The sequence below is a fragment of the Ruditapes philippinarum genome, unplaced genomic scaffold, assembly GCF_026571515.1.
Source record: "Ruditapes philippinarum isolate M1 unplaced genomic scaffold, ASM2657151v2 ctg3989_1_1_1_1, whole genome shotgun sequence".
NCBI lineage: Eukaryota > Metazoa > Mollusca > Bivalvia > Venerida > Veneridae > Ruditapes > Ruditapes philippinarum.
In genome coordinates, this window is record NW_026856833.1 from 5618 (window position 1) to 66565 (window position 60948).

General features: G+C 32.1%; 2 protein-coding genes across 4 annotated transcripts; both read right to left on the reverse strand.

Annotated features, from left to right (window-relative positions):
* Nucleotides 1-20091: 20091 nt before the first annotated feature.
* LOC132747834 (uncharacterized) lies at nucleotides 20092-22044 on the reverse strand. Its single transcript, XM_060737360.1, has one exon. The coding sequence runs from the start codon at nucleotides 21990-21992 to the stop codon at nucleotides 20274-20276; it is 1719 nt and encodes a 572-aa protein (XP_060593343.1). The 5' UTR covers nucleotides 21993-22044; the 3' UTR covers nucleotides 20092-20273.
* A 6157-nt stretch (nucleotides 22045-28201) lies between these two features.
* Nucleotides 28202-59234, reverse strand: LOC132747835 (macrophage mannose receptor 1-like). Of its 3 annotated transcripts, XM_060737362.1 has the most exons (13): nucleotides 59161-59234; nucleotides 56766-56848; nucleotides 56380-56448; nucleotides 54261-54396; nucleotides 36047-36129; nucleotides 34628-34763; nucleotides 34181-34278; nucleotides 33931-34008; nucleotides 32025-32226; nucleotides 31333-31515; nucleotides 30509-30793; nucleotides 29608-29853; nucleotides 28202-28343 (listed from the first exon to the last, which is right to left on the reverse strand). In XM_060737362.1, the coding sequence occupies exons 1-12, from the start codon at nucleotides 59207-59209 to the stop codon at nucleotides 29648-29650; spliced, it is 1608 nt and encodes a 535-aa protein (XP_060593345.1). In that variant the 5' UTR covers nucleotides 59210-59234; the 3' UTR covers nucleotides 28202-28343; nucleotides 29608-29647. The 3 variants fall into 3 exon arrangements, with proteins under 3 accessions (XP_060593345.1, XP_060593346.1, XP_060593344.1); XM_060737361.1 differs by lacking the exons at nucleotides 28202-28343; nucleotides 29608-29853; nucleotides 30509-30793; ... (4 more) ...; nucleotides 34628-34763; nucleotides 36047-36129 and adding exons at nucleotides 49830-50192; nucleotides 50787-51032; nucleotides 51701-51985; ... (2 more) ...; nucleotides 53560-53637; nucleotides 53829-53926; XM_060737363.1 differs by lacking the exons at nucleotides 54261-54396; nucleotides 56380-56448; nucleotides 56766-56848; nucleotides 59161-59234 and adding an exon at nucleotides 39837-39908.
* Nucleotides 59235-60948: the final 1714 nt, after the last annotated feature.

Genomic DNA, 60948 nt, shown 5'->3' on the forward strand with positions numbered 1-60948 from the left:
TAATGTAACTTGTTACAAGAGCCATGCATATGTAGTAGAGCAGAATAATTTATCATTCTTGTGTACTGCATACCTCTTGAGTGAGATCTATCCACATATGAAGTTTCATCTTGATATCTCAAAGGCTTTTGCAGTTATGCTCTGGACGAAATTAAGTATGAAAAGTAACAAAGGGCATTACCTGAAAAATAATGCACGGTAGGTGTGTGCCGCACTCCTCCTCAATGAGATTTATCCACCTATGAAGTTTCACGTTAATACCTCTAACACTGTTTGAGATAAGCTCCGGACAAAAAGTTTGAAAAATAACAAAGGGCAATAACTCAAAAAATATAAAGGGTATCAATCTTGCGCACAACATTCCTCTTCAATAAGATCAATCAACCAATGAAGTTTCATGTTGACATCTCAAAGACCTTTTGAGTTATGCTCCACTCAGGTGAAAAATTAAGTATGAAAAAGTACAAAGGGCAATTACTCAAAAACTATGAAGGATAGAGTCATCACTCTTTTGCACTGCACACCTCCTGAGTGAGATCTATCTAACTATGAAGTTTCATGTTGATATTTCAATGGCTTTTGTAGTTATGAAGTTGTAACCTCTAACAATTTTTTAAATAAGCTCCGGACAAAAAGTATGAAAAATAACAGAGGGCTATCACGCCCGTTTAACTCACAACGAGTGAAAAATGTCCATCGGTTAAAATGTTGTGAGCAACTTCCGTTCCTCGTTATGAGCACCCATCTTTGACGTGTGACACGATAAACAAGGTGACTTTTTCATAATTTTTGAAGATTACAGACATTTATGTAAAAATATCGGAATGCAGTTAGCTAGCTATGTGTTTTCCGAGTATGCACATGTAAAGATATTGTCTGTTGGTAGACAATTTGATGGAAATACCGTGCGACGCAGTCACTCGGGGTAGCTGGAAAACTGGAGACAACTTCTCTTTGGACCTAATTCAACATTGAAAACGTCAATTCTGGTGACGTTTTGTGCATTCTTACCTAAAACATATGCCCACAAGTCATCAACGTAAATTATTATCTGAAAGTCTTCGTAGAAACGAAGATATACTCTATTTTGCTTTAATCCTCGTTGTGAGCACCATAACCTCGTTGTGAGCAAGACAAGCGCAGTGCCTGTCTGGTTTTAATATGTAATTCAAATGGCAAGAATACAATTTTCAATCTACCAAAAGCAATTAAAACGTTTTTGTACAAAAGTTTTTCTTTGCAATAGTTCTTCTTTTTCTTTTTAAAAGTTTTTTTGAAAATTATTCTTCATATTCACACGTCATCAGATTAACAGAAGAACGAATTAATCAGTGTAGGTAAATCAGGTATTTTATTTCGTATACTCTAGTTTGGCTCGAGTGAACATCACGGACTTTATGAATATTTCAACAATTTCACAGTCTGTGTGATACACACATACATGTGTTTATCCTGAGCCGAAGACTGACCAAGTTATATAAAACAAGAACTATCACGGTAAGTTGACAATGCCCCTGAAGTGGTGCTTTGTCCTTTGATTTAAGGACCAGATAGATTATTTGTTTTTGAACAATTAGATCTTCAATGTGAAGGTAATTCAATGTCAAGGTGAAATACATATAGGTCAGTTGGAAGGTCTTGTCCAAAGGGTCATTGTGTCCAAATATGAATTAAATCAACTTACTTATAAAGAAGTGATGACCAATCTTAAAGTTTTTGGATGGTCTAGAAGGTCATTCACGGTACAAGATAAAAAAAAATACAGATCAGTTTGAAGATCTTGCCTAAAGGGGTGTTGTTTCAAAATATGAGTAGAATCCGTTTACTAATAAGGAAGTTTTGACCAATTTTTAAGTATTTGGACAATTTGACCTTCAAAGTGAAGGTCATTCAGGGGTCAAGTTCAAATAAAATAGGACAGTTGAAAGGCCTTGTCCAAAGATGTGTTGTGCCTAAACATTATGCCAGGACATAATGGCCAATCTTAAATGTTTTTGGACAATTTGACCTTCAAGGTAAAGGCCATTCAGAGGTCAAGGTAAAAAATACAGGTCCGTAGGAAAGTGCTAAGGGATGTTGTGTTCAAATATGAATCAAATCTGTTTTCTAATAAGGAAGTTAAGGCCCATGTAAAAGTTTTCGGACAGATTGACGGACGTACCACCTTTTGATATTTATGAGGCAAATCAGCTCATAAACACCACCTGGACCAACGTCCATTAGCAAAATTAGCTCAAAAAATAGCTCTTAATTTAAATTTTATGAGCTTTTGTTCTTTATTTAACTACGGAATGAAGCTCATAAATATCATATATTTGCTCGGACTGACAGACGAACAGTTCAAAACTAATATGCATCCCTTTGGGGTATGCACAACGTCAAGTGCAAAGAAATGCTGCTGTGCAAAAACGTTTTAATTGCTGTGGTATATTGAAAATTATATTTTAACCATCTGAATAACATATTAAAACCAGACAGGCACTGCGCTTGTCTTGCTCACAACGAGGTTATGGTGCTCACAACGAGGATTAAAGCAAAAAGGGTATATCTTGGTTTCTATGAAGAATTTCAGATAATAATATTACGCTGATGACTTGTGGGCATCTGTTTAAGGTAAGAATGCACAAAACGTCACCAGAATCGACGTTTTCAATTTTAAATTAGGTCCAAAGAGAAGTTGTCTCCAGTTTTCCATCTACCCCGAGTGACTGCGTCGCACGGTATTTCCATCAAATTGTCCACCAACAGACAATATCTTTACATGTGCATACTCGGAAAACACATCGCTAGCTAACTGCATTCCGATATTTTTACATAAATGTCTGCAATCTTCAAAAATTATGAAAAAGTCACCTTGTTTATCGTGTCACACGTCAAAGATGGGTGTTCACAACGAGGAACGGAAGTTGCTTACAACATTTTTACCGATGGACATTTTTCACTCGTTGTGAGTTAAACGGGCGTGGCTATAACTCAAAAATTATAATGGGTAAAGTTATCATTTTTGTGCACAACATTCCTCTTTAATAAGATCTATCCACCTATGAAGTTTCATGTTGACATTTCAAAAGCTTTTTTAGAAATATGCTCCACTCAGGTGAAAAATTTAGTATGAAAAATAACAAAGGGCAATAACTCAAAAAATATGAAGGGTAGAGTTATCACCTCCTGAGTAAGATCTATCCACCTATGATGGTTCATGTTATATCTCAAAGGACTTTGTAGTTATACTATGGGACAAAAATTAAGTATGAAAAATAACAAAGGGCAATAACTGAAAAATAATGCACGGTAGGTTATCATTCTTGCGTGCTGCAATCCTCCTCAATGAGATCTATCCACCTATGAAGTTTCAAGTTATTCCCTCTAACACTTTTGAGATAAGCTCCGGACAAAAAGTATGAAAAATAACAAATGTCAATAACTCAAAAATTATAAAGGGTAGAGTTAACATTCTTGTGCACAACATTCCTCCTTAATAAGATATATCCACCTATGAAGTTTCATATTGACATTTCAAAAGCTTTTTTAGAGATATGCTCCATTCAGGTGAAAAATTTAGTATGAAAAATAAAAAAGGGCAATAACTCAAAAATTATGAAGGGTAGAGTTATCACCCTTATGCACTGAACACCTCCTGAGTGAGATCTATCTATATATGAAGTTTCATGTTGATATCTCAAAGGCTTTAATTTGTAGTTATACTCTGGACAAAAATTTAGCATGAAAAATAACAAAGGGCAATAACTGAAAAATAATGCACACTCGGTTATCACTCTTGTGTGCAGCACTCCTCCTCAATGAGGTCCATCCACCTATGAAGTTTCAAGGTGTTACCTCTAACACTTTTTGAGATATGCTCCACTCAGGTGAAAAATTTAGTATGAAAAATAACAAATGTCAATAACTAAAAAATTATAATGGGTACAGTTATCATTCTTTCGCACAACATTCCTCCTCAATAAGATCAATCCACCAATGAAGTTCATGTTGACATCTCAAAGATTTTTTTTAGTTATGCTCCACTCAGGTGAAAAATAAAGTATGCAAAATTACAAAGGGCAATTACTCAAAAACTATGAAGGGGTAGAGTTATCACTTTTTTGCACTGCACACCTCCTGAGTGAGATCTATCCATCTTAAAGGCTTTTTGAGTTATGCTCTGGACAAAAATTAAGTTTGAAAAATAACAAAGGGCAATAACTGAAAAATTATGTAGGGTAGAATCATCATTGTTGTGCACTGCAGCAGTGACTTCTCCTAAATATGATTTATCCACCTTTATAAGATATGGTCCGGACTAAAATGAGGACGGAAGGACAGACTGAAGGAAGGACAGGCGGACGGAGGGAGACTAATTTTATATCCCCAACCGCCTTTTCGGCGGGGGATAATTAATCATTTTCCAGCTTATAGCTAAAGGAAACTCAGAATTTTGCTCACAATAATGAGACATGAATTCTGAATGAAGTTCAGAAGACTTTGTGTAAAAGACTGATTTACGGACCAAATTAAGTTATTGTACAACCTGGTATGGTAAATGCTTACTGTGAAACGCATATGGAAAAACCAAGTCTCATGTTAGGGAAAAAATGTTTTATGGTGCAAGAAAATGAAATTATCCAAAAAAGACAACAAGAAAAGCATTGATGCAAAGCATCAAAGGGCGACGCAAAAAGAAATTGACCTAAATACTTAACAAAAGATGTGTACTTTATAGCTGTACCATTTCATGTGACCTGGAGGCTAGGCCCAGTTTAAGTTGAAACTTAAACCAAAAAGAATAGACACTGTCTTGCCAAGATGCAAAGACAATTTATAGTCAATTAACCAATCTTAAGATTTATTTTACCAGATTCAAGGATACATCATCATATAATCACATGCACGAGTATCGAACCTGGGAAGAAAATCTAATCATATGTTTTCTTCCCAGGTCTGATACTTGTACCTGTGCATATAATAAAGCTTATTGCTTAGGGTTGCAGACATGTCATTGACATATATTAGACATAAAAGAGGACCTAAAATGAACATCAGGGGGACACCATAGGTACTCAGAGCAGAAGAAGTAGAAGGAGTACCAGCCACATCAACCAGCTGCTATCAGAGATAAAACTTGAACCATGTAAGAATGTCATTACATATGGCAAATGCTTGAAGTTCCATGAAGAAGAAGAAAAAGAACTTCCTTATGTGCAGTATAGTGTGATCAACTGTATCAAATGCTTTTGTAGATCTAACAGTATCATGCAATACTGCCTTTGTCCATTTCAAATTAAATGCACTTTATTAAATGAATAAAACATGTGCCAGTCGCAAAACCACTTCTAAACCCTGACTGAAACTGCCTGACCATGACTCGAACACATGACTTTCAGAAGACCAACTGAGCTATCCGGCCGGCTACACATTTTCTCTTAAATAATGAAACAGTTCTAAACCACAACATATTTCTCCACTATATTGATTAATGTCCTTGAATTTCTGATGTTTACAGAGCATAGTGAATTAAACTCATGTGCAGTCACAGGATGAGAAAAACTTTCAGCTTCACCATAACTCAAACCTGTGACCCACAGAATAATTAATGTACCGCGGCTGTAGCGATTGAGCTATCTGGCCACTTATACAGTTTCTCCCCTAAATAGTGAACAGTTCTAAACCATGACAGATATTTAGATTTTTAAATTAACAGATAAATAATTCTTAATTAATAAATAAGAAAAAAAAACTTACATTATAACTCATATAGTCTTAATCAAGATAACAATTTAATATACCATTGTATAATTATTTTTACTAAAAAGGGCTTAGACAGTTATTGGTTGTGCCATTATTTATAACAGGTCAATTTGAAAGTGAACATAACTGTGCTAATTCATGTACAATATCTATTTTTTGTACAGATAAAAAACTAACCTTTTTTCTATGATAAGAAATTTTATGAAGACTGATTTGTATTTTGCATCAAGGGCACCGGGCGAAAACATGAAAATATTATGCAACCAACGAACCACTTCGTGGTAGATTGTATTTTCATGTTTTCATCTGGCGCCTGGTTACTTTTTGTACTTTGTTGGTTTTCATGTGGCACATTAAATCACCCACTATAAAATTTAGAGTACAAATTTATTCAAGGGCAAGTAACAATCTACTCTATGAAAAGTATGTTGTCGGGTTGACTCAGGAGACCTGGAGATTGAGACCGGTGTCCCTCCATTACAAATAGATAAGGCAGAAGCTGTCCATTTCAAACTTTGCATATGTTAGAAAAAAAAATAGAATGTAACTATTCAGAATATGATTTGTTTTGAGACTTTATCAATTATATTGCTGGATCCAAGATTCAGGACATTTTCAATCAATACATGTATTATCATTTATTATAAATTAAACTTTAAATGAAAGTCTCATCCCTTTAATAATAATGACATAACTGTAACTCTTTAAATTCAGAAATATTATAAATCTCATCATATCAATATACTAAGATAAACATGTATGCACATAACATTAATAATTCCCAGTTTCTATTAAATAAATATGAAATCCTAACATTAACATTGGTACTAATGGATGGAATTCAAAATCTAGTAGAAAGAAAACTATAATATATAAACTCTGTTATAGATACTATTATTAGCCAGCTAACACTGGGTATAAACATCTTTAACCTGTAGACTGATCATGTATTATCATTTATAAATTTAAATGCAAGTCTCATCCATCATAACTGTAAGTCTTTAAATACAGAAATACACATAATTTTTTCATATACTATGATACACTTGTATGCACTTACATAAATAATTCTCAGGTTCCATTAAAAATAAATATAACATTCTATTAACATTGGTGTTTGGGTGGAATTCATAATCTTGTAGAAAGAAAACTATAATGTACATGATATTGTATAGTATAAAAGTATAAAAAAAAATCTCAATAAAAATCATATAATAAAGATTAAGTTGTGTGAGTTTCTAAACATTAAATGCATATCTCTTACAGTAACAAATACTGTCCCTCATTAGACTAAACTATAAAACTAACTGTATATATATCAAGTGTTTAAAATGAGCACCCATATGTATAGCTTAAATATTCTACCTTTTAATTTTAACAAAGGTTATTTTATGAGCAATTTACATACAAACACATAGAAAATAATAATTTCACATATTGGTAGAATATTCCTCTAGCAGAATACCTATAGTATATGTGCTAACTGAACAAACTTGAAAAATCTGGTCTAAGGTATATAAAGCCAGTAAAAAAATATATATCAATATTCACTCATCATGGCCTCTATGCTTTTGATTACCTTACAACTGGTAAATTTTATTAAACAAAAATAGTAAGTAATACCTAACTTCAAACCTAAGATAGACAGAAAAGAACAAATAATTTAGTAAACATGAGTTACTTCCCCTTAAAATAGAGAAAACCTGAAACCCAAAAGAACACCCCAGACATCAAAATTAAGAAATGTTGCAGGCTCAGTTTTATTAAGCCATGCAAATTCATGGTAAAGTATTCATTAAAAAATAGATGGCCATGTAACAGCAGTTTTTGCAGAAAATCGGATAGCTTTCAACATCCGGATACTGGTACACCTTGTAAAAACAACCATTGTGTGCAACAAATAGACATAATATATAAAATTAATAGGATAATCGTTTATAACAGTCAATTACCTATCCTTATACTAATTGGCAGGTTAACTTTCTTCTTGTAGGAAAATTTTGAAAATATATAAATGTACGGCATCAATGTAGACCACAACGATATTCGAAATCCGGGTTTTAGTTTGCGAATTTCTCAAGTGTGTCGAAAGGATGGGCGGAATTGTGTAAATATATCACGCTGATATTTCGCGTGTTGATAAAAATACTGTTTAGATTCTACAAATGTATATGATTTGAAAAGAAAATGTTTCTATGTAACTTTTCACGGACATGGGCTGTACAATGATTGCGTAAAAAGCCAATAAAATGTCGGCTGTAGAAATCGAAAGGAATTTTGTCACGTGACTTTTGCCCATGCTACCGAAAACTACCCATCACAATATCACGGCGTTGAGACGCCGTGAAATCATATTTGATCGTGAATCTCAGACACGCCAACAACATTCATACATAACTATTTCCAGGTTTGTTGTAATATCTCAGTTACTAATTAATATCAACGTAATTATTTACTGTAAATTACATACCTTTTATTACAGACATAGACATAGTTTTATTTCAAGCATGTAAATTATTAGCCCATGATGCCATGATAATAGCATAATACAAGACAACGAACAGTGCACATGTCGACAAATATACATATATAAGAAAGGTAAAAAAGGGATTTTGAAATAGCATATGTTCACCAAGTTAAGACGACCTGTTATGCAAAACAACCGGAGCTCCACGGTGGACCCACTTGGAGATCAAAGGTCAACATTGTCTGGTGGAGGGTACAATTCTTCCACCAAGGTATTTGGAATAACTTGGCACAAATGCTCACTGTTTAAGATAACGTGCTTGCGAGACAATGGTCACAGTCTTAAATAATATGACACACATGTTTATCAAAATAGGACCACATGTCATACACAACACCCAGAATCCTACCTTCAAGGTTAAGATCACACTTAGAGGTAAAAGCTTAAATGGTCTGTTTTAATGCTTTTTTTTTGTCTCATCCACATTATTTTCACTCATCAAAGTATTTTGAAATAGATTTGCACAAATATTCACCATATTAAGACAATGAGTCATGCGCGACACTCTGACCTATACCAATGTCAAGGCAAAGCTATATTTCCTTGTCCAGAGAAAATCTCCGAAATTATATTACATTCCAGTGAAACTTGAAATATTTATATAAATAGATAACAGCAAAAGGTTTCTCTGTATGTACCTATTTTTAAAATGAGTAAGTGTTTTCAACATCGTACTTTCGATCTCTCACCATCGTGATTTCGTTATTTCGAAACATTAACATGGAAACATTATTTTACTAATCTTTATTTTTCGAACTATTTTCTTATATTTTATTGCAACAAACGTAACATACATTAGTCACATACATTTGATATTTACTGAAATTTATTGTAAGTTTAATATTCATTAAAAACATGCGACTGTGAATTGTTTTGTAAGTTTATGAAACCGCCTAATTTTGAAACTTCCACCGGCTTTTAATTGCAATCACTATTAATGCCACTGATAAGCCATTTGCATAATTTTGGCATTGGGCGAGGAGGGGGGAGATATGTGGTTGAATTCATTTTACATGTCATAACTTTAAGCTTTTGTTTTACTTAAAAATATATGAGGGACTGTCGTGGCAAAATGGTTATGACCACTCTTCTTTTCTTCTTTTGCTCATGAGTGAACTCGTCGCAGACATATTGTTTGCATCCTAGCTAGACCCAATCGTATTTGTAAATCAAAGTGTATATGGAGCAAGTCACAAAGTACTTTGGGTGAAAAAAGACACCATTTTTAACGTTCACACTTTACGTGTTCGATTCTAACATATTTTCTTTAAAAACTAATGATCAAAAAGAAAAATTATTTCATAAAAGTAAGTCTGTTAGTATATAATTAATTATGTTTTTAAACTGGCCTGAGGAAAGAAATTAACGGTGATCCATTTGAAAATGTATCTAGTGCAGTAGAATCCTGTATTCCGTTTCCGATAGTTTGGAATTAATGCACATTTTGCAGAAAAGTATTCCAAAGTGGTGTCCCTCAGAAGCTATAATCACAACAAAAACACATGAAAAATGCAGACACGATTTGATTGAGTCTGTACATGTGCAACCTCACTCACACCCCTTCGGTGAGCGGTACTCAATTAGCAACACATAAAAGTGCTGGAATCAATGAGGGATTATTAGTGTTAAAAGCCATTATTAGTGATTGCATTTTAAGACCGGTTGAAATTTCGGATGTTTGAAGTTGGCGGCCTCTAATAAACATAATACAAGACTATTAATTAAATGTATATTACTAATAGAAGTGACATGTGTAGCAAATTATGAATGCTTTGAAATATAAATGATTAAAGCAAACAAATTTGAATGCCAGCGAAACACTGTCATTTTAAGAACCCTTTTAAACATGTTTTGTTTTGATTGGACAGCTATATGAAATCAAATATATTGTCCTAACTAATAAATGTGAACAATATAATGCCAACTAAAATTTCCGTGAGCTACTTACCATTTGACTCAAACTCGAAACTTTTTTCTTTGTTGTCTCCAACGCACTTGAACTTTAAAAAATGGCGGATTGTGTACAATGAGTCAAGGTGCGTGACTCTAATTTCATTGGCTATTGTCTATCGCTTCTTTTGTTAGCGCTAGTAGCACTAACAGAAACATACTACAGTATGAAAAGGCGTCTTTTGTTAGTGCTAGTAGCAGCCTAATAAGTCTTATAAAAATGTGCCAGTAGCAGCTAACAAAACAGAATCGGGTGAGCTATCAAAACTTTACTTGCTAAAACTGCCATTAAGTTGACTATTCTTGCTCTTCTGTGGTGAATGACCATCTTATGAACACTCAAAGAGTTCATAACACTTCGCTGGTTGTAAATACCTTAAGTGCGTGCTTTGGTGTACTAGCAAACAAATTTAGTTAACAAAGTAACAACATTCAAATAATATAATGATTGACAATGAAATATCATGTTGTAAACATCAGCACGCCAGATTATATCAATAATAAAAGTGTTTGAGTCCATAAGAATGCGTAAGGGGTGATGCCAGGGGAGGTTGCCTTTAGCGTTACAACTTCTCCACTTAATACAGTTACACTAAGTGGTTGAAGCCTAGGCCTTCGTTAAGGCAGTGAGGTGCTGGTAGATACTGATTCAATTATACTTTCTGATATGTCAATGATTAATATCATAATATTCTTTTCAAGTTCCTTATATAAAGTTTCCAATGTTTTCTGTAAATTAAATCAGAATTATGTAACCCAAAGATTCCTTTCAACACAATTCTGCATGTATTAGTAAAAAAGAACTCAATTCTATACCTTACCTTATTATGGTATAGATTATAAAGTATAATCAAGGCCTACGTAAATTAAATAATTAATAATTTAGAAAACATTAACAAATGAATAAAGTCAAGTCAAATATTTTTTATTGGTAAAACATTTCCATGTTCATCGCCAAGTAAATGTTTGGCGGTACAACACAAAAATGTAGAAAAGTATGATACATTATAAATTATGTATATATTATACATTATGTATTATGTATAAAACATATATGTATATATCCTTACAAAATCAATTGCTGTATGCTACAAAGTATAAATATGCCTTTGTTGGCAAATACTATTGAGGATAGTTTTTTTGTTTGAGTGAAATATGGAATAGGCCCTATATACGAAATATGATAAAATTCGGAGAAGAACTTTTTAAGATGTTATATCTTTCGTTCTAATCCATTTCAACATTGTACATATTGAATGATTGTATATTATGTATATTTCATAATTATTTTAAATATCTATAACATTCCTGCGTGTATGACAGAAACACTGTTTTTCATTGTAATAAAAGAAGAATATACTAGAAAAAGAAAATTACAGGTTTTTGCATCAATGAAATTTTCAAGACCGTAATGTGATAGTGACAATCTCATAAACCTTTAAAGGTGAAGATATAGGGGAAAAGCGGACACACGATATAAAATCTCAGTTATATACTTCCTGGTTCAGGTTATATCGTAGCTCATTACCTCGGCACCTAGACACGTATGTGTGCAAAACCCAAGGAGGCATGAATGATGGTTATAGATTTTAAAACCGAATAACAAAATTCATATTTCATAAACATCATTTTTGAAGTAACAACAAAGATAGGAATCCACATCCACACCCACCTTTTTTAAAAATATGGACTCATTAAATTTTGCTAAGAAACAGATAACTAACATAACGCGAAATTTAATGCAACTACATAATGCGACATTTAACGGTAGCGTTGCCACATTTAATGAGAAGTGAAAATCGTGCGACATTTAACGTTACCATTGCGACATTTAGCGTCAGACGATATTGCGACATGTAGCGGCGGTTGCAACATTAAGCGGTAATGGTGCGGCAATTACGACATTTAGCGGCGTTGCGACATATAACGGCGCAACACACTGATTTTGCGGTATTTTATCACCACATTTCTATTGCGTTACTAACTCAGTAACGGCAGTTTTTGCATATGTTGACCACATTTCGGTAATTTTCGTGGATTGTAAGTGCCGATTGCAATATGTAAATTACTTTATTTGTTCACCTCACATTATTTTACTTTTAAATACATTTCCATAAATTTTATGAAAATTAACATGAATCAGGAGGCGTTCTGAGTCCTTGGAGTTCAATGGTTACATTAAATTGTGGCATATTTATGACTGTTTTATAATAAAAAAGAGAGTTTGTATATATTAATGCAACAAAGTGGAAGGCAATTTTGTAGGTCTTATAACTTATTGACGATATTTTATGGATTATGTATCAAATTGGAAGATTTTTGTAGGATTATGTAATCAGTACATAGATTGCTATAATTGTATGAAATCAGTTTGTATGATTTCTAGCTCAAGTTTGAATATGGGTCAACTGAGGTTAAACAAAAATAAGTCACAGTACATAGATAGGCGTAAATGACATTTGCACTATTTAAGGTGCAGATATGAATGTTATGATATTCATTTAAATTAATGGCATTTCATTCATTGCTAACAATATTAATTCAGAGCGATATGAGGACCATTATGTCCCTCTTGTTTAAATGCACGTTTTGTATCGGAAACGAGAAAAATTCCGTTTTTTAGAAAAGGTAAATATGAGTTATTTAATGTTTGAATAACGATTTTCGAGCATGTTATATACTAAATAGTGGTGAATGTGAAATTATATGTCATTATAGTAGCAAAATGTAAACAAATTAGTATTTTGACTTCCATTCAAATACTAAATAGCTATTATTGTACTTATTGCCAAAAGGCAACAGAAGCAAAAGATGATTCAGGTAATAACAGCAAATGGGTAACTTTTTGGAAACTCTAAGAAGACAACAAAAATAAAAAGTGTTTAAGAAATAAAGATAATAGAATGTCTTAGGCATGTGGGCCTTAAATATTATTTTGTGACAAACGTTACATTGTATAGTATATTTTATTGTACTATTTATAAAGCTTACAGTATATAGAACATTTAAGGTATACCAACAAGGTGTACTTTATCTACATTGTTACAATCTTGCTTACTTTTTTGAGATAAAAAATTGTTGATATTCCCAAAATAACCATTTGAATCACATTTTGGTTTGTCTTCTCTTTTATATCCCTTACCCCTTATTTGCTTTCTGTATAACTTGGTTATTTGTGAACAGATTTTGTTCAGTTTTTGAACATACAAAATTTAACATATCATACTTATTTATCTAGAATTTTACTTCCATTTCATTAACAAGAAAATAGAGAAAAAAGCAAAATGAAAAATCACAAAATGACTGTAAATATCGTAACACAATGAAAAGTCTCTAAATCAAACTGATTCTGTATAATAACAAGTTCTAATACTTTCTGTGTCATCCCATGACTATAACAAAGTGTAAACACCTGTCTCATGGTTATGACATAGTGAAGGCTTGGGTAATATTTCTCCATATCGGAATAAGGGCTTCCTCGAGTTCTAGCAAGTCCTGCATTCCAAGTCACCAGATCTAAACATCACAATTGTCGGCTGAATTGAACAGGCGTGTTAGAAAGCGCCCAAAAACTCCTCGCAATTTGCTGGAACACGAGCAAACCCTTATTTAGGAATAGAGATCTGTGAGGCAGTGGTGTATACTTTGTTATAGCCAATTGGGTTGACATACAAAGTGTTAAAACTGGTAAAAATACAGATTTAATGGGATTCAGAGACTGTTCATTGTGTTACGATTTTTACAGTCATTTTGTGACTTTTCATTTTACAGAAGCATGTTTGTTTTGCTATTTTTTCTATTTTCTTATCGATGAATTGTAAAAATAAGTCCATGTAGTAAGTATGACATGTTGAATTTTGTAAAGTCCAAATTTAAACAAAATCCGTTCACAAATAACCTATTTATACAGAAAAATGTCAGTGTCGGGTAATAAGTGCCTCTGAGTGTACATCCCATAATCATGTGTTTATTCCATAAAAATGTGTGTATTTCATAATTATCTGTGTATTTAATTAACCATTCTATGCATAACATGTAGTAGAAAAAAGTATTTTGTACTGAAAATCTTGTTATGTCACAAAGGAGAATAATTATACCCTGACAAATTAAGTTTGAGGGTTAGTTTGTTGGTATGTTGGTTGGATGAAAACTAGAGTAAAGGAGATAATGTAATCAAATTTGGTTTATCGCAAGGTTATGTAGAGACCTTGTTTGCCCCTAGGATTAAGATCTAAAAATGAAAATATGGTATTCATTTGATAATCTAAGTTAGGAATGAGGTGAAGTTTAACATCAAAATACTCTATAGAGAGATAAGGATTCATAAAGAACGCACAAAACGACAAAACTGAAAAATGTTGCACATGAGCCTGTTCATGGACTGTAACGGAAAGTGCAAGTCACCGTCCATGCCCCCTCTAGAACCGGCGTAAGCAGAATTCAACATTTAATCATGGTAATGGTGAGATTTTGAATAGATGAGTTCAAATGTCTTTAGGCAACCAATTTTTAACAGGGTTAAGGTCATGAACCATCTTTTGCAATAGCTCTAAATTCAATAAAAATCAATGTTAATGTTAAATCTTGGTCTGTACACTACAATCATTGGCTCAGTCAGTGAATAAGTAACATGTGAACACATGATAAGACTTGTCAAACAAAATATGTACCCAGTACAGTCTTAAGATGAGTAATGTCACTAGAATTTGTTAGTCCACCTTAACATAGAAAACAAATTTCTGCAAATTTTTTATTTCATTTCAATTTTGTTGTTGTAAACATTTACAAAACAGAATTTAAAACAAAAGGTTGGAAAATTGCTGAGCCAAACTAATGAACACTACTTACATCTTGAGCATTTTCGTCCAATGACCTTGAGCAATTACCTACTTTACCCACCTCATTTTGTTTATTAACTGTAGAAATGATTTTATAGAAACGTGCTATTGCGTAAAATTTAGATTAATATGACTAACGCTAGCTGAATTGTTGAGGGTTGCACTTTTCCAATATTAGTCCCTGGCCATAGATATATTGTAAACCTCCTTTTTGGTGACATTGCATTGACTGACCCAGTAGTTATGACGTGAGCAAGTTTCTGTCTATTCATATGTTAAACTGTGTTAGCAATTATGTATATAATTTGGTAGATGGGAGATAACCCCTATCTAATGTGCATAGCGCACACACTGGTTATGCCATCCTTGAAATGTGAATGTTCTCCCTTTAACGGCTAGATTATCACACATGTGTATATGCTTACTAGTATGCCAGAGAGTTTCAATAAATCACGAATTTATAATGCTATATATTTGTCAGTTAAAAGTAATAGGTTTATATTATGGATATACATGTATTTGTAAATATTCTGTGTATTGGATTACGTACTTGTAAGTATACTTTACATAAGAAATAAAATCTTCCAACGTTCTCATCGAAATAACTGCAGAACTGCGTATCTTTACAATATTAGCTATAAATTGTATGTAATTAATAAAGTGTGTTATGCACGCTTTACTGTAGGAACCATCGACGATGCGTAATCTATATGGATAGTTTCGTCACATGAAAGTATCCAAATTCCCTTTCAGGATTGAAACCTTAGTGGTGAGGGGCAAGTGATTGGCGTCCGCGCCGAAGCGCGGCGCCTATTGGAATGAAATGAGATTTTGTGAAAGGGCGACAGCAACTTCTCGAGCCTTTTATAGTTACCAATAATAAAAGCCGATCATTCCGATCGGTATGAGGGTGCTTGATTATTAATTAGTCGCGATATGTACAATGAATGGCGAACTGGAGAATTTCGCAATGCAAACATTTTCAAATGAAATAACCTTTTCCGTCAATAAATCGCGCTCTTCGGGGTATTTTTGCTTATCATTTTGTAGTACACAGTGGGTTATTATGGTATGTTATTCCGAAAGCTGTTAATAGAATGATGAGTTGATGACCTAAATATTCCGAAAATCTATTTATAGAGGGATGTACTCCTATCGGTAATTCCCGGTCTCTCCCGGGATTTACTAATGACCGGCGAATAGTACCACACGTTTTTGTCCGGTCTCTCCCGGTTTTGGAGTAGATATCGTTACAGAACATAACAAATATTTTACAGATAAATAAGCTTTTTTTCAAAATGAATGTTTGTGACTTAGTTTGGTTACAATAATTAATAAACACAGATCAACTCTCGAATTGATTATTATTATACATAAACATACAATTCGAAAAAAAACCAACAACACAAATCGCATGTTATATTTTATCTATATGAGATAAAAACAATAAATATGTACAATAATTGAGAAAAAATGTGCATTTTTATGGCATTAATATGACACTATCAACTTTAAAACATTTTATATTATTTGTTATTCGTGTTTAGTAAAGATTCCGAGGAATTATTCAAAGTTACAAATCAGATTTTATGAATTATTCAATTGATTGATAATTTAAAAAATGATAAAGAAAAATACAAATGTACATGTATATGGTTTAAGAATAAACAATATTATAAATTGAAAGATTAACCATGATTTACTGACTTTTTCCAGTTAAGTTGACTTCGGGATCATTGATGCCAACACTATAAAGTGTTGAGAATTGAGTACCGCTCAAGCCGGTGCTAGGGGGCGTGAGGGATGTTGCACTTATTCATTATCCCTCATGTACAGACTCAATCAAACCGAGTCTGCAATTCTTATGTTATTTTGTTGTGATTGATGCTTCCGAGGGATCACTTTGTTTCCAGAATTTTATAATCGTCGATCATTATGACAATTGAATTCTTAAAATAGTAGTAAACGTAAAAACTCAGTATTAAAATAGCGCATAAAACACACACAAAAAAAAGAAAAGAAAACAATATTCATAAAATCTGTATTTTTTTTTATTAAAATAGAAATTACATTTATTGTATAATAAACAATTATGCTCAACATGATCAACATGGTAATATAACAAGTGTCATATTGTTACTTAGTGTGAACAGATACCTTAAGAGGGGGTCCTTGTTAATAGCAATAACATAATAAGGGACAATTACACAAGTATGGTGTTGATCATGCGTTACACATATGGATTATAAATGATTGTATACATGTATATCCGTTGCTATTAATAACCACGATCATAAAGAAATAACAAGTAATATTTTAATTTCTAGCATGCCGATCAAAGTTATAAATAATGAACAATGTCTTTCGTCCGTTCATTCAAAAGTGATATACAATTCTGGTAAAACCCAATGAACCATTGAAAAGTTTATAAGAATATCTTGTCATCATATATCTACTAGTTCATCTGCACCTGCTGTTTGGACGCCCTTTGATGCTTTGCATCAATGCTTTTCTTGTTTGATACTTTGGATACTTCTGTTAATAAACATACGGCCCAGAACTATAGAGCTATGTTCATTGCGACATGAATATCTCTTTCACGACAGAACTGTATCGTAGAATAAATACACTGTATCATAAATTTCTTAACTACTTCTTTTTTTTATTCTGACTTACTTTATTGAGACTTGATGGTATACGGTATTTTTAACCAGGTTTTCCGAAGGAAAAAACTGGTTATTAGATTGAGGTATGTCGGCGGGCGGGCGGATGGGCGGGCGGGCGGGTGGCGGGCGGGCGTTAACAATTTCTTCTGTGCGCAACTCCTCCTACATTTCTCAACGGATTTTGACCAAACTTTCACAGAAGCTTTATCATCAAGTGCCCTGGCGCATATTGTCGGGGTTTTGCCATTGGATAATATTTGACCTAATTATGACCCTTTGTTGTTTTTTCTTATATAGAATATATAGTGAACAATTTCTTCTGTGCGCAACTCCTCCATCATTTCTCAACGGATTTTGACCAAACTTTCACAGAAGCTTTATCATCAAGTGCCCTGGGGCATATTGTCGGGGTTTTGGCATTGGATAATATTTGACCTAATTATGGCCCTTTGTTGTTTTTTCTTATATAGAATATATAGTGAACAATTTCTTCTGTGCCCAACTCCTCCTATATTTTTCTATGGATTTTGACCAAACTTTCACAGAAGCTTTGTCATCAAGTGCCCTGGCACATATTGTCCGGGTTTTGCGATTGGATAATATTTTACCTAATTATGGCCCTTTGTTGTTTTTTCTTATATAGAATATATAGTGAACAATTTCTTCTGTGCCCAACTCCTCCTATATTTTTCTACGGATTTTGACCAAAAATTTACAGAATCTTTGTCATCAAGTGCCCTGGCACATATTGTCCGGGTTTTGCCATTGGATAATATTTGACCTAATTATGGCCCTTTGTTTTTTTCCTTATATAGAATATATAGTGAACAATTTCTTCTGTGCGCAACTCTTCCTACATTTCTCAACGGATTTTGACCAAACTTTCACAGAAGCTTTGTTATCAAGTGCCCTGGCACAAATTGTCGGGGTTTTGTGATTGGATAATATTTGATGTAATTATGGCCCTTTGTTTTTTTCCTTATACAGAATATATAGTGAACAAATTCTTCTGTGCTGAACTAGTCCTACATTTCTCAACAGATTTTGTTCAAACTTTCACAGAAGCTTTGTTATCAAGTGCACTGGCGCATATTGTCAGGGTTTTGTGATTGGATAATATTTGACCTAATTATGCCCCTTTGTTTTTTTCCTTATACAGAATTATCAATATATAGTGAACAAATTCTTCTGTGCTGAACTAGTCCTACATTTCTCAACAGATTTTATTCAAACTTTCACAGAAGCTTTGTCATCATGTGCCCTGGCGCATATTGTAGAGGTTTTGTGATTGGATAATTTTTGACCTAATTATGGCCCTTTGTTTTTTTTCCTTATACAGAATACATTTTTTCCTTATACAGAATATACAGTGAACACTTCTTCTGTGGCAATTCCTCCTACATTATTCATGTTTTACATTGCACATAGTTGCATTGTTTATTGCTTGCATTTGTATTACAAATACAACATATTTATCTACAATGGAGATAATTGAAAACCTGGTTTCGTGGCATTGCCATGTTTCTTGTTTCATATACATGTGTGTAAAATTGTTTGAAAACCAGTTTTATCGTTGTAACAGATGTCCCATTTGTGTTTAAATATTAAAATAGTTTTGATAGTGTTTGCAGGGGTGTATTATCTATGTACACACAGTGTCACAGTATATGTACACAGCCATTCTATATAAGAATTACAAGAGACAAGAAAATCGTTCACACATAAAAAAATCTACTTGTCACTAAAATCAAGTACAATAATTATGTGGCTAAAAAGGTAAAAATAGTTTTTCAAAGTACCTGTAAAAAATATATTGCTACACGAAGTTCGTAAAATACCAATTAGTTAAAACCATGTGATATAGTTAAAATGTTATACTTGTACAATTAATCAAAATGATTTAATTAGTCTTGATTACAAAACCTTACTTTTTTAGGAATAATAATTTCCAATTATTATTTGTCAATTGGTTGTGCCTAAAACGCTACCTAAATGATTTGTTTATTATGTCTCTTTTCAAGTTTGATTAATTGAAAAGCATAGATGTTACCGTTTTATAATAATGCCAAATGCACGAGGAATTTGTAAGGTAAAACCAGTATGAATAAAAATTAGAGTATTTTGTTTTTGTATATTCATTTTCAAAATGTCAACGCTACGGAAAAGACATTTATCGCCGACAAGTTCAATGCCTTCGCCAAAAAGAATTCGATGAGGTCTGTCTATAAGTGGCAAGGACAAATTAAATAAAGACAGTGTTTATGTACGTATGTATTACATAGTATATTCATGGCGCGGCATATTTACGGCATGTTATTTTGTGACATTGTAAATGTCTGACATCACGGTAAATTAATGAAATTGCGTATTTATTTATTTTATTAATAACTTTATTTTATAAGTGAACAATGAATTAATTCATTTAATTTAAATAATTACTTTATATACGGTTCTTTCTATTCCAAGCATCCCCAAATATTTAGTTTCACTAAATGTTTGTTATAATTAACAATGATTTTGTAACATTATAGACTACAAGTATATATCTTAATGCCTAGACAATGGTCGAAATGTTTTAATTAGAGTGCTAACATATTGTCCAGCATTTGAGGCTTGCACATTTGTCCCATTTCCATATGGTGAGTGTATATGTATAAGAAATCCACCGGAAGTTGCATTTGGCCGCCATGTCCGAAAATCACCCGCTGAATTAAAGGCATAAACAATACCTCCAAATGGGGAATCAATTGACTGGGAATTACCATACCCTCTGAATCGGTACCCTTTATTTACTCCATCAGTAGCCTCAACGTAGAATGACAATAAATCATTATCCGTGGAAATATGTTCAAAAGCAGACCATTCCGGAAATTCTATGTTTGGTTCAAACATAACCTCAGAGTCAATCTTTGCTATAGGCGTTACCTTTATACCCCACGAAATAATTCTAAACTCCCCCTTTCTGATATTTATACCATTTATTGGTCCTGTACCCCAACCGTCACTCCATCCTATGAGTCTGTAGTGTCCATTGTCAGATAATGACTCTAAATATCCCGACCAAAGGCGAACGTCTGAATCGCTAAATGCATACACAACGCCTCCGGTATTGGAGTACTTACGATGCATCATTGTTGCGCCAAGACCCTCAGATACAACGTTATAATTAGATCCATTACAGCGAATTTGAACATTAATGAACCGTGGATACCCTGATAATTTGTGTTCAAGCTCATAGAAAGATAAACTGCTATTTTGTATGTCCAGCGGTAACCAGTCAGTTTTGAAATCGGGTTCTGGAAAATCCGACGGTGCCCAAACTTTACATCGCACAAAAGCTTCGATTTCCGTTTGGTGATTATTCCCTGTTCGCTTAAAATTTGCTTCGCCGGTGTTGATAATAACGCCTGCATTTTGATTATTGCTTTTGTTTGGCGCAACAAGAATGACATGCGTTTCGTTATATAAATATACAATTCCACCATATGTTTTGCCATAGTCATCGTCGCTCTGAAAAGCAGGATCTCCATGGAATATCCAACCTGCGTTTGACCCTGATGTAGGTCGAATCTGAACTTCCACTTTATATGGCAGGACCCCTAAACCATGAGGAACAATACGCTGAACGTAGTCTTGGTCTTGGGCCCTCATTAACATCCATTCACTAACAAATGATGGCGCCAGAAAATCAGAGTCAACATTCTCATTTAAATCATAACATGATCTATTTAACAAAGTAATGTCCTCTTTTATATCATTTTTAGAAGTAACCAAGTCTTCTACTGAAGAAAATGTATTCTCCAGTTTCTTTGTGACATTAATTAATTTTTGTGACGTCACGTTAAATCCTTGTCGTAGTTCAGAGTTTTCTTGTTTAAGAAGTTTGAGTTCGTTTTCAAGCGCTAGTATTTGTATCAGTGATTTTTGTAGTTGCTGTTCTCGACCTCTCGAGATAACTTTTTCGTCATTGAAGCCTTTGACTAAAGTAATATAATCCGAAAGTTTAACATAATCATCTTTTCTTCGATCAATGCTATTCGAATTTAAATGACATTCACATGTTGTCTTATCAAATTTGAATTCGTCAAATTTAGCAGCCAATGATTTTATCTCAGCAGATAAATCTATCCACACTTTTCTTTTAATATTATTTATTTCGTCAAAAATAAGTTCATGAACATGTGCTGATGTATCAGATTCCGTTGCGATGTAGACATCCAAGAAACAAGTTAAAAATGTTAAAGTAAAATAGAATAGTTTCGCCATCGCAATATAATTTATTGGTGTCAATCTATTTTCCTACAAATGTGATATGATTTGAAATGAGTAATAAGGTTAAATAGCTTATATCCGTTCAGGCGGGTTATTTGTTTATAAACACTTATTCAGGAAGGGGAACAAAATCGACTTTGATTTGATTGGTGGATTTATTAAGAGGCTGTTGAAAATACTAGATTTGGAAATAGCAAATTAAACAACTGATCGGATATGTTAGGTTGGTAAATTTTGCAAAATTGTGTTTCTGCCCACATTTAACATTCCAAAAACTGAGACAGACAGGTTCCCTTCCTAAACAGACCCAGTCAAGAATACTTCATGAAATGTGTCATTACAGTTAACTTACTGTAATAAATAAGTAAGCTATTTTTAAATATGTAATAATTAACAGTTTGTGCTTTAAATTATTTGTACTGAATCATGTCTTTGTTTTGTATACACATGTATTATTAAACTGAAATAGTTAATAAATGGTCTAGGTAAGACTTTATTCAACGAGAGAACTCATTTGAACAACACATCAATCTTCATTGAGGCCCTCTACAAGGAACAATATAAATCGTTTAACATACATAAATGTTACATATATGAGATTTTAAAGACATCATATAATAGCCTTATTAACCTTTTGTTAATATGTCATACAGCGGAATTCAGAAAATAGTTCAACAAATGGAGTGTCATAATTTTTGTTTAGAATTAGTCTTGCAGCTCTCTTTTGGAACTTAATGAGTGTGAAAGCAGAGCTGGTCATTGATCAAGTGGTTATAGTGTCTAAGTCAAAAATTCGATCGTTTGAATTTGACGAGTCGTTCAGATGCGACAGATCCTTTACATATTAAAGATCCAATCCAAACTAAAAAGCAGAATTATAAGACTTGTATTACATAACTTTCGTCGTTTTATATGGCCTTATGGAAAAGGTGTCCGTAACTATTTAAATCTTCCATACAAAAATCTGGAAACAAAGTGATCCCTCGGAAGCATTAATCACAACAAAATTACAAGAGAATTGCAGACTCGGTTTGATTGAGTCTGAACATAAGTTGATTTTTCTTATAATAAAACTGAAAACTTTTATTCTTATACTGGTCGTGTAAACTGATGACATTTTAAAACCAAATTGAATCTTGTTACAAGATAACAACGTACTATATTCATGAGAAGAGGATATACAAAATACCCTTCAAAAATATTGCTTTTTCAATACAGGATTCATGTGTCTCGATATACAAAAGTTTTATGGATATAACTTTCTCTCTCTCATGTGTATATCAGAAATGACATTATATGATGCACTTTAAGCCAGAGCAGATTTTTATGAACTAAAAAATTTTCCTTTAAGTATAATGCATTAAATTTTAGCTTTTTTTGTCTTTATTTTCAGCGTATCAGTTTTAGAGATTTAGAATACGATATTATATTACTGTGAACTTTGTATGTTACCTTCTGTAAATAAATATTTTGTTATTATTATTGTTATTATTATTATTATTATTACACATTTAAATCAGGTTGTTTAAGGTGTATGCTAATTAGTTTAAAAGCCATATTCATATATTATAAAGAGCAGCAGCTTGTATTACTTCTATTACTACTATTAATGGAAAAAGTCGACTTAAGAAACTACAACTAAAGAATTAACTAATAAACCACTAAATCAAGACGTATGACAAGTACACGATAGAACACGAGAGCAATGACAACTTCTGTTCGCAATTAAAAAAGTCAGCTATAATTTAAGAGCGAGATTTAAAAATGTCGACGTTTAAAACAACAACTTAATTTTTTTATGCAAAATATTTGACAGAGATGTTACAAAAACTGGTACATTTTTTTCGAGTACATATGTACGTTCTAGGACGATATTGTCAAATCATCGATGTTTTGAAGTTCTGCATTTGATATTACAGAAATCTGTATTACAGCACGACGGTGAGCAGCTGTTACTGCTACGTGTCAAATCAAGTACTTCACAAACCTGTAAGTAAAAAGAGTTTAAGAATAAGTTCTTCTTATATTATAATATTCATGATAGCATGACCTTGATCACCGTTAATTGTGTTTCTATTTAGAAGAAGTAAATGTTTTGTAAATGAATAAAGCAAGTGGTTAGATATGCACATGTCTCTTATACGCTATCATTAATGCAAATGGACTTCAGTACTGTATGCGTGACTTACTACTTTACTTTCACACTTACTCCGGTAAACTGTTTCCGTAAGATAACGGTACTCAAGATGTGAGTACATCAAGCATTGGCGTAAAATATATGTTATACATTTTATAAAAGTTAAGCGGTTGGTGTTAAACTTCATCATAGTTCATTCTTTTGTTAGGCAATGTATTTGATACAAGAGGTTCTGGAAATAAAAATGTGATGTAAAAAATAACGTCATTTAGCATGAAAAAGAAATCACAATCACCAATGGCCACTGTGGTATAGTGGTTAGCGTACAGGATCGACGATTCAGAGACCTGTGTTTCGAGTCCCAGATGCGGTGTGCCTATTATTCTTGTGAATTATCTCTGTCTAATTTCCCGCTCATGACTAACAAACACACGCACATGCGCGCACACGCACACACAAACACACGCATATTTTAATATTCAAATCTTATTAATTTACTATCTCACCTCATGCACAGAACAAGTTTTAATTGTATTGCAAGCCGTCGGGACAGTCAAAGCATCGCACAAGTAACAGTAAGGAACGTTGCTCACGAGGGACGGCTGTACATTTACAATGAAATAAATACCATTCCTATATAAGATGACGGTTTCATTAATGATTATACAGCAGATTAAAGGAAAATATGTTGATTTCTTCCACTTTGTAATATTCGCATACGAGCAATTAGCGTTTAAGTTTAAGTATGCGTTTAGGCCTTGTTCAGAACAATGATGTTGATATTTTTTGTCAGAATGATGATCTGTTTCCATAAAATCTTCAGGCATTGTGATGTGTGAACATTAACACTTTTCAAAAGTGCGTATATTATAACATGTAACGATATCCTAAAGTTATGTATATCGTTTATAAGTAGGTTCAAATGAAAGTTTCAGTTTAAGACGACTAAATTGTTATTTATTAACAGGAAACAATTAAACAAGATTTTCGGACTTCCGGTCATTATGGCGATCAGTGAATATTTATGCGGCTAACATAAAAATTTATGTTTTAGTAAATAATAGTGATATTTGTGAGAGAAAAATATACAGAAGGTACAAGATTTACATTTTATTTACATTTGATCGAATATGATAACTTTATATAAACTGCAATGTAGACTGATAGTGTATGTAATAATTTACCATCAACTGATTAACTGATAAATTGTTTTGGAAACTTTGCACGTGAAGCGAAGCCGACTAGTGATTTTTTTTACGCTGGAAAAATGGTCGCAAAATGGACATATTCTTGGCGCAACCGAGATAATTATCTATAAAAGGAAAAATGTTCATGTATGGTAATAAATAACAATTATCAAACTAAAATTAATCATCTATATTAATTGCAGTATCAACAAAAAAATTTGTTGTAAATTTTAATAGGAAATCTTTTTAATTTAATGCTTTGGAAGCTTATACATGCCTGCGAAAGGGATCTTAGCGCAACTGAGATTATTTTGTAGAAAGAGCACAATGAGTGTTTATAAATTACAATCAAACTAAAATCTACTCTTTATAATAAATATAATATATTGGATGTTTGTTTTAAAATTCAGTGGAAATATTCTTTTTATTTTTTATGTTTTGACGGATATATTTGCCGCAACAGAGATATTTTTCTTAACCTCTGTCTTTGTCTCGAAATTTATTTTAAGAGTACCAATCATTTCATTTATACTTATTATCTAATCAATTTGACTTAGAGCAGACCTTTCAAACTTTGTCGCAACAGAAAGTCAGATATGACATTACTTTGTGATTTTATGCATTAGATTCTACATTATAACATTATGACAATATAAAGCGTCCCTCTTGTCATTACGTCTTTAACGACTTTCAGGAGGTTATTTCAACGACAGCCTTTGACTAGACTTCAGCAGTTACTTCTACCGGGATAGGCAAAAAGACGAAAAATTTAAATCTCAAAGCAAACACGAGATCTGTCAAGTTACTAGAAAATTTCAAACTTGACACTTCACTGAGCTACATATTATATCTTGATAACTGTGAAATATGATAAACAAGATCAACAAGAAAAGGCGGCGTTCAATAAACGTAACCCCCATACGATCCAGCAACAAGAGCCAGTGGCAAGGAGCCCAGGAGGACCCCAACAAAAAATAAGACAAAAAGCAAAACTTTATTTATAATAATTGCATGATAACTTGCCCGTACTAAAATAAAGTTGTTTTTGTCAGATATTTAATTGATATGAATGAAAAGTGAAAACCATGTTTTTTACTAATCATAATTGGATTATCATACATCTTTATTCTTATCTATTAAGTCTGATTCATACCTTTCATACAACTGTTACTATTTTAAGTGCACTATGTAATGCCTTCAAACTTCAAATTTGTACTCGATTCGACATTGTTGTCGTGTAGTATTATATCAATTTGATTGATATTCACGTACGCTTTGGTGATCATTTTAAATCCATGTAACATATAAATATAAAATCAAAGTCATCACTATATTGTATTAGAACAACTTACACATGTTATTTTATTATTCTATTTAACTTATTTAAAACCAAAAGACGTATTTTATTTCAGTCCAATTTTGTATAAATCATTTTCTTACATTAAAACAATTTAAAACCATCTTATTTCGCTTAAGTCAGGACTAGTTAAGCAAAGGTAGGGAATGAGTTGATCAAAATGGTGACGAGTTGACCAAAAAGGAGAAGAGTTGACCACTGCAAGAAAAAGAGTTGATCTGACTTCTTAAATTTAATGTTTTCATTGAAGTCATTTGCACATTCTAAAATGATGACTTTGTCAAATGATTATTCAAACAAGTAGACCAAGTAATATTGTTTAGGGTATTAAAGTTTTATTCATTCAAAAAGTTAAGTTTACGTTTAGTTTGCTAATATTCAAATTTTATTTGGAAAAAAGTTTAACACCACTCGTAAGAAATGTTTATAACTTATGCATCTTGATATATTAATTATATGTAATATATACCTAGATACATGTACTTCCCGTGTTTACCTATGCTACTGAACCCATTATTGGATTCTTTCAAATCTGGATGTATACTAGATGAGGACATTACAGAGGATTATCTGATCATTAAATCTGAAAAGTCGCAAAAATGAATATGGGGAAATTGTTCCGGTATAATTTGAAACACGTCAAATATAGATAATAAGCACAGAAAATGCTAGTTTTGAGCGCTTAGCAATGCGAAATGACAATATGTGCATTGTTGGCTGTGGCAGCCTATGGAGAAAGAAAGAAATAATAAAAAAACGTGACATTTTGATAATGTCGCTTCGCATTGTAGAATGTCGAATTGCATTGTCAAGTGTCTTGGTCAGCAGAAATACAGACTACGACACTCAACATTGCGAAGTGACATTGGGATAATGCGAAGTGACATCGCCGTAATGAGAAATCACGCACGACAATGCGAAGCGACAATCGGCAATTTTAAGTGACATTTTAATAATGTCGCTTTATTAGAAATGAGACATAACCAAACAATAATGTGGTATTTTGTTTGGCACTGTAAAGCATCGTTTCGCATTGTTAAGCGTCGTATTGCATTGTCGCGATGCCAGTTCCTATTGACATGTGCCGATCTATAATAGCGACTGACGACATTATAAAGAACAATTAAATGGCACCGTAGAATTACCAAAGCATCAGTCATTCGTCTTTCGTTAACCGTCATCTGTCGTTATTCACAACTAAAAAACAACAAAAACATTTTCTACAAAACAAATTGGTACATTTAAGCCAAGCTTTACTGATCTCTTCAATAGCTACAATGGTTAAATAATAAGCATATTAATACAAGTTTGTAATAAATGTGTTTTATTTCTAATTATTTACTACATCTGTGATTGTTTGATATATGTCTAAATGAAAGAGAAACAATGCAATTTAACAGCGAAAAGTCATCGTTTTTCAAAAAGTAATTGCAAGCAATTCTACTTTCGTTCACATATGTATCCAAGGGTTTTAGCACAGTAATCATCGTGCCAGTGATAGTGTTCGTTCGTACTCCACATGCAAGCACAATCCTGGTCGTGTCCCCCGTTTGGTTGGCCGCTGTACCAGTCACCATCTGTTACTGGGTAATTATTAACCCAAGAGAATTTGTTTGTTAGGTGAAAATCCTTTGCTCCTATCCAAAAACCAGTCTGATGGTTATCTAAAAGAAAATATAGCCTGACATAGGTTTATATTGTAAAAAGAATTTCTAACAAATGTTATTCGTTGAAGTTGGAGTTGAACGTTTGCCGAATGCCTTTTAACACATTACCAGATATATACGCCCTTCTACGCCTTTTTCACCCCCCCCTTTTTTGTTGTCTCAAATGGTGAAAAAATGCCTTATTCAGGCCCCAATGTTGTTTAAAAAAGTGACCGCCCCCTATCGAAAAGATACATCAGGGGGTTGCCAGAAGGGGGATGTGCCGCTTCTGTTTTTTTTTTTGGGGGGGGGGGTGGTGAAGGAGCAGCAGTCCTCCTTGTCGCCAAGAAAATTTCGGACTTGTGAGAGGCTAAAATGACCCAGGTCGACCATAAGGTAACGTGTAACCAACGCTGAAAAGCCTTTGGCTATATCTAAATCCATTGAGAAGTTGCAGCACTTTGAAATCAATTTGGATGGAAAAATCAATGTAAAATAGTGATTCTTGGCAATTTTGAAATGTCCTCTCATTGCCATGGTAATAGGAAATTTAAGACTGAGCATGTTGTTACAAAGGTAATGGTCCAGTTAACACTTGTGCCAAGTTTGATTAGTATTGAAGTAGTTTTTATAGTTTTATAGCAACTTAACGAGAGACTTATCAATGAAAACAGCCAATTTTCACAAAATGCTCATGCGGTAATGGGTTAATGAAAAAATTAAAAAAAGCTACAAAACAACAATTTTTCTTCAAAATTATATGTAAAGCCAAGTTTTAACATGGAAAACGCGATTTTGGGTAATTTCAGATATTTCATCATTTTCTGTTAATTAATCAATTATTATTTTAATGGGGTTCTCTTTTAAGTTGCTTCATCATACGTTGAACGATTTTTTTTCAGATTCATTTGGAATATTGAGCATTTTACACGCCATTAATGTTTAGCTAATACATGATGACGTAATTTTCAATTTTTATTTAGGTAAAATATCTTAATTATTTTATTCAAATTCCATGTCCTGTAATGCATTAACGGTTTCGTCATGTGAAATATTACTTGCAAGGCAAGAAAATATATGATTTTATGTACTATATTTTCTGTAAAAATAATAGGTTACTGTGCATCAAATATTTTGTCAAAATAATATACCGTTGATATTATGACATTATTTCATGAAACAACTTCGTACTTATATCGTTCAAACTCTTTTCAGCAGATTTTTTAAGTGTGGAAAAGATCGTCTTGAACGGAATGGACAATCGTCATCATTTTTAACTTACAATGACCGTCGTTAACTAACTTCATTCTCAGCATTCGCGCTTAAACGCTTGTATCCAACACAACAAGATCACCACCACTATATTTACAATCTGATCGAGCGCCGTCCCAGTTCCGCTGATGTGTAACAATTTTCACACATAGATGTGTACCGTCTCTTTCTAAATCCATATAACCGTCATGTGTGTCGCATTGAAATGTGTTCGTATAGTGAGTAGGTATCGGATTTGTCACAGTGTCAGTCGCCCCTGAAATTTGAAAACAAAATGTCATGATTATCAAGAACATAAAGCCGATTCTACATTGTTGCAAATAGATTTAAACATGTGATATTTGCATTGCACTGTGAACCTAGTTAGCACTGTCACTTGTGCGGACTATTTAAAAGATAGTTGCCCATTGTGGAATATTTTGTTGTTAGGCATTAGCTTGATACATTCTTTTGTTTTGTTTGTTTTTGGTAGTATATTTACATATATTTATTCTTTCATCCTCTTTTTAGCACCCACATTCATTCTGTTTTAAATGTTGGTCATGTCGGGCATAGTGTCATAGCTACTTTTCATGTTTTAAAATTAATATACGCTAAAATGCTATAAACTAAATGTTGAGTTTTATCTGTTATACATTACAGTTCAAATAAAACAATAGAACAGAAGTACCTTTTTATTGATATTTGAAATATTACATGTGGATTCATTTGAGTTATATTTCTTGTGAATACTTAAATTCGCCATGCAAATATATTTAACTTTTGTTTCGAAAAAAAAGTATTGAAAAATAATTAACTGCAAAATAGATAGTATAATTTCTCTTTCAGTAATTTGGTCAAAACCATCAAGTAATTTTTGTTCTAAACATGTTAACGGAGTTAATGAAATAAATATGTGAAATAAAAACAACCTGTGTGGTGTGCGATATTTGCTTTTAGGGTAGTACGATCTTCACAAATAAAATGCCATTTGTGTTCACACTTGTCGTCATGCCAGCGATAATAATCAAGTCCGTATATTATAACACAATTTTGTGGGTTATGGTGACTATCATCCGGCTGACGATTGTAGACAACCTCGTCACCACCTCCCCAGTTCGTGTAGAAAATCTGATGTCCGTTAGGCCAGTAGAATACACTGTTGTCGTGTTTATCGAATGCTCCTATACAGTACTTCCTATCAGACGCTTCTAAATCTGTAACAGAAATACTTCGTACATGATTTGAGCCGAGTCACGACAAAACAAACATAGTGCGTTTGCGAACAGCATGGATCCAGACAAGCCTGCACATCTGCCCAGCCTGATCAGGATCCATTCTGTTCGCTATCAGTTTCTTTACTTATTTTAGGGTTTGTAAATCCTGATCAGACTGCGCAAATGAGCAGGCTGGTATGGATCCATGCTGTTCGCAATTGCACTATGTTGGTTTTGTCATGACGCGGCTCAAATGCTTCGAACATGATTTGTAAATCATGGATTTTTCAGTAAGCTAAAATCTTTCTTCGACTTATCAAATCTCCACAAGCTACAAATCTGTAATTATTTCTCACCTAGTCTATTTGTCTAAATAGCTTTTTGAATAGAATTTATAGTTCGAGTACAAATGAAAATACCTTAAGAAAAATATGTTGTTGATTACAACGTAATTGTAACTTAGCTATACGTTGCTTACGTTTACACAATGTTAGTAAACATAAATTTAAAATAAATGTTAATAGATAATTGAAAATTACTTGAATGCCGCATTATCATATTTTCTATAAACACTGTCTTCTCGTGCATATCTATGGTAACTAAATGGTCACCAATGGCTTCGCAAGTTTTCTTGGCATCGGCGTGATTAAGTAGCCTGGTTTCATCAATCTTGATACACATCCCAGTGATGTCATCATATAAATGATCTTGTTTACAGGAACCTATATAAATGTATATATATATATATATATATATATATATATATATATATATATATATATATATATATATATATATATATATATATATATATATATATATCATATTGAATTTCTTTAACTCTGTCTAATTTTATATAATCAAATGTCAAGTCTGTTTATTAATGGGGATATGCCTTTTTTCTAAATGATTTTATGTACTACCATGAGCTACAACAAATATTTATTTTCAGTCCGTTATACTGAAAAAATGTAAATCCTAACTGAAGTTTTAGTTTGCGAAGTTCAGATAACAAAATAGGCCCAGCAAACAATCTTATATTATTGCGCAAATGATATTTGATGTTGAAGAGTATATTCTTATTAATATAACATCAATGTTGCATTAAACCTCCTTCTTAAAACTCTGACAAAAGATTCTAGTGAAGTTTACTTCAAAGTTTTGTTTTAAGTCTGAAACTATAATAGCTAAGTGCAAGTAAAATAGACAAATGATTTTGTCATCATGATACCTTGAGAAGTTACAATGACTGGTGTCTGAGTTGTCACTTGGACGATTGGTTGATTGGACACGTGACCTTGTGTGATTGCAGGTACGGGTGTAGACATAGTGTTGTGTGTAGGGGTTCCACATTTATCATTACAGAAGTCAGTCTTACAACATGAAGGAGGACAATTTGTGTTTGTGAACGCTGAAGTCATTACACCGCATGCCTGAAAGTATATTGAGGAAAAATATTTCAGACAAACAAGCTTTTTTGATCGGATTAGAAGTAATTCAAAGATTTTTCTTTTTTAATTTCATTCATTTCAACCCAAAGAAGATTTGTGTCAACCCGGACGTTAATACTTGAACAAAACATTTATCGGTCTGAGCGGTGTAAATCGGCTAACATCAGTCTGAATATTAATGTTGAATAAATCTTGTTTGGGTCGTCAGACCAAGAAAAATCAAAGCACAGAAGGTGCTGAATTTGTTTGGGTCTCAGAAAGTCAGAAAGGAGGAGGTTGTGAGATTATAAACCATTTTTCTGTATAGTGTCACCAATGCTTTCCAGCGTTTTAATTGTAGTAATTTCAAGTCAATGTTTATTTGACTTAAACAATTTGAAACAAAATGAGTTAACTCGGATTTGAACTCCCGACCTCTCGCTTCCTTAGCCAGCGCGCAAACCCCCCGGCCACGGTGAAGTTATATGTTAACTGCCTGAAGAAACAATATTATTCTAAATTAGGGTTTGTAACGATGCTAACTGTTGTTTAACACAGATGTAAATAATCATGCAGCTTACTATAAGCATGTATATCTATCAAGAATAAAATAATATTAGAAATCTTCAACCATTCGGAAACTATTTTGCTTGAAAATTAATACGCCTGTCATTTGACCATCTTTACGCAGTAATCTCCCCTGAGTTTTTCGGCGTTAGTGTACATAAAAAAGGAAGTAACCACTTCAAAAAGCGGACTACTTTCAGCATTTGCAATTAACAGCATCAGAGTCTGAAATTTCGCTACCATTATTTGTTTGGTCTGACGACCCAAACAAATAAAAATGGTAGCGAAATTTCAGAACCTGATGTGCTTATTTGCAAATACCGAAAGTAATACAAACTCCTCGAAGCTGTTACTTCCCTTTATAAGTAAACTGCGTAAAGATTGTCAAATGACAAGTGCATTAATTTTCAAGCCTTATGTGGGAAAAAATAGTTCCAGATTGGTCGAAGATTTCTAATATTGTGATATTCTTTATAGATAAACATGCTTATATTATTCATGATTACTTACATCAGTGTTAAACAACAGGTTTACCGAGAAATTAACAAACCCAAATTTAGAACAATGTGGTTTTCTTCAGGCTGTTATCTTAAAACTTCACCGTGACACTCGGTAAAGAAGCGAGAGGTATGGAGTTCAAATCCAAATTAAGGCAACTTTAAAAAAAAATCTGTAAGTCAAATAAATAAACATTGAATTGAATATCAGTGTTGCAATTAGCCTTATAGCCAAGTTACTACAGTTATAACACTGGAAACAGCATTGGTTGCACTGTACAAAAACAAATTGGTTGATAATCTCACAGCCTTCACCTTTCTGACATTCTGAGACCCAAACAAATTCAGAGGCTTCTGTGCTTTGATTGAAAACCCGATCATTACTTGCTTAAAGTGAATTGTTCTTAAGATCTTTAAGTTTTTTGCTGTCATATATGTAAGACATGATATTCTATTCTTAGTAAACAAGCAATATGTATTTTTGTCAGTAATTTCTTTTTATGTCTTTTTTAATAATTGTATAAATGGTTTAAATATTACTTTAAACATTAAACATTTTCACATGCTCTTGTAGATTTATTAACATGTTACACTACAACACAGAGAATGAGTGTAAGTAAGACTAGTTTTAATATTAACTTACAGCTCTACTTTCGCATTGACTTTTGTAAACTGTTTCCGGTAGACCATTGTATTCAGCAGGGCTATACAACAAACATTCCTTCAATAAATTCAAAATCAATTTTAGCTATACAGACACAAGATGTATGTAGTTTATGTTGTTTTGCTTATATTATGTGTATAAACATTCTTAGATATAAACGATATTTTACTCAGGGAAAAGATGTTAGAGTATAAAGATATTTTTAGATATAATGAGGGCATGTGTTTACCTCATTTACAGCACAAACAGATACTTTGCTGCAAGCTTTCGGATCGATTAGGGCATAGCAACTGAAGCAATATGGTCCTCTTTGATTTACTGGCACGGCTTCAAACAAGTTTTAAATAAAATTCAAATCAAATTCAAAATCTATCAATCGCATTCAATGGCAGCGTTTAAATAATAGAATGATTCGATTAATAAATTATGCAAATTTTAAGTCACATGATTCTACATGAAATCTTATAAATGTGCTTAAAAGTTTCTAAGTATATTAAGCTTAATAAATTTAATTTTGAAAGCGAATGAGCAATAGAATGTACATCTTGTACTGATTATATACTAAAATGTGTAGCATTTTACTGATGTTTCAATTGAAAGCGAAATAAGAAATAAATGTTTCATCCTAAAAAAGTAGCATTTTAATGATGTTATGATAAGTTGTTTTGCTATTTACTGTCAGTTCCGCATCCTTTGTTATTGCAGAATTCTCCAGAACAACATTCAATGCATGTCGATATATCACCAGGGGTCCTTTCTGTGATGTTTGCTGATCTCTTACCAAGTATCCATGAATTTGCCGTCGAACATTTCTGTAAGAAATTATATAAATACATAATATTAATTATTTCGAAAAAAAAATAAAATAATGTAAGGGGCTAAGTTCCTTGTAGATCTGTTACATATCGTTTCCAATTTATAATGGACTTGTCATACAATGAACATAAATATTTATATAGCATTAACATAATTTCATTAAGTAGCCATTTCAACATGCGTTGTTCACCGTTGTTTCAGGAGGGGTTGTGGTTGACATCAATTGTTTATGCAATGCTTATTTGTAACGTATCTAATTCAAGATTACCACTATAACGGTAAATCTACGGTCTTGGGCAACAGTTCAAAACACTATCCCCTCCACCTCGGGCCAACAGTTTGACTGTTCCCAAATCACAAATGAAATAACTGTATACTAGAGAATGATTGCATAATGCGTTTTATTTTATTGTTTAAAATAATCGTATGATTATACAAAACAGTACAAATGTTAAACCATTACTATTTTTTGAAATGATTCTAATTTTGAAGGAATTATTTTTGCCTATTGACTATAAATATCAAAAGATTTACCGTTATAGTGGTAATTGATCAATTGTTGATATTGAAAAATGATTAGGATACAATATAAATCTGCCTTAAGTATAAAAAGATGTTTCACTCGTTTTTATAATTCTGAAATATATTTATAGAAATGTCCTTGTGTTCAGTGAGTTATTTATTGTTCGTGCAGAGTAAATTATAACATTAATAAGGAAGTTTTACAAAATATAAACTTCACTTCACCCATTTCACTCACAATATAAACATTGATAGGCAAAATGTCATATCAATCCTGATTTAGATATTTATTATGCTTTAAGATTAGTAATATTGTTTTCTTGATACCAAATGTACAATTTTATATTGGTAGAAAACTTACATCAGTGGCTAAAACCGGTTTTTTACAATATAACCCTTAAAAAAAGCTCTGTTTTAACATTTCTGTAAAAAAAAAGCTGTTAAAAGTTTTCTAAAAAATGTTTTTTTACACAATTTTTATAGTTTACGAAAAAGGATTTATGCATTTTATCAATGCTCGTTATTGCACTTGATGATACTTTAAACATATCCAACATTTAAATGTATGAATTATGTTCTCATTTTTTCGGTAATTGTGTTTATATTTTTTTGGTTGTTTTCTCATACAAATGTATCTTGATTGTAAAATCACATTGGACTTTAAAAAAAAGAGCATTTAAAAAGATATACAAACATAAAGTAATGCTCTTAACATGAAACTGAAACTGCAATATAGTTTTTGTAATAAATATCCTACCTCATGCCGACCGCAAGTTACGGCATTTAAACAATCACTTGGATATTGTACATCTTTGCATTCGAAACAGCGAACACCATTGCCTAATTAAAAAAGAAAAGAAAAAAGTGAAAATATTCTCATAGTTTTATGTAAACATAAAATCTGAAACTGTTATATACATCAAATGTTACCCTTAAAATTGAAACAAGATCAACGCTAGGCGGAGCTTTATATGCCCGAAAAGTGTAAGTCTTGAATGAATAAACAAAAATTGTGACTTCTGTAAGCAGACATCTTTTATTGTACCCATTTATGAAGGAAATACAATGTATACATAAATTAAAGAAATTGATACATAAACATATTAAAATAAAGTATTACCTCCTTCGAAAAGCAATCCTTCTTTATATCTGAAGAACCTTCATATATATACAGTTGCAGTTTCCAAGCACCACCATCAAGTTGTTATCTTGTTAGTAAAATTGCTAGGACGGATGGACGGAAAGACGCCAGGGGTATAACACAATATAACCAATTTTTTAGGGCATATAATTAATGTTCTCAATATAAGTGATCATCAATAGAAGTTTAACAGTTGTAAAACTGTTAACGATATTTAGGTCATTTGATATTGACCTTTGACCTTGTGACCCCAATACCGATATATATATATATGGATCTTTTATTGGAACTTGTGTTATGCTCCAGAAACCACAATTTTCAGTGTTAAGGTCATTGTGACCCTGACCTTTGACCTTATGAACCTAAAATCAATAGGGGTCATGTATTGGACATTACTGTTCATCCTATAAAAGTTTACAGCTGCAGGTTGGTTAATACTTAAGTTTTTGAGCGAAAACCGTTTTCAGTTTTAAAGTTATAATGACCTTTGGCTTTTCACATTGTGACTTAAAACTTAAAAGGAATCTTTTACTTAATATTGACAATCATCCTATGAAGTTTGAATACTGTGGACCAAATGGAACTTAGGTTATTATCCAGAAACACAGCTTTCAGTCTAAAGATCATTGTGACCCTGACCTTTGACCTTATGACCCTAAAATCAATAGGGGTCATGTATTGGACATGGCTCTTTATCCTATACAATTTTACAGCTGGAGGCTGATTGATACATAAGATATTGAGCGGAAACTGTTTTCAGTTTTATTGTAATAGTGACCTTGACCTTTGACATTGTGACCCAAAAATCTATAGGGGTCTTCTATTTAATATGGACAATCATCCTGTAAAGTTTGAACATTGTTGGCCAAATAAAACTTTAGTTATGCTCCGAAAACCAAATTGCTAACGGACGGACAGACGGATGCAAGGTGGAAATAACAAAATACATGTTATATGTCCGAAACTCTTTCGGGCATGTAAAAAGCAAAAGATAATAAAACTTTTTAAGCAGAATAAACTTATTTGTGGTACACAGATTTCGACAATAAAACAACACAGACAAAAAAAAAAAACAACAGCAATATTTACCTTCATGTCAAAACACACCAGATAGTTCCCTTTAAGTTTGATTTTATTTTGATGAGCATGCACAATTCTACGGATTATTTTAATTTCAAAATTGTACCATTTGATGATAATTGTAAAGTTATGCTTAAGACGGTGTAAAGTTTGCCGTTTTTGGACGTTCTTTAGGCATTTTTTTTATCTATTAGACATCAATTCTAGTTCAATTTCAGTCAAATGTTCAAAAATTACTGTTGTCTACAGGAATGCATATCAACTTCGAAATAATTTTTTTATTTATTGATTTGTTAAATCAGTTATTTGGTTATATTGATCAATCAATTTTATCATCAAGATTTCTCAAGTTATTGTCATGCTGCAATAGATTTTTTTTTATCTTGCAGACATGGGGAACTATAATGAGTAAAAATAAAAATTTTAATATTTCCAAATTTAAAAATTAAATCAAATTATATAGCTCACAGTTACATTTTGCATGAAAAAAAAAATAATCCAAAATTTTATTGTCAAGAAAAATAATATAACTCATGAGTTATATTAGCAAGACATAATATAACTCACACGTTACATTAGTAAGATAAAATATAACTCACACATTACATTAGTAAGATATAATATAACTCACAAGTTACATGAGTAAGATATTACTCATAAGTTACGTTAGCAAGATACAATAATACTCGAAAGGTGCATAAGCAAGATGTAATTTAACTCATTAAATAGAGTGTGACGGAAATGTACTTTGTAGTAAATTTGATTGCCTCCCCTTTTTATAAGCTCGCCATTTGTATTAAAAAATAAATAAAGTTATCTATTAAATTTGACATGAAACAGTAGGTATTTTAGTTGTTTTTATAGTCAAAAAGATATACGTTAGGAGAATCATCCAAAGTGTTTATATTTTGAATTGCTAGTTTAATTACAGTAATTTGTATGGAAATTTACTTCAAATGACAGACGCTTAAAATGTTTAATTAAAATCAGTTTCAAGAAACGTTTTATTATTTTAGCCAATCAAAATGATTGTTTTTCTTCTCTGCGGAGATGATGCTTCACAAGCATATAAATAGAGCGAGTTCATTGTAAAAATTCCGGTGGCGAGGGTAAACAAACCCAAACACACACAATAAAAATTCAGTCTGGTCCTGTCCGTTGGAGAGTGGAAACGAAGTCGTAAATACTTACTGGTACGCAAAAATCTCAGATTTCTGGTACTAAGGACGTTTTATGATTTCTGTAAAATTCCTTGGGCATAAATTATTTAAGAAATATATTTTGGGTAAATTTGGTTTTGGCTCCGGACCGTTAAGATCGAAGTTGTAATTATATTTACTAGTAGCCAGGCATCTTAGATACTGGTGCTAAAAATATCTTTACTTCTTTAGAAAATATTTTATGATTTTAATAGTTAGTCTGCCTGTTGTCCTTGCAAGAGTTGGATATAGGTAATATTGTATTTACTAGTAGCCAGGCATCTTAGATACTGGTGCTAAAAATACCTTATTGCCTAAGTAAAACCTCTTGGACAAGTGTTTGATAGAGAAGAGTTTATTTGAAAACATTATTAGAAGAATCAGTTTTTGAACGTTTTATGATAAGAGTTTGTTGATTTGAAATATAAAAGTTAGAAATAGGAGATAGGTTTAGGAATGTAAATTTTAGTTTGTTTGAAAGTAAGAGTAAATAGAGTTTTATTGTTTCTTGAAATATATATTTTGAATGATTTAAGTATTAGTTGAAGATTGTTATTTTTGCATTTTATAATTTCTAGAGTTTTTTTATTAAGTTAATATATAATCAAAAGGTTAAGAAACCAGAAGGAAAATTTATATAAAATATTTCAAATCATTTCGGATAAGTATCCCAAGAAAAATTATATATTTGCATTTGAGAATCTTGTGGTTTAAAATCATTTTATTTTGTAGCACTTGAATAATTAATCAACAGCTCGATACACGCTACAAGAGAAACACAAAATCCCCACGGCAATATTGAAAATGTTGCAGGCTCGATTTGGTTGAGCCTGTTCATTGACATTACTGGTAAATGCAATATTCCTACATAAGTTACTTGAGCAATAAATAATATAGCTCACAAGTTAGATAAACAAGATATAATATAACTCATAAGTTACATAAGCAAGATATAATATAACTCATAAGTTACATAAGCAAGATATAATATAACTCATAAGTTACATAAGCAAGATATAATATAACTCACAAGTTATATATAAAAAGATATGATATAACTTACTAGTTACTACAACAATATAAAATATAAATCACAAGTTACATAGGCAAGATACAATATAACTCACAAGTTGCAAATGTGCAACAAAGAACAAGAAGACACAGAACGATCCTCATTCTTCTATAACCACTTACACTATGATATTCATATTATCAAACAGGTCAACGCTTCGTCATGATAAGTCATGGCCACACAGCAAATGAAGACATGTCTGCGATAAATTTACGAATAAAATCTTGAAAGCATTCTTTGTTATCTAATGTCTTGCGTTCAAGCAAGACTCATCTTAGTTTAATCATATTTTATTGCTATATACATGTATATACAATACAGATACAAATTTCATATGTATTCTAAACTGCAAAAGCAATCGCGTTGGGCTCAAGTTCTTACAACATTAGCGGTCGGCCCTCCCCGGTAGATAATGAAACTAAAAAACTATATTCAATACTTAATGGCATATAGCATAAACATAATGTATATCATGTATAATTGCTGATGGAATGAATCGTGAGAAACGATTTTTAACAATATACAATAAAGTAATCGAGCAGATAGAAATCAACGTTCGTGTATTTTATAAATTTATAAATATGGATGATCCAAGGATTCAGTATCATCTACCACCCCCACGCCTATGTGTCACGGGTTTCGTTAAGGCTGTTATGTGCATTTACTTTATATTGGGTACAGGGTATTTGTAATTAATAATTATATAATATGCTAAGTACATGTATAACTGATTACAATAAGTTTATGTTTAGGTATAAGTGAATCGATTTGTAGTTTTAATAAATTTATGGACATCAGTAAATATAACTTCATTATCTTTCGATGCTAGGCTATCACTACCGTGTAACAGTAGGTTTGTATTCTGTGGATGGAACGTCCTAGTTTCTGTAAAGAGTGTTATTCTTTGCGTTTGATAACTCGGGCACTTACAGAAGAAATACTCAGCATTCTCAACTACATTTCCGCAAGGACATGTGGGATTTTCACTAAGATGATTTCTAACTAGGTCACCATATAGGTCACTGCAATTGTTTCCTATACGTGAGTATAAAACTGATAATAATCTATCACCTATCAAAAAATGTTTAGGTACAATAGGAGTTTTAAACATTTCTTGCATTTAAGTTTTAAATATGTTTAGTGATTCCGCATTACGAATACTAGCATCAGTTGCTGAAGGTAAGAAAGATATATTATACGTTTCAATACGACGAGCAAAAGTTGCATAATTGTTATTATTTCGAAGTGGATAGTTTGATGTTTCTGAAACAGTACTTGGGAAGAGATCTTCAAGATAATGAGGGACAAGGCCATCATTTGCTTTGTAAACAAGTGACTTACTTTTGAATTTTACGTCTGTCTGAAAGAGATCAATGAATTTATCGATATAGACCTAGTTAACGCGCGATTTCGTATTGCAATTGTTCAAGTGACTGCTTTTCGTTTAATGTACAACTGTCCCACACTACTAAGTCGTTTTCCAAAATCGGACGTATGTAAGAGATGTATATTTTATTCATAATAGATCGTTTAAGATTGAATTTAATGCACGCATTGTACTTAAAGCTTTTGACGCTGATAACATTATTTTTTCGATATTTTCATGCCATTTGAGATCATGTGAAATTGTCAAGCCTAAATGTTTGTGATGATCAACAAAGTCAAGACGATTGTTATTAAAGAATAATATTGGCTTAGGATTTGTGTTTGAAGAGTAAAACATAACTTCAGTTTTATTATGATTGAAACTCACAAGCCATTGATTAGACCATTATTTAATGATATTTAGGTCACAATTTAAAGTTGTTTCAATGAAGCCGATATTGTTTGAAGAAACAGCTAAAGAGCTATCGTCTGCAAAAAGACGAGTAATAGAAAGTAAGTTTTCAGCAATATCATTGACGTAAATCAAAAACAATAGAGGCCCAAGGGCTGAGCCTTGAGGGACGCCTGCAGATATATTAAGGATGGAAGATAGTTCAGAGCCTATAAATACCGATTGTTTCCTTTAGAGAGATAATCAGTAACCCAACTGAGAAGCTGGTCTTAAAAACCATATTGTTTTAGTTTAAAAAGCAGACCTTGATGCCATACCCTGTCGAATGCTTTTGATATATCACAAAAAATAATACAGGTCGATAGCTTTTTGTCATAAGATTCGCAAATTTGATAATAAATGTCTATTAATTGATAAACAGTTGATTGTCCAGGGAGAAAACCTTACTGTCAGAGATATATCAAATTGATTGAATGTAGATTGTTGTAAATATGTTTGAATATTACTCGCTCCATCACTTTACCTACACAACTAATTAATGATATTGGGCGATAATAAGGACTATTTCTATTTCTTTTTTAAAAAAGGGGCATAACTTTTGCAAATTTTCATATATTAGGATAAACACCTTCTCGAGGAGATCTATTAAATAAAATACATAATAGCTTACAAATAGTTAGTTTTGTTTCTTTTAAAATTTTATGACTTATATCATCAAATACCGGAAGTTGAGTGGAAGTTGTATCAATATGCGACACTGATATAAAATATTCGTTTAAGCAATTTGCTTTTTCGGCATCAGTTTCATAGTGTTGTTCATTACCATTTTCATCTACTAATAAGGTTGGTATTGAATTAAACGCATTTGAATTTTCTTTAATTAATAACTGAACTGTTTTCCAATAAAGTTTTAGATCATTTACACTTGCCTCCTCCAATGAATACTCAAGATTATTAAAAATTGTTCTTTAGCATGTTTTTTTTAATTTATTGACTTTTTTTCTTAAATGTTTGCAAGTGTTCCAATCAAAAATCGAATTAGTTCTAACTGCTTTTTTTCTTTGAGCGATCACGCTGCCTGGAAGTTCTACGAATTACTGAGTCATACCACGGTTTGTCCTTAGGTCTAATAGTTACAAATCGCGTTGGAATGCAATTTTCGGCTAATCTAAGAATACTAGAAGTTAACAATTCGGTGGCTTCATGTACTGAGTTTAAATTAAGAAATGACCAATCATTATTTTGTATGAGATTATTAAGTTCCTGAAAATTTCCTCTATTATAATTCCATACACGTCTTTTATATGTTTTACATGATTCTTTTATTTATTTGGTAAACATGTAGGTTCCAAAATGGTCACTGATGTCGCGCGGTGTGGGAATTATTCCAGTTCGTAAACATGGATATTATTACTAATTGCTATTGGGTCAATTAATGTTGAGGCGATTGCATTTACTTGAGTCGATTCTCTAATTATATTCTTAAGGTCGTTTAACATTAAACATCTTTAAATTTGTGATTATTAAGGTTCAACTGATCTTCATTTACATCCCCAACTAAAATTATTCGGCTACATTGTTCAAGGGCTTTTTCTAAACAAATATTCATTTTATTCCAAAATTCGACGGGGGCATTTGGTTGTCTACAAACAGTACAAATATGTTGCTTAGTGTGCTTGTTTCTTAATTCAATCCAAAATTATTCTTGTAAATAGTCCTGTAATTCAAATTTTCGTTTCTAGATAAATTGGTCTGAAACATATACTAGTATACCACAAGACTGACGTGTACCGTCTTTACGGTAAAACGTGGAAAAATTATCTAGTTTAATATCGTCGGTCTAAACTATGTTATCAAGATGTGTCTCTGTGAAGCATATCAAAATCAAGCCAGTTATCTTTGACATAATTTAACTTATTCCTAATGCTTCTTATATTTTGACTAAGGATAGATAGACAATCATCATTAGATTCGCCTGGACCCGGATTTTTATTCAATATCTCCACTTAAGGACAACAATAGAGGAGTGACATATATTAGCTCGGGGCTAAGATAGTTATCGATAATTATCGATAGTTGTATACATTTCAAATAGTTTGCACACGGTTACACCTACAGCTACAGAAGAAAAGCTATCATTATTAACGGATACCATCAGAAAACTGATCAAGGAGTTTAGCGTACGTTTAAACATTAATAGAATAAGCATTAGCTTGTAATACAAAATTAAGAACGGATAACTAATTATCATTTGAGACTTCTATTCCCTTACGTACCATTGTAGAATAAACCAATCGCCATCTGCCATGCCACAGTACAATTTTATTTGAGGCCCTTAAAGGGTAACCCCGTTTATTTTGAACATAGATAAATACATACATACAAACATACATACAAAGACATACATATATATAAGCAAACAAACAAACAAGCACACAAGGTACATTAAAAAAATAGAAGCCTGTGATTAATGTATAATCTCAATTAACTTTTCAATATATAGTTTTGTAACCTGTAGTCTAATGAATAAAAACTGTTTCTAGTCATTTTGTTCAAAAATAATAATAATACATAATCAATAACACAATGTCCACACTCACATACTAATCTTGATATGAAGAAATGAAAATATATTTCAAACTGTCCCACTGTTTGTCAAAAATATCTACCTTGTTAATAATTTTTTGTGTTTCTCTCTCGATTTGGTATTGGTACCTAATATAATGCTTAGCAGCCTCTATAGTCGGTCTTTTAAAATTCATTTTACAAAAATATATATACTTCTTTACAAATAAAAGCAAAAGATTAGTTTCATAATCAACATTTTGTATTCCTAAAGAAATTCTATTCTTGTCAAATGTAAATGAGTATTTTCAAAAAGACCATGAATCAAAAACAACTTCACAGTCCCAAAAAAGGTGTTCCAAGCTTTCAGAAAATTTGTTGCAAAAACTGCAGTTTGGATTATCTTTGTATTGTATCTTATAAAAAAGTTCGTTTGTGCCAAGTATTATATGTACAATTCTGTATTGAAACCATTGTAAATTTGTTTTTAGTGGTTTCAAAAATAAGTGAAAAAAATGTATTCCATTCTTTATCTTCAAATTAGTATCAAGTTTTTGTTCCCATTTAAGTTTACAAACAGCTAAACAGTTATTTGATTTTAATATATTATGCATAGGCTGTGAACCCTTTTCAATTTTTAAAATCTGAGAGAGTATTGGTGGAATATAATATTCATTATATATATTTTTTAAACTACTAATAGAATAACCAACACTTTTAAGAGATTTAACTACTGCGTTACATATGCCTTGAAAATGCAAAAAATTAGCACTCAAATCATAAATTTTATTGATTTCATGGATCTCATATAAATCTCCATTCATGTAAAACAAGTCACCTATACACTGGCATAAAACCATGACTTTAAAAATATACTTTTTTTACCAATCAATATATCTGGGTTATAAAATAATGGATATTCCAACACTTTATCGGAACATGGGATATTTTTTTCACATAATTGAACAAAAGCATTTAAAGCATCTTTCCAAAATAAGTTTGTACAGGATTTCGCTATGGTTTCTGGGTAATGAGAGCCACAATTTAATAATTTATCTATATCTATTAGTTTAGAAACAATATCTAGCCATTTTCCTTTGCTCGTAATGATTCGTCTAATCCAAGTAGTTTTTAATGCAGATATAAATGCATTTAAATCTATCATGTCAAGACCTCCATCTTTTTTCACCAAAACGTCTTTTTAAACTTTGCACGGACCTTGCCATATAAACCCAAAGAATAAAGTTTCTATTTGTTGAATATAAGATTTTGGAGGATTAGGCAAAGAAAAAAACAAGTTATTAAAGAGTTTAAAGAGTACAAGAGTTTTAATGACACTTATTCTTCCAATTGGTGTAATTATTCTTCTCTTCCGCATTTCAAAAATATTTTCTGCTTTTGCAATTTTAGATTTGTAGTTTAAGTCATAATCAAAAGCCTTTTCGAAATCGATAAGGAGTAAAAGCCCAGAAATGTTATTCTCCTCTGTATATTGCATTATATCATAAATTAGTCTTACATTTTCTCCTATAAATCTGCCCTTTATAAGTCCGTTTTGGTCAGTGTTAATAAGTTCGTCTAAATATATTTTTATTCTATTCGCTATGCATCCAGAACCAATTTTATGAATTGTATTAAGCAGTGTTATCGGTCGCCAATTTTTAAAAAAAAAATGTTTTGTCTTATCACCTTTAGGGATACATGTTATTATACCCTGTGTTTGTGTTACATATAAGTTTCCGGATAAAAAAGCATGGTTTAGAGCCCTGCAAACAAATACGCCAATTCTGTTCCAAAAACATTTATAAAATTCTGCTGAAAATCCAGATGAGCCTGGACTTTCATATTCTATAAAACGGTAGATGCTTCTTCTAGTCTGATTTTACTCTCGAGCGGTTTTGACACTGTATTTGATAATGTTGGAATGTTTATATCTTTAACAAAGTTTAAAAACATATTATCCTCTAAGCCATGTGACGTACACGTATATAAGGATTCATTAAAAAATGCGGTTTCGTTTAAGATTTCTTCTTTTTTGTTATCAAAGTACCATCGTTTTCATGATTTTTGTGATTAACATAATTGCTTTTTTCAAGATTACTAAATAATTTACTTGGTTTCTCTCCATCAATTACCCGGTCCACTTATGATCTCAAAATGTAACCTCGACACTTAATTTCTTGTATAATATTTTATTCGTTACGCAGCTGTTCGAGTTTTTCATTATTTTGAATTAGTATCTGCCACAGTGCAATTACCCATTAGGGAGAAGTAAGCACGAATCCATACGCATGACCGACGACGACAGGTTAGTTATGTAGACATGCATAGTTAAACCTAGTACTAATTACGTGACATCCCCCTTTCCCGATATACTGAATCCTGAACATATTACATTTGTAGTGACAACAATGAAGGAAAAAAGACAAAGAAAAAATACACTTCCATGTCACAGAAAAGTTTTGCTCAAAGCAAACATGTTGGTTGTTGGTAAGCATAAAGTCATGATCACAAAGCAATTACAGACATGTCTGCGATAGATTTACAAATAAAATCGTGAAAGCATTCTTCGTTTTCTAATGTCTTGCGTTCAAGCGAGATTCATTTTTTGTCGAAGCTGCGTTCTTAACAATTAAAAAAAATTAAGGACGTTTCTGAGCACACTGTTTTGTGTGAAAGCACGCTTCTCTTACCTCGTCCTTATTATGGCCTTGTGTTGTTTTTTCCACAGATTTAATTTCGTTTTGTCGTGAATTTACGTAGGACTTATCCTGCGTTGACACGCATCGTGCTGCGCAACGTTCATTGTCATAGTCATATGTAGTATGGCGTTGTCGTACCGTTGTTTTGCCCTGCTCGTGCGATAGGCCGTCATGATCCATACCTGATGTTTTGGTTTCATAAATATACATGTTTATGCTTATAGATCTATCTTTAGCCAATTCAGTGATTCCATGGAAAAAGAGTTTGAATTTAAGAATAACAGAAAATGTTTGTTGGCGATGCGTATTTTTCGTAACAATGATCCAACCAAAGTAAGGCCTTTTACACAAGAAGGAATAGTTCTTATATAACAACTGATATAATATCGTCGAGCAACTAGTGTAGAATTTTTCAAGATGCAAAAGTAGAAGTGATCTTATCAAAATGACTTCCTACCTAGCGGCTCCTACTTTTATATACCATACACTGTCATTTCATAATTCATAAATCAACACCGTATACTCGTGGTTAAACATGCGTGTACGTTGAGGAAATGTTGACATGCGTTATCGCAAAGAGTACTGCACCGATGTCGAATGACGTTTAAAATAACAAAAATTAAGATCAACAAGGCAAAGGCAACGTTCACAGGACGCTGCCCCCGGACACACCCAAGTAGGACACCAAGAAGGCACCAAACAAAAACCTGGAAGAAACGGTTTAAATTCAACAACGTAGGATGGTAAAGAATAATTATTACACGCTAATGATTTCACGTTTAAGTTATAAAATATAATTTTCACAGTAGCCGGACAACATGTGAATGCGAATAAAATGACTATACATGTAATTTTAAAAAGTGGAAATATCGTCAGCAATACACCACGTCGAGAATAAAGCGTACTTGATTACAAGAAACACATGGAAATCTGCACATAAACATAACGTCATTCGTTAAAGTTTACATTATTTGTTTTAATAATATGGTTTGATGACGTAATAAATGAGAGCTTATGTTTACGAGGCAAAAACATCAGTAAAACATACTTAAAACCCATATAAAAGCATGAAATAATTAAATAAATTGTTTGTTTTGTATGTTGGATCAAATTATATTCAACCCATTTTATTGCGCAGCATAAACATTTAACATGTTCTACATTGAAACCGAACTATGCAACTTTTACAGACTGACCAGGAAGGATATTAGACAAACAACTAAACACGTTTGAACAGTTAAAAACAACAATCAACGCAATTTGGAAGAGGAATAAGACTTTCGTGTCGTATGAAGCCGAATGAAACGCTTTGACCTTGGATGAGGTCAAGCATGCGTCTTTCCATGACAAAATTATCTAAAAGGCAATTGAATGTGCAAGGTTAGGCAGGTACATTGCATACAATTAAGACTTGAGCGATCTTGAAATTAAAAGAATTACTTTTGCAGAAGAATACAGAATATGAACTGTTAATTCACTGTGAATCTAAATTGTTAAAAGATGACAGAGTTACGATGTAAAAGTCACTAACACCATCACTAGTATTAGCACTGTAAGTTCCAAAGTGTGGTTACCTAATGAAACATCAAACAGGGCACGGCTTGTCAAGCAGACGCAGGAGACACATTCCAATTCCAGCGCGAACTTTTGAAAATATCTGAAATGTCACAATGCCATTGGCAAATTTTTAGCGCCGATTTTTTGTGTGAACATTTATGAATTTTCCCGATATACTGTAGTCGACATTTTCAGATCAGCGGCAGCATGTACAGTTTTACGACTTATCGATTAAGTCATTTAACAGTATATCGAAATTTATTAAAAAAGACGACTGAAGTCTGTTTGATAGCAGGTAGTTCACATTTTACGTGCGGCTTATGGGTTTTACACAGAAAAATACTTTACGATGGCCTGGAAGTAATTTTCAAGCTAAGGCTTTCAACAAGCCCTTACTGAAATGCGTTCGTTTTGCTTTGATTTGAAACAAGAAACGTGTCGCTTTTAACGACAATATGAAACGCCTCGCCTGTTCAGGATGCTATTTCAACGAAAACCTTCGACTAGACTTCCACAGTTACTTCTAGCGGGCAAACTCTTTCAAGATCGCAAACATTTAGCAAAACAAAAAATATCAAAGTTACGAAAAAATTCCGAACCTGACACTCGACTGAGATATATATTATATCTTGATTACTGTGACCTTTCTTTTTGTTTATTTTGCAAACTTACATGTTGTCTTGTAGTATTATATCAATCTTGAAGTTGCAAAGATAAATTTGGGGAAAATTGTTCCGGTATAATTTGAAACACGTCAAAATTATAGACAAATATAGATGATAAGCACAGAAAATACTAGTTTTGAGCGCTTGGCAATGCGGAATTACACTATTGCCATTGTTGGCTGTGGTAGCCTATGGGGAAAGAAAGAAATAATAAAAAAACGTTACATTTTGATATTATCGCTTCACATTGTAGAATGTCGAATTGCATTGTCAAGTGTCTTGGTCAGCAGAAATACAGACTACGACACTAAACATTTCGAAGTGACATATATAGGGATAATGCGAAGTGATACCGCTGTAATGAGAAATCACGCACGACAATGCGAATCGACAATCGGCAATGCAAAGTGACATTTTATAATGTCGCTTTATTAGAAATGAGACATTACCACATAATAGTGTGGTATTTTGTTTGGCACTGTAAAGCATCGTTTCGCATTGTTAAGCGTCGTATTGCATTGTCGCGATGCCAGTTCCTATTGACATGTGTCGATTTATTATAGCGACCGACGACATTATAAAAAGCACTTAAATGGCACCGTAGAATTACCAAAGCATCAGTCATTCGTCTTTCGTTAACAGTCATCTGTCGTTATTCAAAACTTAAAACAACAAAACATTTTCTACTAAACAAATTGGTACATTTAAGCCAAGCTTTACACGGCGCTCCACTGTTCTCTTAAATAGCTACATTGGTTAAATGATAAGTATATTTATACAAGTTTGTAAAAATGTGTTTTATTTCTAATTATTTACTGCATCTGTAATTGTTTGATATATGTCTAAATGAAAGACACAATGCAATTTAACAGCGAAAAGTCATCGTTTTTCAAAAAGTAAGTGCAAGCAATTCTACTTTCGTTCACATATGTATCCAAGTGTTTTAGCACAGTAATCATCGTGCCAGTGATAGTGTTCGTTCGTACTCCACATGCAAGCACAATCCTGGTCGTGTCCCCCGTCGTGGTGGTTTGGTTGACCGCTGTACCAGTCACCATTGGTTACTGGGTGATTATTAACCCAAGAGAATTTGTTTGTTAGGTGAAAATCCTTTGCTCCTATCCAAAAACCAGTCTGGTGGTTATCTAAAAGAAAATATAGTCTGACATAGGTTTATTTTGTAAAAAGAATGTCCGTTGAAGCTAGAGTTAACATTTGATGAATGCCTTTTAATTAATCAATCATTATTTTAATGTGATACTATTTTCAGTTGCTTCATCATACGTTGAACGATTTTTATCAGATTCATTCGGAATATTTAGCTTTTTACACGCCTTAAATGTTTTGTATGCGTCATGGCAAGTAAATGATGACGCAATTTTCAAAAGCACTATTGAATGTCAAACGTTAAAGACTTAAATGGGTTTTAGTTATGTAAAATATCTTTATTATTTTATTCAAATTCCATGTCCTTAAATGCATGAACGGTTCCGTCATGTGAAATATTACTTGCAAGGCAAGAAAATATATGTTTTTATATGATACATTTTCTGTAAAAATAATAAAATAAGCTAATGTGCATCAAATAGTTTTGTTAAAATAATATACCGTTGATATTATGACATTATTCTATGAAACAATTTCGTACTTATATCGTTCAAACTCTTTTCAGCAGATTTTGTAAGTGTGGAAAAGATCGTCTTGAACAGAATGGACAATCGTCAACATTTTTAACTTACAATGACCGTCGTGAACTAATTTCATTCTCATCATTCGCGCTTTAACGCTTGTATCCAACACAACAAGATCACCACCACTATGTTTACAATCTGATCGAGCGCCGTCCCAGTTCCGTTTATGTGTCACAATTTTCACACATAGATGTGTACCGTCTCTTTCTAAATCCATATAACCGTCATGTGTGTCGCATTGAAATGTGTTCGTATGGTGAGTAGGTATCGGATTTGTCACAGTGTCAGTCGCCCCTGAAATTTGAAAACAGAATGTGATGATTATCAAGAACATAAAGCCGATTCTACATTGTTGCAAATAGATTTAAACATGTGTTATTTGCATTGCACTGTGCAACTATTTAGCACTGTCACTTGTGCGGACTATTTATAAGATAGTTGCCCATTGTGGAATATTTTGTTGTTAGGCTTTAGTTTGATACATTCTTTTGTTTTGATTGTTTTTTTTGTAATGTATTTACATATATTTATTCTTTCATCCTCTTTTTAGCACCCACATTTATTCTGTTTTAAATGTTGGTCATGTCGGGAATAGTGTCATAGCTACTTTTCATGTTTTAAAATAATTAATATACGCTAAAATGCTATAAACTAAATGTTGATTTTTATTTGTTATACATTATAGTTCAAATAAAACAATAGAACAGAAGTACCTTTGCAAAGTTCAGTTGATATTTGAAATATTACATGTGGATTCATTTGAGTTATATTTCTTGTGAATACTTTAATTCGCCATGCAAATATATTTAACTTTTGTTTCGAAAAAAAAGTATTGAAAAATAATTAACTGCAAAATAGATAGTATAATTTCTCTTTCAGTAATTTGGTCAAAACCATCAAGTCATTTTTGTTCTAAACATGTTAACGGAGTTAATAAAATAAATTAGTGAAATAAAAACAACCTGTGTGGTGTGCGATATTTGCTTTTAGGGTAGTACGGTCTTCACAAATAAAATGCCATTTGTTTTCACACTTGTCGACATGCCAGCGATAATAATCAGGTCCGTATATTATAACACAATTTTGTGGGCTATGCTTGTTATCATCCGGTTGACGATTGTGGGCAACCTCGTCACCACCTCCCCAGTTCGTGTAGAAAATCTGATGTCCGTTAGGCCAGTAGAATACACTGTTGTCGTGTTTATCGAATGCTCCTATACAGTACAGCCTTTTAGACGCTTCTAAATCTGTAACAGAAATGCTTCGTACATGATTTGAGCCGCGTCATAACAAAACCAACATAGTGCGTTTGCGACCAGTGCGTTTGCGACCAGTGTTTGCATCCGCGCAGTCTGATCAGGATCCATGCTGTTCGCTATCAGTTTCAATACATGTTATAGGGTTTGTAAGCGAACAGCATGGATCCTGATCAGACTGTGCGGATGAGCAGGCTGGTCTTGATCCATGCTTGTCGCAAACGCACTATGTTGGTGTTTTCAAATGCTTCGTACATGATTTGTAAATCATGGATTTTTCAGTGAGCTAAAGTCCTTATTTTCGTTTTTAGTATCAAATCTCCACAAGCTACAAATCTGTAATTATTTCTCACCTAGTCTATTTGTTGAAGTAGCTTTTTGAATTGAATTTATAGTTAGAGTACATAGAAAAATATGTTGTTGAATTGTAACTTACGTTGCTTACGTTTACACAATGTTAGTAAACATTAATTTAAAATAAATGTTAATAGAAAATTGAAAATTACTTGAATGCCGCATTATCATATTTTCTATAAACACTGTCTTCTCGTGCATATCTATGGTAACTAAATGGTCACCAATGGCTTCGCAAGCTTTCTTGGCATCAGCGTGATTAAGTAGCCTGGTTTCATCAATCTTGATACACATCCCAGTGATGTCATCATATAAATGATCTTGTTTACAGGAACCTGTATATAATATATTGAATTTCTTTAACTCTATCTAATTTTATATAATCAAATGTCAAGTTTGTTTATAAATGGGGATATGCCCTTTTTTCTAAATGATTTTATGTACTACAATGAGCTTCAATAAATTTTATTTTCAGTTCGTTATACTGAAAAAAAAATGTAAATCCTAACTGAAGTTTTAGTTTCCGAAGTTCAGAAGATTAAACCTCATTAAAACTCAAAAGACTCTAGTGAAGTTTACTTCAAAGTTTTGTTTTAAGTCTGAAACTATTATATCTAAGTGCAAGTAAAATAGACAAATGAGTTTGTCATCATGATACCTTGAGAAGTTACAATGACTGGTGTCTGAGTTGTCACTTGGACGATTGGTTGATTGGACACGTGACCTTGTGTGTTGGCAGGTACGGGTGTAGACATAGTGTTGTTTGTAGGGTTTCCACATTTATCATTACAGAAGTCAGTCTTACAACATGAAGGAGGACACTTTGTGTTTGTGAACGCTGAAGTCATTACATCGCATGCCTGAAAGTATAGTGAGAATAAGTTATTTTAGACAAACAAAACTTTTTGATCGGATAAGAAGTAATTCAAAGATTTTCCTTTTTTGATTTCATTCTTTATTATTTATTTCAACCTTTTCAATCTTTAAGTTTTTTGCTGTCATATATGTAAGACATGATATTCTATTCTTAGTATACAAGCAATATGTGTTTTTGTCAGTATTTTTTTTATGTCTTTTTTTATAATTATATAAATGGTTTAAATATTACTTTAAACATTTAACAATTCCACATGGTCTTGTAGATTTATTAACAAGTTACACTACAACAAAGAGAATGAGTGTAAGTAAGACTAGTTTTAATATTAACTTACAGCTCTACTTTCGCATTGACTTTTGTAAACTGTTTCCGGTAGACCATTGTATTCAGCAGGGCTATACAACAAACATTCCTTCAATAAATTTAAAATCAATTTTAGCTATACAGACACAAGATATATATAGTTTATGTAGTTTTGCTTTCAAAAATATTATGTGTGTAAACATTCTTAGATATAAACGATATTTTACTCAGGGATTTGATTTCTTACAAGGATGTTACAGTATAAAGAGATTTTTAGATATAATGAGGGCATGTGTTTACCTCATTTACAGCACAAACAGACACTTTGCTGCAAGCTTTTGGATCGATTAGCGCATCGCAACTGAAGCAATATGGTCCTCTTTGATTTATTGGCACGGCTTCAAACAAATTTTAAATAAAATTCAAATTAAATTCAAAATCTATCAATCGCCATCAATGACAGCGTTTAAATAATAGAATGATTGTAGTAATAAATTATGCAAATTTTCAGTCACATGATTCTACATGAAATCTAATAAATGTGCTTAAAAGTTTCTAAGTATATTTCATTTCGAAAGCGAATGAGCAATAGAATGTATATCATGTACTGTCTATATACTAAAATTTGTGGCATTTTAATGATGTTTCAATTGAAAGCGAATAAACAATAAATGTTTCATCATAAACTAGTAGCATTTTAATGATGTTATGATAAGTTGTTTTGCTATTAACTGTCAGTTCCGCATCCTTTGTTATTGCAGAATTCTCCAGAACAACATTCAATACATGTCGATATATCACCAGTGGTCCTTAGTGTGATGTTTGCTGATCTCTTACCGAGTATCAATGAATTTGCCGTCGAACATCTCTGTTAGAAATTAAATACATAATATTAAATATTTCGAAAAAATAAAATAATGCAAGGGGCTTAAGTCCTAATGATCTGTTACATATCTTTTCCAATTCATAATGGACTTGTCATACAATGAACATAAATATTATATAGCATTGACATCATTTCATTAAGTAGCCATTTGTACATGCGTTGTTCACCATCTTTCAGGAGGGGTTGGGGTTGACATCAATTGTTTATGCAATGCTTATTCGTAAAGTATCTAATTAAAGATTACTTGATCATGATTGCATAATGCGTTTAATTTCATTGTTTAAAATAATCGTATAATTATACAAAACAGTACAAATGTTATACCAATACTATTCTGTGAAATGATTCTAATTTTGAAGGAATTATTTTTTCTATTGACTATAAATATCAAAAGATTTACTGTTTTAGGGGTAATTGACCAATAGTTGATATTGAAAAATGATTAGGATAAAATTTAACCCTGCATTTATATAAAAAAAAAAGACTGTTTCACTCGTTTTTATAATTGTAATATATATTTATAGAAATGCCCTTGTGTTCAGTGAGTGCAAAGTAAATGATAACATTTATAAGGATTTTTTACAAAATATAAACTCATTTTCCCACCTCAATTCACACTATAAACTTTTTTACGACGCGGTTCGTGGCTATGAAAAATTGACCGGAAGTAGTATTTTCTCGCGCATGCGCAATCTGCGTAGGGCAAAAAAAAAAAAAGCGTTGCCCTACATAGAAATGTAGTAGATTCATAGAAAATTCCGAGTTAGTTTCAGGTAAAAATTAGAAAATCATATAAAATAGCTTTTTACATAAACATGAAAGATACATTTATAGCTTTGTGGCCAAAATTGCCACAAAAAGGCACGGAAAAGACAATTGTTTAATAATTCCCCCTTACGATCACGGACATGACAATGAGATAATTGTTGTAAAAAATGTCGAAATAGATATATTATCAAATAAAGAAGTCAATTCAATTGTTGTTGAAATTGTTCTTATAAAAACTAAGGAAATTTCATAACATATAAAATAGAGGTTTATTATTATTCTGAAAATAAGTCGGAACACGTGATAATTAATGTATTTTTAGTTTTCAGCTTACCTTATATTATCCTTCAACAGACTTGACTGTGATGCCAAGCAGAAACGTTTTAAGACACATAGCTATATTTAAATAATGTTTCAAACTCTTGATAGGTTAAGACGGGTTATGAAATAACACACATTTTATCCGGTTTCTCGTAAAACATTAAAATGCACGCCACGTACACTATTTAATTGTCACTTCACAAAATTACTAAACATTGATGGTATAAACTTAAAAAGTAACTTAAATTAATTGCAATATGATTAAATATGTCATGGTACTAAAACGTCCCGGTTGAATGATACTGAAAACTATAGCTGGCAAATAACAATTAAGCGGTCACTCGATCACGTGTCAATCTGTTTGACACTTATCGCCTTGCCAATATACCAAGTGTGTAATATTTAATACATGGGTAATAAAATTGTATCTTTAACACCCTGCTGTTTCAATTTAGATAACTGATGAAAAAGTCATTGTATGATACCTTGAACAGGACTTTTGGTCATTGAATTATTAGTCCTGCTAACTTTGTATATCTGTCATAAATATCAATTCACGTTTAAAGTTTTAAACGCTTTAATTTATCACAAAAAAATCTGTTTTCAGGGTGACAAAACTTATAATCACGTCTTTTATAGCCTTTAAGTACGCTAAATGAAGTCTATCGTTATTGCGCTTTTGCCCTAAGCAGAATGCGCATACGCAAAATGCAACATCGGTTGCTATGGAAAATCGTATTGTAAAATTGGTCTATATACACTTTAATGGGCATAATGTCCATATCAATCCTGATTTAGATATTTATTATGCTTTAAGATTAGCAATATTGTTTTCTGGATACCAAATATACCATTTTATGTTGGTAGAAAACTTACATCAGTGGCCAAACACCCGGTGTTATATACAATATTACCACTTGAATTAAACTGCTCTGTTGAACATTGCTGTAAAACAAACGCTGTATTAACAGTTTTGTTAACATGTTTTATACACAAATATTTTATATGTTTACGATAAAGGATTTATGCATTTTATCAATGCTCGTTATTGCACTTGATGATACTTTATGTCATATGTCATTTTTCTGTTATTATGTTTAAACATGTATTTCTTGTTTGTTTTCTCATACAAATGTATATTTATTATAAAATCACATCGGACTTTAAATAAAAAAATGAGCATTTATAAAGATGCACCACAAACATAAAATGATGCTCTTAACCTGAAACTGCAATATAGTTTTTATAATGAAATGTCCTACCTCATGCTGACCGCAAGTTACGGCATTTGAACAATCACGTGGATAAGGCACATCTTTGCATTCGAAACAGCGAACGCCATTGCCTAGTCAGTAAAAAGTAGGAAAAAATCATAGTTTTATGGAACACAAAATCTGAAACTGTTATATACACCAATTGTTGCCCTTGAAATTGAAACAAGATCACCGCTAGGCGGAGCATTATATGCCCGAAAAGTGTAAGTCTTGAATGAATGAATGAATGAATGAATGAATGAATGAATGAATAAACAAAAAAATGTGACTTCTGTAAAATAGCCATCCTTCATTGTCTCCGTTTATAAAGGAAATACAAAGGAATTGATACATAAACACATTAAAATAAAGTATAACCTCTTTCAGTTTATAGCTGAAGAATCTCTAATATATATATACATAATTATTTTAGGGCATATAATCATGTACTCAATATAAGTGATCATCATATCAAGTTTAACAGTTGTAAAACTGTTAACAATATTAAGGTCATTTGATAATGACCTTTGACCTTATGATCCCAATATAGATATGGATCTTTTATTCACTATAGGCAATCATCCCATGAAGTTTGAACACTGTAAGCAAAATCGAACTTGTGTTATGCTCCGGAAATCACAATTTTCAATATTAAGGTTATTGTGACCATTACATTTGACCTTATGGCCCAAAATCAATAGGGGTCATGTATTGGACATGGCTGTTCATCCTATAAAATTTTACAGCTGTAGGTTGATTAATACTTAAGTTATTGAGCTAAAGCCGTTTTCAGTTTTAATGTTATAGTGACCTTGACCTTTGACCTTGTGACCCAAAAAATTATAGGGGTCTTTTACTTAATATTGACAATCATCCGATGAAGTTTGAATATTGTTGGCAAAACGGAACTTAAGTTATGCTCCGGAAACCAAATTGCTAACGGACGGACGCCATAGGGGTATAACATAATATGTCCGAATTTTTTTTCGGGCATATAAGAAGCAAAAGATAATTAAAGTTTTTACCAGAATAATCTCATTTGTGGTACACATACTTCGAAAATGAAACAACACAGATAAAAGACAGCAGCAATATTAACCTTCATGTCAAAACACATCAGATGGTTCCCTTTAAGTTTGATTTTACTTTGCAGAGCATGAACACTTCTACGGATGATTCTTATTTCAAAATTGTATCATTTGATGATACTTTATTAAGACGGTGTCAAGTTTGTAGGTTTTGGACGTTCTTTAAGCATTTTGTTTTCTCTATTACACATCAATACTAGTTCAGTTTCAGTCAAATGTTCAAATAAAACAAGAGTTGTCTACAGGAATGCATACCAACTTCAAAATTATTTTTTCTATATTAATTTGTTTAAATATTTAGGCATCACTTATTTGGTTTATTGGATCAATTTCATCATCAAGATTGCAACTCGAGTTATCATCATGCTGAAATAGACTTTCTAATCTTGCAAGCATGTAAAAAACTAAATTAGTAACATAATTAACTCACAAGTTCACAAAAGTAAGTCATAATATAACATGATTTACACGTTACATTACCAAGATATAAAATACAAACATGTTTGATAAGTAAAATATAATATAACTCACACATTAAATTAAAAAATATAATATAACTCACACATTACTTTAACAATATATAATATTACTCACACATTACATTAACAAGATGAAATATAACTCACAAGTTAAAAACTCATATGTTACATAAGCCAGATATTATAACTCATATGTTACATTATCAAGATATTATATCTCTTATGATACATTAGCAAGATATTATAACTCATATGTTACATTATCAAGATATTATATCTCTTATGATACATTAGCAAGATATTATAACTCATATGTTACATTAGCAAGATATTATAACTCATATGTTATATGAGCAAGTTATTATAACTCATATGTTACATTGGCAAGATATTATAACTCATATGTTACATTAGCAAGTTATTATAACTCATATGCTAAATTAGCAAGATATTGTAACTCATACGTAACATTAGCATGATAGTATAACTCATATGTTACATTAACAAGATATAATATAACTCGTAAGTTACATTGGCAAAATATAATATCACTCACACGATACAATAGGAATATACAATATGACTCATGAGTTACATAAGTAAGATATGATAAAACTAGCAAGATATAATATAACTCGTATGTTACATTAGAAAGAAAGAAAATAATTCACACGTTACAATAATAAGCTTTAATATAACTCACAAGTTATATACAAACAAGATATAATATAACTTACAAGTTACATATAAACAAGATATAATATAATGCACAAGTTACATATAAACAAGATATAATATAATGCACAAGTTACATTAGCAATATACAATATAACTCACAAGTTACAAATGTGCAACAAAGAACAAGAAGACACAGAACGATCCTCATTCTTCTATAACCACTTACACTATGATCTTAATATCACCAATCAGGTCAACGCTTCTTCATGATAACAGCTCTTACATTCATTTAATCTTAAGTCATGGCCACACAACAATTAAAGACATGTCTGCGATAGATTTACGAATAAAATCTTGAAAGCATTCTTCGTTTTCTTATGTCTTGCGTTCAAGAAAGATTCAACATTTGTCGAAGCTGCGGTCTTAACAATTTAAAAAACAAAAACAAAAAAACTTAAGGACGATTCTGAGAACACTGTTTTGTGTGAAAGCACGTTTATCTAACCTCGTCCTAATTATGGCCTTGTGTTGTTGTTTCCACAGATTTAATTTCGTTTTCGTCGTGAAATTACGCAGGACTAATTCTGTGTTGACACGCATCGTGCTGCGCAACTTTCATTGTCATAGTCATATATAGTATGGCGTTGTCGTTCACTTGTTTTGACCATTGCTCGTGCGATGGACTGTCATGATCCATACCTGATATTTTAATTTCATAAATATACATGTATATGCTTATAGAACTATCTTTAACCAATTCAGTGATTCCAGGTTTGAAATTAAGAATATCAGAAAATGTTTATTTGAGATGCGTATTTGTCTTTACAATGATCCAACACAAGTAAGGCCTTTTACACAAGAAGGAAAGACAGTTCTAATATAACAATTGATATAATATCGTCGAGCAACTAGTGTAGATTTTTTAAGATGCAAAAGTGATCTTGTCAAAATTACTTACTACACAGCGGCTATTACTTTTATATATCATGCACTGTCATTTCATAATTCATAAATCAACTTTACTAAACGTTCGAGCCTCTTTTTCCCAAATACAATATAGACGGACGCCTTTTACTTTTATCGTGTGCAGTCACCTCATGTATATCATATATAGTGAATCAGTATATTATTACTTGGCGCGAATTTCATTTAGTGTTTGGTTAAAATGTTTTTATATTAGTAACGGGCTTCAATTCAAAATCGTTAAAAATATGAAATTGATAATTTCACTGTTTCAAACAGTGAAATATCAGTTTAATATTTCACTGATATATTTCTTTAAACAACTAAAAGAACATGTAAGAAAAAACGATATAAGTAACAACTAAAAGAAACTTTTCTGTGTTAAACTTAGTTTAAATAATTTGCTTCAAAATATGTTTTGCGTTATTTCTAAGTAATCATTTATTGATTAAATACAGAACCAAAATACACAAGGCTTTAAATATTTTATTTCCCTGTTTCTTAATTGTACATGTACAGATTTTTATCTGAGCTTTATATTGTTTTTTTTTAGCAAGGATTAAAGATTGCAATATGTATCTATTCCATTAGTTAAATAGAATCCTATAAATTTTCTTTTTAATGCTACAGAAATGTATAGACCCTTTCATTTAAGACCGTATTCAAGTTGTCACCCTTGTATGACGTCATTGGGGGATACGTCGGACAATGCCGATACGATTAAGTACAATCATAGAGGGATATAAAGATGTTAATCCTTTCTCTTTTTAGATTGGCAGATTGAAATTGCCAAACGTTTGTGTAATTGAATAAGATATTACATAAAGAGGATGGTGAAATGAATAAATATGTTGACTTTATAATATGTTTAACGATGTGTTTTAATAGTAGACCATATTCCTGGGTAACTGATCATGATTACCATTTTCGTTAGATTCTTAATAATGAAAATTGTACCAGGCAGTTAAATCGTACTAACTTGCT

Excerpts from the sequence above, each read along its gene's own strand:
- LOC132747834 (XM_060737360.1), bottom strand. The coding sequence starts at position 21,992 with ATGGCGAAACTATTCTATTTTACTTTAACATTTTTAACTTGTTTCTTG.
- LOC132747835 (XM_060737361.1), bottom strand. The coding sequence starts at position 59,209 with ATGAGGATCGTTCTGTGTCTTCTTGTTCTTTGTTGCACATTTGTAACT. Across the intron at positions 54,397-56,379 it reads CCGGGTGTTTGGCCACTGAT|AGATGTTCGACGGCAAATTC; the intron begins GTAAGTTTTCTA and ends AATTTCTAACAG. Across the intron at positions 52,684-53,006 it reads AGTCATTGTAACTTCTCAAG|GTTCCTGTAAACAAGATCAT; the intron begins GTATCATGATGA and ends TATTATATACAG.